Source organism: Arachis hypogaea, chromosome 11 (genome assembly GCF_003086295.3).
Source record: "Arachis hypogaea cultivar Tifrunner chromosome 11, arahy.Tifrunner.gnm2.J5K5, whole genome shotgun sequence".
Taxonomy (NCBI): Eukaryota; Viridiplantae; Streptophyta; class Magnoliopsida; order Fabales; family Fabaceae; genus Arachis; species Arachis hypogaea.
Window position 1 is genome coordinate 126,437,343 of NC_092046.1, and position 72,089 is coordinate 126,509,431.

General features: G+C 33.3%; 5 protein-coding genes across 5 annotated transcripts; 2 read left to right on the forward strand and 3 right to left on the reverse strand.

Annotated features, from left to right (window-relative positions):
• Positions 1-18,704: 18,704 nt before the first annotated feature.
• On the reverse strand, positions 18,705-20,910 carry LOC112721767 (uncharacterized). The gene is made up of 4 exons (XM_072206102.1): positions 20,854-20,910; positions 20,339-20,710; positions 18,925-19,149; positions 18,705-18,839 (listed from the first exon to the last, which is right to left on the reverse strand). The coding sequence occupies exons 1-4, from the start codon at positions 20,908-20,910 to the stop codon at positions 18,834-18,836; spliced, it is 660 nt and encodes a 219-aa protein (XP_072062203.1). The 3' UTR covers positions 18,705-18,833.
• An 11,964-nt stretch (positions 20,911-32,874) lies between these two features.
• Positions 32,875-37,026, forward strand: LOC112722547 (probable LRR receptor-like serine/threonine-protein kinase At1g74360). Its single transcript, XM_025773611.3, has 2 exons — positions 32,875-33,318; positions 33,438-37,026. Exons 1-2 carry the CDS (start codon positions 33,252-33,254, stop codon positions 36,650-36,652), a joined length of 3,282 nt encoding a protein of 1,093 aa, XP_025629396.1. The 5' UTR covers positions 32,875-33,251; the 3' UTR covers positions 36,653-37,026.
• Positions 37,027-40,407: 3,381 nt separating this feature from the next.
• Positions 40,408-41,144, forward strand: LOC112722548 (uncharacterized). Its single transcript, XM_025773612.2, has 2 exons — positions 40,408-40,625; positions 40,694-41,144. Exons 1-2 carry the CDS (start codon positions 40,500-40,502, stop codon positions 40,970-40,972), a joined length of 405 nt encoding a protein of 134 aa, XP_025629397.1. The 5' UTR covers positions 40,408-40,499; the 3' UTR covers positions 40,973-41,144.
• A 4,917-nt stretch (positions 41,145-46,061) lies between these two features.
• LOC112721768 (uncharacterized) lies at positions 46,062-47,548 on the reverse strand. The gene is made up of 3 exons (XM_025772798.1): positions 46,619-47,548; positions 46,499-46,503; positions 46,062-46,401 (listed from the first exon to the last, which is right to left on the reverse strand). Exons 1-3 carry the CDS (start codon positions 47,546-47,548, stop codon positions 46,062-46,064), a joined length of 1,275 nt encoding a protein of 424 aa, XP_025628583.1.
• A 1,799-nt stretch (positions 47,549-49,347) lies between these two features.
• LOC112721769 (uncharacterized) lies at positions 49,348-50,667 on the reverse strand. Its single transcript, XM_025772799.1, has one exon. The coding sequence runs from the start codon at positions 50,665-50,667 to the stop codon at positions 49,348-49,350; it is 1,320 nt and encodes a 439-aa protein (XP_025628584.1).
• Between the last annotated feature and the right edge of the window lie 21,422 nt (positions 50,668-72,089).

The following is a 72,089-nucleotide window of genomic DNA, read 5'->3' on the forward strand; positions in this document are numbered from 1 at the left end:
TGAGGCTTGGATACTAAAGTTTTGAGAGAGATAATAGAGCAAAAGCATAGTGTGGTTTTGTTTTGGTTTTTTATTCGGTTATTATGTGTTGTGTGTTGTTGCTTAGTTTAATTTGGTCTTGTTTGTTATAGATGTAGTGCCATTTTATAAGGTGTTTGTTTATTATGGTTGATGAGTATTTGATAAGGAAGCATTGGATAGGAGCTTGGTGTGTCGGTTATACTGTTATAGTGTTATTGTTTGTCAAATATGAAGGTTCTATGGACTATTTTATATTTTTTATTAGGAGACCGGTTCTACCAGTTCAACTTGTGACTCACCGATTGAACGAATAAACTAGTAAACCAGTAACTTGACTGGTTTGATCACTAGTTCAGTTCTGACAAATATGACTGTAATATAGAGGATAGATTTGAGCAATTGTTCTGGGTGGCTCTACAAAATAGTATAGAGTAATCTGCAAAGAGCAAGTGATTGATAGTTGCACATCTATTGTTCAGCCGTAGCCCCTAAAAAAGGTTATTCTGTTCTCCTTTGTGGAGTAGAAAGGATAGTCCGTCTGCACATAAAAGAAAATGATATAGAGAGAGCAGGTCCCCTTGTCTAAGATTCCTACTTGGTTAAACAAACCGGTTGGTGTACAATCCACAATAACAGAAGAAGATAAAGTAGACATGCAGGCCTTCATCCATCCAATCCACCTAGAGCAAAACTCCAATTTCTCCATCATAAACTACATAAAACTCTACTCCACCATATTATAGGCGTTACTCATATCAATTTTTAGTGCCATATCATTGTCCCCATATGTTTTGCTTTTTAAAAATGCATACACTCATGGGCGATAATTATGTTATCACTAATGAGTCTTTCCTTTATAAATGCACTTTGATTTTCACGAATTAACATATTCATAAAGGGTTGTAGACGGTGAACAAGTACCTTTGATATGATTTTGTAGAATACCATACTGAGACTGATTGGTCAAATCTGGTTCATCGTGGTGGCATTTGACACCTTAGGGATTAGACAAATTTGTATATAATTAAAGCCCTTTAGAATGTAGCTGCCTCCGAAAAAACATTTAACTGCTCTGCAAACATGCCCTTTGATACAATTCCAATAGTATTGATAGAATTTTACACTAAAATAATCCTCACCTGGGGATGCCCTTGCATTAATTGAAAAAATAGCCATCTTGATCTCCTCTTCAGTGACCGGTTGAGTAAGAATTTTGTTCATCCCACGTGTTCATTTGCGTTGCAATTCATCCATATATGGAGCAGGATCTTCTAGGTTGCTGGTTGTGAATAATTCATTAAAATATCTTTGTGCCATCTCGCCAATATTCTTCCAGGACATACAGTAGTTCCCAGTCTTATCCTCTAATTTTCAGATTTTATTCCTCATATTTCTTGATTGGCATTTAGGGTGAAAAAACCGGGTGTTTCAATCCCCCCCCCCCCCCCCCCCCCCAATTTCAGCCAATTGACTCGCAAGTTTTTCCTCCAAAATCTTTTCTCATTGCCATAGGCAGTCGCAAGCTCTTCTTCCAGTGATATGATCATGGTTTTGTCAGCCGTTAATGGGTTAGCTATGGCAACAGCTAACGCGGTCTCCGGCTCCCTAATTCGCCTTCTAGAATGGATTGAACCTGTTACTTAACACTTCACTATCTCTTGTCTACACTTTTTTAGTTTCTGAAATAATTGAAACATTGGTAAACCCGAGAAAGTTGATTACCATGTCTCAACTACTATACTATCTACCTCTTCATTCCCACACCAGCTCTCGTGAAATCTGAACCACCGTTTACGTTTAATTGCCTCCGGATTAGAGCATAAAAAGAAAATATTTATGGTCCAAACCTCTATCTTCAAGGTGATATTTCACTGTCGCTGGGTACTCCTCTCTTAGTTTTTGAGAGAGGATCCCTCGGTCTAATCTTTCTTGTATAGACATTTCCTGACAGCTCCAATTCCACTAAGTATACGCATCACACACATAACCCATATCCACCAATTAACCTCTGTTAATAAAGTTTTGAAAACCTTCAATTGATTGAGGAGATTTCTCTCTGCCATTCTATTTCTCCAAATTCAATAGTATAGCATTAAAATCTCTGATGATCAAGTATCTCTCCCCTATTGAACCCAACAGCTCTAACATCTCATACTGAGTGTTCTGAATGGCTTTAAAATTGTGTAAATGAACACAAATAACCTCCCAGAGCAATCAACGTTCTTGATCTTCTATTGTAAAAAGAATGTAATACTGTCCTCCTTTAAATATCTCCACCTTCACACTTTCCTTCCACGCTAGTGCTAGTCCTCCTGATGTACCTATTGGTTCCACTGAATAAAATTCTTCAAATCCAAAATCCTTCAACTGTCTCTCCACATAAGAGGGTTGTTGTTTGATTTCACAAAGGAATAGCACCTCTGGGGAATGAGATTTTTGTATCCCTTTGATGTTGTGAACTATTAGGAATTTTTCTAAAGCCCGACAGTTCCACGAGAGCATCTTCATGGCAATTGGGGTACTGCCTGTGGGATGGCACCTTGTAGCCCGTCATCAATAGTCATCGTATATGAATGAGATCTTTCTTGCTCTACTTCTTCCTCTAGTTATCCAAAACTTCTTTTAATCCACGATTAGATTAATGCTTCCCCTCATCTCCTTACTCCTTGCTAAGTGTTTAACCTTTTGCTTTTTTTTTTCCTTTTTCGCCCTTTCTCCATTATTCTCCATTGTGAAAACTCCTACTCCTTCTACATTCAGCCTCCCTCCTCTACCTCCTACCTCCAGTTCATTCTCAATATAAGATATTAATTGCTGGGGTTATGTGTTTGGGATAATTGGGTTAGGTAAGCTTTGATTGAGAGTGGTGTAATTTGTTGTGTGAGACAATCTAAGCTTAGGAGATAGTTGAATGTGGTTGTTGTTTCGATCACTAACTAAGAGGTTTGAGAAGCTTTTTAACAGGCTAACAATTGTTGGTTTTTGGTTTGGTCTATAGGGATTTGGAAGGTTGTGAAAATTTTGGATTGTGGTTTCTTTTTTATCTTCAATTCTCTAACCGATCTAATCTGTCTTCAGGTCTCTACTCCACCTCTCCTCCATTTCTTCATGAGCAATTGATGTCTCTAAATAAGCTGGATAGCTTCTGACCTCATGCCTTATGTGACCATAAAAACAGTAATAAACACCTAATTTTTCCTACTTCAGATGTATTTCAAAGATGAATTTATCTAAATTTGAGACCTTCATGACACGGTCCTCCTTGCCCTTCATACTGAACTCTGTCACATCCAGTATCTCCCTCATTCGTTGCCCAATTCTATTTGCCACTGTTTTTGTTTTACAAAATTCTAGCATGCCCCACATCTAGATCTACATTGAAATCCTAGTATAATCTTCTTCCTCAATTTTCATGTCAAGGTTCCATCTTTTCAAATGTGACATGAACTGTTTAAACAACTATGGTGATTTCCGTTCCACTGTAATCAATTCCGATTCCTTAGCAAAGAAGAATTGGAAGATGTTTCCACTATGCATCTTAACCCAAAATCCTTCTGGACTATTCCAAATAGCATTGAAAGCTCCTTCCATCGTGCCGCCACTAAATCCTTTGTCCGCCATTAATCTACCAACTAAGCTCTTAGAACACGCCTCCATTCCTTCTTTAACATCCTCCTCCTCTAGTGAAACAATCTCTTCTTCATCCTCTAGCAGGATTGTGTCAACCTGACCTCTTTTATTGCTATAGATAGAGAGATTAGATTGTTAGAGTGAAGAGAGTAGTGAGCTTCTGCAACAATTTTACGTGTTTCACCTATTAATATCTTTAAATTTAAATTAAAAATAATAATAAACTTATAATACCTGATATAGAAGACAATTAATTCATGAGAATAAAACACTAGAGTTTTTCGTTTTAAGTTCAAACAACATTTTTGCTTACTAGCGTAAATGAAACGTTGCATAATCATGCATGCACTCTCTTGTATAGGTTGATCTACTTTTTCGTATTTCGTAATAGGCCTAATGATAAATAAGAGACACTAATTGGGCCCAGCCCTAACGTTTTTGTGGGGCTTAGCATCGTTTAGTAGTCTATGTTATACAAGCATCGTTTAGTAGTCTTGTTTAATAACTGTTTTTGTCCAGAAACAAGAATCAATTAGAAGCTATGATAACCATTGACCAAAAAATAAAAGCTATGATATTCCTTAATCATCTTAATGTATGAAATGTAGCGAGATCAAAATTCACTTCATTCTTTAAATATTTGGTTGGAGGTTTAACCCATCGTGGATGAGAATTAAGCGTATTTTATGTCTAGTCATTTAAATAGGAACAGTTGATTTGTCTTTATGTCGTCTCGTCTTTTATGTTACAAATACTTGTTTTTCAAATAATAATAATAATAATAATAATGATTGATGTGCCTATAAGCCTTAGTCATGGATTGTGAATCTGTGATACTATTTGGTCAGTAGAAAAATTTTATCTTTGACAAAATAATCACCGTAAAAATACTACTATAGAATGTATGTGATATACTTTAAATACCCTTGCTTCAGCTACCCTCTCTCAGTCAAAGAACATTCCAAATGTGGCTTTAATTTTGCGCACTTAAATGCAAAGCTACCACCAATTCACCAACATTTGTTTCCCTCAACCTAGTAATGTTGCAGGGAGGAAAGAAAAAAAAATATTACAAGATTTTCACTACTTAAGTCTCTAAGAAATTATTTAATTATTATGATAATTAATTAAAAATATAAAATATATAAATACAAAAAAAATATTTTAAAAATATTATAACATTTACACTAATTTTTCATATATACATATATATATATATATATTTGGTTGAATTAGAGAATAAAAAATTTAACTAAAATAATAAAAAAATACTTGAAAATAATAAAAATAAAAATGATCTTATTATAAATATATCATTTTAAATATTATATATATGAAACTTTAAATGTTAATTTTAATAAATAAAAAATATTTATTTTATTGTATTTATATGTTTTATATTTTTAATTATCTAAATTTGATTAGTTTAAGTCTTACTAATATAAAAAAATATATAATGTGATAGACATGTATTTAGAATTATATTATTTTTATTCTGTTTTTTTAAAAAATAAATTGAAAAAATAAAAAAGGTTAATATTTTCATGTATTATATATAATATTTTAAATAAATTATATTTTTAAAATATTTTGATGAAAAATTATTTTATATAATAATATCTTTAACAAAATTAGTTAATTAATAAATTTTTGAATATAATAATCTAATTATTTGTCAAATAATATAAAATAAAATTTTAATTATTTTATATTTTTAAGTTACAATTTAAAATTTTATTTTAATATAATTTTTTAATATTATAAAAATTTATTGTATAATAATTAATTTTATTGAATAAAAAATACTCATATTTTTGTATTTATATATTTTATATTTAATTATTTAAAAATAAAAGATTCTGTTATTATTTAAAATATTATTTATTAAAGTATTATCATTTAAAATATTTATTTACGTATTAAGATATTATGTATGTATTAGAGTCCATTAATATTCTTTTTTTATATTAGTCTTTAATTTTTATTTAATTAAATTTAATAATCTATATAAATGTGACACATCTAATAAACATATAATTGTCATGTTATTTTAGACATAGCCCAGTTTTGGCTCTCAATTTTCTAGAATAGTGTGCTGGTCAATTTCCAAATAGTAGACTGACGTTATTCAATTTTTTTGTGCTGATCTATTTGCACCCGATAAATAAACACTTACAATTCAGATTTTAATTTCAGAGAATACGGTGTCCCAAAAAGGGAGTGGAGAAAAATCTTGAAAGTCAATATTTGTCTATTAGAACAATAATATTAATTATATGCAAATACTTAGAAGTTAGACTAATATATAATATAATATAATATCTTCTTTTTTCGCACACTACTCTTGTATTGAAATTGAAGTCAATATATTTATCTATGAACCATCCATGTTATAGCAGATGCTTGGTTTGAAACGCAGAAAAAACTCGAAAAGAGAATAGTACGCGTCATGAGTAAGACATGGTTCAAAACACGTTGATGCCTTTTACGTGATTTTGGCTCGTCTCTACGGCCAATAGTTCAATTTATGATAAATATGGAAAAATAATAATAAAGAAACCCTGAAGATTAGACTTGTAATTTTTAGATTTTAGCTAAAAAAAAATTTGGAGTCAACAATTTTTAGTATTTTTTATTATTATTTAACCAATATAAATAATAAATTATTATTTTATTAATTTATATATATAAATTCTAAAAAATATAGATATAAATTATATTAATTTATGGATACAAATTATATTAATTTATGTATGTACAATTTTAATAAATTAAATATAAATACAAATTATATATTTTTGTGTATAAATATCTGTAAATATGAATATAAATTATTATTGATTAAGTGCGGATTAAAAATAATAATATTTACTATAACATTGCTCTTTTATATATACGTTTTTTCTAGCTCATTTGTTTGGGTTTTTATGTTAGAGAAAGTACTCTTTTTTAAAACAAAATCTTGTAACATGTAACAAATATTTATGTTCTAAAATAATTGAATTTGAGTTTAATATACTAATAGTGTAAATTTTTTATATCTTCATTTAATCACAACCAATTTTGAAAAAGTATTCGTGTAGTAATGGTAAAAAAATAGTTATTTTTATTAAAATGACAATATATAATTAAATAAAAATACATGTAAAACTTTTTTATGTTAGTATATTAAAATTAAATTATAGTATTTTTTATATGGTTGTCCCTTTAACGTGCTTTGTAAACAAGCTAAGGAGAATAATATTGTTTGTTTTGCATTTAATATTGTCATTTTCCTTTTATGTGATTTTTAGTTATTTTATTTTTTATTGTAATAAAACATTTAAAAATAATATATAATTAATAAATAGTATTATCAATTAGAGAATAACAAAATAAAAAAATTTGATGAATATTTATCAATTAGGTCATTCATTCAAAGTTTATCTTATCATTTAGCTATTACAATTTACAAACAAATTGTTTTGGACCTGGCGTATGGAGTCCCAAATGGTCCAACGACAACCCAGGTTCCTAAGCCCAAAACACCCTTACGGCCTGAAGTGGCTAGAAAGCCGGGAATCTATAACTAACATTCAAATTCAAATACCTCTCTTGTTTTAGCAAATAAGATAAGATAAGATAACAAGACAAAGCAATATAAAAGGGAGTCAAAGGTTCCCTCAAGTACATTATACATTCCTAACCCTCATCTAGACTTCTGAGATCCATTCTGACCTAAATATCATAATGTCTTTGCAGGTACCACCCCCACTGTTTCAAGGGTCCGATCGCGTCATCACCAAGGCAGGCAAGTCCCCGATCTTATCTTCAACCTGTACCAGCGAAGTCTTGTACACAAATTATCCCTTTTTTTTAGGTTGACCCTGTTGGTGTAAATTGTGCAATTGAGGCAACAAGAGCATATAAAACGGGAAGCCGCAAAATATACCACAATAGCGGGACAATTATACAAATGAAGATTGTCCCAACCCCTCCTCAACTTAAAGAACCCGGTGAAATAGACTACATACTTCGTAAAATTCATGAAGAATGTTGTGGTCATTACGTTGGAGGCAAAACTTTAGCTCAAAAGGTTATTCGAGTTGGATACTTTGGTCCACCATCATCAAAGATGCCCTCTAACTAGTTAAAAACTGCAAGCAATGCCAAGTTCATGCCGACCTTCACCAAGAAACCCTCCATCAGCTTAGCGTGATAACAGCGGAATGCCCTTTCGGAACCTGGGAAACTGACCTCGTAAGACCCTTCCCCACGGCTGTCGGGCAACTACGATTCCATATAATCACCATCGACTACTACACGAAACGGATCGAAGTCGAGGCAATGGCCACAATCACGGCCACTCAATGCCAAAAATTCTTTTGGAGACAAATCATAACGTTAAGTCGGTTCAGAATTCCCGAGATCGTGATCTCAGATAGCGGGACCCAATTCGCAGACAAACATTTCAGGAAGTTCCTAGAAAGACTCAACATCTTATAGAGATTCAGCTCGGTAAAGCACCCGCAAACTAAAGGCCAAGTAGAAGCGGCCAACAAGATCATTGTGAAGGGACTTAGAAAACGACTAGACAAAGCCAAAGACCTAGGGCCGACGAGCTCGGATTCGTGCTCTGGTCATACCGGACATAGCCTCAAACCTCAACCGAGAAAACTCCCTTTCGACTAACATACGACCTAGAGGTCATTATCCCTGTGAAGGTTGGATAACCCAGTTCGCGAAGGACTGTGGAAGGACACGACGAAGACGCAGAGCGGGACCTCATGGATGAAGTCAGAAGCATAGCCCACCTACAAGAACTAGCCCTGAAACAAAGAATAAGCCTAAGGTACAACCGAGGTGTCTTAAAACGGGGCTTCAAATAAGGAGACCTAGTCTTGCGACGCAACGACATTAGTCCTTCCACCCCGGGAGAAGGAAAGCTCACCCCCAACTAGGAAGGACCCTACCGAATTAAGTCTGTAATTGGGAAGGGAGCTTACAAATAGGAATGACTCAACAAGACCGAGCTACCGAGATCATGAAATGCCACACACATACGACGCTACTACACATAGGAGAGTCCCATCGGGTTGATACCTTTAGCAAAATTTAAGGTTTGTTTGTTGTTTTCATATTTTCTTTATTGCTACCTTTTTTCTTTTTTTACTTGTTATGTTTCTCGCTTTTTCAGACACTATTTTCTACCCAGAAAGAAAACAGGAAGTTTAACGAGGTCTAACTTTTAGCAAAGTTATTTATTCAAATACTCATTTCTCAAGTTTTCACATTTCTACCCAAGCAAAACAGTACAAACAAAACGGCTATCCCGGAGCCCAATCACCCCAAGGTCAACAAAATGGATATCCATATAAATAAAATAAAGTGTTCAAATCGACCCACCAAGAGGCCCACCATTCATGCATAACAAAACATCCCAGAAAGAGGACACCAAAGTAGTACAAAGTCACTGAACACACGACTTACAAACTCAAAAGAAATTGTTTCGCAAAAAGCAATGTATATGTGCTGAACAGACGACTTACAAACTTCATAAATAATTCACAAAACAAAAACAAACTATTCGAGGTCCACGATCTTCCTATCCTTTACGGTCTGGAAAGCTCCCACTACAGACACATCCACATCCGGAGCCAAAATCCGGACCTAAGTTTTCAAAGTCTCTTTGGTACTTGAAACGGTCGCCCGACATTATCTAGAAGGCCGGCATTCTGCTTCTTCAAATCTTCCACCTCAACCCTCGCAGCCTCAACATCAGAATGGGCCATGATGTGTGAGCATCTTTCTTATCTTTTCTTAGTGATGTGTGAGCATCTTTCTTATCTTTTAAGCCACCATGAATGCTACTTTGAGTTATTTTGCAATTTGATTGATTACAGGTAGCATTTGGATGAGTTTGGCAGAGTTCAGAGAGAGGAAAAGCTTTAAATTCGAAGCTGCTAGGGTGGCGCCAAATGCCACCTCACCGGCATTTGGTGCCAGGACACAGAAAGCTACTATTTGCCTCTGCCATGGTGGTGCCAAACACCACAACCCGGCGTTTGGCACCAGGGACCTAGTAATGCGTGCGTGGTTACTCCATACGTGACACCAAACGCCACCAATCTCAAGTTTGGCGCCAGTATGCGAACAAAGGAGGAATCCCACGGGAATCAGCACCAAATCTTTGGGATTTAATTTGATTTTTGATTAAGTTTTGAATTAAGAAAAGATATTTTGAGGTTTTAAAAATTATATTTTATATCAATTAGGATTAGATATAAAAGGAGAAGATATCTTGGCCTAAGGCTTCTTCTTCTTCTCCTCTTCCACAGTTACACTTTTCTCTGCTAGATTTTTCAGTACCATAAGCAACTAAACCTCAATTATTAAGGTTAGAAGCTTGTTATTTTAATGGATTAATACTATTGTCATTCTTCTCTTAATCAATGCACTGATTTATTTTCAAGGATTGGTTCGTTCTTCATCCTAGGAATTAGAGTATATTGGAAGATAACTCTTTTTCTAATTGAATTCTTGTTGAATCTTAGAAAAGTTAAATCACTTGAATAACATCCTGAAATCAATTCCTCATAATTTTCTAGTTACTGATAAGCGGATAATTTATACCCTTTTTGGCATTATTTTTACATAGTTTTTAGTACGTTTTAATTACTTTTTATTATATTTTTATTAGTTTTTATTCAAAAATCACATTTCTGGACTTTACTATGAGTTTGTGTATTTTTCTGTGATTTCAGGTATTTTCTGGCTGAAATTGAGGGACCTGAGCAAAAATCTGATTCAGAGGCTAAAAAAGGACTGCAGATGCTGTTGGATTCTGACCTCCCTACACTCGAAGTAGATTTTCTGGAGCTATAGAAGCTCAATTGGAGCGCTCTCAATTGCGTTGGTAAGTAGACATCCTGGGATTTCCAGCAATATATAATAGTCCATACTTTACTCGAGATTTGATGGCCCAAACTGGCGTTCAAAGTCAGCCTAAAATATCTTGGCGTAAAACGCCCAAACTGGCACCAGAATTGGAGTTAAACGCCCAAACTGGCACCAAAACTGGCATTTAACTCCAAGAACAGCCTATGCACGAAAAAGTTTCAATGCTCAGCCCAAGCACACACCAAGTGAGCCCCGGAAGTGGATTTCTGCACTATCTGCACTTAGTTACTCATTTTCCGTAAACCCTAGTTACTAGTTTAGTATAAAAACTACTTTTAGAGATTTATTTTAGAGATTTTTTTTGATCAATCAAATACTATTATCTATTGTACACGTTTGGAGGCTGGCCTCACGGCCATGCCTAGACCTTTCACTTATGTATTTTCTACGGTGGAGTTTCTACACCCCATAGATTAAGGTGTGGAGCTCTACTGTTCTTCATGAATTAATACAAGTACTATTGTTTTTCTATTCAATTCATGCCTACTTCTTCTCTAAGATATTCACTCGCACTTCAATATGATGAATGTGATGACCCGTGACACTCATCATCATTCTCACTTATGAATGCGTGCCTGACAACCACTTCCGTTCTATCTGCAATAGCTTGAGTGTATATCTCTTGGCCTCCTGGTTCACGACGCATGGTTGCCTTTCCTGACAACAGAGCATTCCATTCCGTGAGATCAGAGTCTTTGTGGTATAGGCTAGAACCATTGGTAGCATTCCTGAGATCCGGAAAATCTAAACTTTGTCTGTGGTATTTTGAGTAGGATCTGGGAAGGGATGACTGTGACGAGTTTCAAACCTGCGAATGTGGGGCACAAGTGACAGTGTGCAAAAGGACAATAGTCCTATTCCGACGCTAGTGGGAACCGACAGATGATTAGCCGTGCGGTGACAGCGCAAATGGATTTGTTTTCATCCGAGAGGATCATACAGCTTGCCATGGAAGGAGGTAACGCATAGTTGGAAGAAGATAATAGGAAAGCAGAGGTTCAGAAGCAACAAAGCATCTCCAGATGCTTATCTGAAATTCCCACCAATGAATTACATAAGTAACTTTATCTTATTTTATATTTTATTTATATTTTAATTATCAAAACCTCATAACCATTTGAATCTGCCTGACTGAGATTTACAAAGATGACCATAGCTTGCTTCAAGCCGACAATCTTCGTGGGATCGACCCTTACTCACGTAAGGTATTACTTGGACGACCTAGTGCACTTGCTCGTTGTGCGGAGTTGTGAAAAAGGGTTGAGATTAAGATTGTGCGTACCAAGTTTTTGGCGCCATTGTTAGAGATCACAATTTCGTGCACCAGTTACCTGGATTTAACGTGATACGTGACATATAATCATCTTATCTTTGAGTACCTAGGGTTTGTGTGGCTCATAAACTAGGATTGGAATTAAACTTCTAATTTAAATTAAGTGACCAAGGAATTGGCGGTTGGTTTGGTTAGAAAAGATTAAATTGCTAAGAAATTAGGGTTTAATCAATTAGGGTTTGCCATGAATTGAACCTCTGCATGATTAAAGTGAGTGATAAGAATTATTAATCCGAAAATTTAACATCTCCAAAACCTTCACTGTTTTCTTAATATAATACTATTTTCACCAACCAATCACTGTTTGCTTTCTTGAATTCTCTGAATTACTGTTTTATGCCGTTTGATTTTGAAAACACTCCCTTTTTGCTTGTCTGGATAGTTTAATCACTCAATCATTGTTGCTTGATCCATTAATCCTCGTGGGATTGACACTCACTCACCTGATTTATTACTTGGTACGACCCAGTGCACTTACCGATCAGTTTGTGGTATTCAAAATTCGTAACCGCCATAGCGGCAGCACTCTCGATATCAGAAGCCAGCTTCTGGGCCCTAGCCACCTAGGACGTCAGCTTGGTCTCCCGCTCCGACAACCATAGGATCTCGGAACCCACTTCCTCAGCTTCCTTAGCCGCCTTTGTCCTACCAGCCTCAGATGTCTCTAGTTGACCCTTCATAACACAAAGATCTGCCGGAGCCTGTCAAAGTTTCCCATCCAAAAGAAAGGTCTGCAAAAGGGTGGGCTCGACCTTCTGGATGATAGCAAGCGAGCGGAGGAGAGTGTGGTGCACCGACTTAGCCTGGTCGAACAAATCACAATCTCTAAAGAACTCCTCGGTGCCGGGCAATAGTTGCTGATAAATGAAATCGAGAGCATCAAAACAACGGTCCATCATACAGGGGGTAACCACCCCTACACTAACTCCTTGAGGCTACCCCCTCGGCCCTCTTACGCTTCCTATCGGATTCGGGAACCAGAATCTCCTGAAGGTCACGTCCCTGGCAACCCCCTTCTTGATGATCTCTTGTGAAACCATTTGAGAGCTAGGAATAGAAACCACCAAAGGAGTTGACTGAGAAGATCCCTTAGCTCCACCCTCCGAAGTATGAACAAAAGCAGCTTTCAATTGCTACAACGTCGTCAGCCCGTTGGCCGTTCCAACTACAAAACATAAGGAAGGCAAAAAATGTCAAGTTATGAGATCGAAAGGCAGATATATAAAACTCAGAAGATAAACGAAAACCTACCAACATACGACCTGCCCGCCTAAAGACCCCCTAAGACATCTTGAGGGTTTAGCGATCTATCGCCAAATATCGCCATCAGCACATTGGCGATATCCTTATTCTCAAGCGAAAGACCCTCATAAGATATCCTCGTAAGGTAGGAAGCACTGACCCCAAAATTCCAATAGGGGCATATCCGGCGTTTCCCCTCTTAAGATAACCAAAATGGGTGATGACCTCGGACCGAGTGGACCTAAAAGTACTTTGCCTTAAAACCATGAAATGATTCCTCAAATAAATAAATAAAAAATTGATGATTCAGTTGAGCCCGGAAAGATATATAACCCTTCTAATATTTTTCCTCCTTGTGCGGAATAGTGCACAGAAAGAAGAATAGGAAGACCTCCTCCCAAGTCGGAATTTCCAGGAGATCACATACCAGCTTAAAAGTCTGAACAGCCACCCAGCTGTTGGGATGCAGCTGAGACAGTGACACGAAAACTCGGTTTAACAAAGCCATTAAAAAAATCCGAGAACGGCAATTGAACCCCAACTTAGTAAACAATGGCTCATGCACCCACATCCAGTCAGGAACTTGTGGGGAGTTTAAATTCAAGTAACACACTCTCTTGTTCTCATCAGCGAGCACCAGTTCATACTATTGCTCTACCTCGCCTCCTCACAACACGGCTCCCTCATCATGGAGTCTTTGCAGGTCCACCTCATCTAAACGGGAGGGTGTACCCAATACATCGGAGGTCAACCAGTGGTAACAATCCGGCACATCTCTAGCCGAAAAAAATCAGACCCGGGTTTACATGATCTCCCTTCCGTTGCACCATACCTATATTTAAAGGGGGGATACCACTGTCAGCCCACTACCCAAAACACATAGAGAAACATGGAGATCCTTACCCATCCAAAACTTTAACTACATCAAAAACCTACCAAAACACACAAATCCTAAAACCCCCTACTGCGATATAAAGGAAGCACAAAATAGATAATGCAGGATAATAAACTAAAACAACAACACGCAAGACAAAGGGAGAGAGCGCCAACCTGTTTTAAAGTCCGAAAGAGAAAGAAAATACACAACCAGCAGAGCAAAACACAACAGTCAAAACAGCCAAACTAAACAGCAGCACCGGGAACAACAACACTAAAAACTAGGAAAATGCCAGAAAGGAACAAATAAGAAAAATGGAGAAAAAGGGAACATTACAAAGAAACAAGAGTAAAAAGAAAAAAAAAAAACCCTAACTCCAAAAATTTCAAATAAAAATATAAAGGGGTTAGGGGAAAAAAAAGGGAAAAAAGGCCCAAAAAATCTCTCCCACTATGCATCATTATGACGCCTAAGAAAGCGCAACAGACAGAGACCCACTATCAGAAAATGTAATGGGCAGACTATGGAAAGACCCGCATCCTAACCACAGATCGACGATCTCCTGAACTACAGGAAATCAAACATCAATCAGCGTTGATACCAAGCTCATGCTTACTATCACGCTGCGGAGACAACTGTTCCGAACCTGGCGTATGGAGCCCCAAACGGCCCAATTACGACTCAGGTCCCCAAGCCCAAAACACCCTTACGGCCCGAAGTGGCTAGAAAGCCGAGAATCTATAACCAACATTCAAATTCAAATATCTCTCTTGTCTTAGTAAATAAGATAAGATAAGATAACAAGATAAAGCAATATAAAAGGGAGCCAAAGGCTCCCTTAGGTACATTACACATTCCTAATCCTTATCTAGACATTTGAGATCCATTCTGACTTGAGCGTCGGAGTGTTTTTGCAGAAACCACTTTCACCATTTCAAAGATCCGATCGCGTTATCACCAAGACAGACAAATCTCTGATCCTATCTTCAACTCGTACCAGTGAAGTCTTGTAGATAAATTATCTTTTTTTTTTTTTTTTTGAGATTGACTCTGTTGGTGTAAATTGTGCAAGTGAGACAACAACAACCAAATACTATGAAAACAAAGAAAATAATGTATCAATTTAACGTGTGTTCCAGACATGTCTTGTCGATTAGGTTGAGGGATGGATACTTGATTCCTTGATGAGAAATTAGGAACTAATTATTGGTAACGTGAAGATTTTTGAATGAATTTGTCGCACACGTGATTCATGGGTCAAATTATTCAGCAAGAACAAGCTAATTTAAGGTAAGTAATAATCAACAAAAATCTATACAATGGTACGGTCCGCAGGAACAAAACTCCTGATGGTAATTAATAAAGTTGGTTTAATTAGGCATGTAATGGTTGACCTGCCTTCTTTAATGTGAGGTTTAAGAATCAGATTTTGCTTCCCTTAACCATTTGAAAAGTCACGATTGTTTTTGTGAAAAAAAAAAAAAGGTGAATAGTACTAGTTTGTAAATTGTAATTAATTTGGATATTCAAACCGAATGGAGGAACAATAAATAAATAAATAAAAACTAATTAATACCATGTCTGGATTGCTATGAGCCCGTGGCTTTTAACCTTTAGCTTGCATACATAACATAAAAGAAGGACTAGGGTTAGGACTTAAAAATGTGCATTGGTTAAACAATATATATAACCAACTTGGGTTGGTAGAATGATTAGCTCACTCGTCTACTTAAATAAGTGTCAAAACTCACTATTGACGTGACAGTTGACGTTTCAACTTTCAGTCGAGCTCAAATTTTGTGCTACCAAGAACAAATTAACAATATGGATTAGCGTAAAGATTTTAAAATTTTACAGAAATCAAAACTAGAAAATAAAAGTTTTAAATAGATAAAAAAAAAGTTACTTAAGCCGTTATCTTATTACGGTTTGGCGTAAAATCAAGAAAAATCAATTATTCAATATGCAATATCATGATGAGACAAAATTGATCATGTAATGTAACAAAAAATTATTAATTTGGTTTTATATAAATAAATAAATCATGACAAGTTGGGGCCGGGGTTGCTTACGTGCACTATTCTGTCAAATTTAAACTAAATTACAAGTAAAATAGAAATTGATTTCAAAATCAAGATAATGAGGTCTTGCTATTTCATCTTATTTTTAGTAAGATCTCCTGTTGATCTTGTTTCATATTAACAGAAATAAGCCATTATTTAATTTTTTTTTTTTTACTTTTATTTATATGTAACACTAACATTTATACATTCCCCGCGTGGTTGAATGTGAGTATTCCAATTGTGAACTAAAAAGAAAATGAATAAACAAAATTAATATTGTCACTCCTATATGTGAAGTGATATTACCAAAAATAAAAGTGACAAAAAGTTTAAATATCTCAAAAATAGGCTTGCAATATGCAAAGCATAATGTCTAGTGATGATTGATACCATGAAAAACTAAAAGTATTTTTGCACTGGAGAATAGTTTGCACGTCTGTATAATTAACTTTTAAGTACCATCTAATACAAATTTAAAATAGGTTTTCATAGAAGTATTAGGAATTAACTAATAATTGATCCCTTTAAAGATATTGACTATTAGTATTATTAACATGTAGTTTGACTCTGCCTATAGTTTTTGTCCAAAATCATAAGCAACATGATAGCAACAAAGGCATCACAATGATAAGAACAATCCAACAGACAAAGAGCTATAGAACAATCTTACTCCCCCGTATAATATTTTGATTTTATGTAATCCTTCAATAATCTTCAGAAGCTTGGGAGGAGTATTAGATAAAATATTAGAGAGTAGTGCTATATATACTATGATTTGCTGCCTATAAAATAAGTAATCGTTGCCTTAAATCCGAATTAAATTCAAGAATGTGACGGATGCCGGCCACGTGTGTCGTTATCCACCAACCTCTGATTAATTAGCAATAGTAGTGCTTATTATTATATTCAACAATTGCTAAATTGTCAAATCTGTTTAATTAACCTCTTGAAATGTGATTGCCGAAAATGACATTTTATTTAAAATATAAAATAAAAAATTACTTTAAAATAGTTTAAAATTATTTTATTTTATATTTTTTAATTATTATTAGAACAAAATTATAAATATTAAATTAAATAAAATAATTTTTTATTATTTATTTATATCAACTTTTGAATGCGATGATTTCTTGGAGACCACCAGTCCACCACCACGGTCCACAGGGAGGAGTGGCAGAAATTCTATTGGTGTGTTTGAAACTTCGTACAAAGACAGAAATACAAAAGCATTAAAAATAAGAAATTGTTTTGAGGTTAAAAAAACATTGGACAAAAAATGACAAAATATTTTTACTTTTTAACATTTTTATGTCTGTTGTATTTTTATCCCATCCAATAAATAAATAAATAAATAATTTCGTTATCTAACTAACAAGGATTTTATTAATTAATTTCTGCTAACTCTTGTTTATAGTTATATTTAATAAAAGTATTTTTATAAATGAATTTAATAAAAATATTTTTTTTATAGTTATGTCTAATAAAAATGTCTTTGTGAATATGTCTCCTGAATATATCTTTTTATACATGTGTCTTATAATAAAAATGTTTTTAACATTAATTATTGTTGGTAATAAGTTAATAGATAGCATATTAATACCTATATTTTTTCAATAAATAAATAATGCTGGTTATGTACCAAAAAAAAAGAAGTAAAAAAAAAAAACAAGACATATAAGGTGCCGAAAGAAAAAATAAAGTGCAAAAATAAAAAGAAAAGAAAAGAGAAAAATGAAGAAGAATAAATAGAAAAGTAAAGAACGTCTAATTAAAAATTCTCAATTCTATTCTATGATGCATGACAACGAAAATGAGAATATTTTTTAAAAAAAATTGAACTCTTCTACCATATTTACTTAAAACTTTATAAAATACTTTAATTCCTAACAATTACTATTGTTATAAACTTCTACACACAACAACATATTTATCCACATGACGGATCCAGAAATATTATTATGGGACTAATAACATATATAATATTAAAAAATTATATAAAAATTATATAATGTAAAATATATTATAAAAATAAATCGATACAGAATATATTTTAAAATATAAAAAATATATATGTATTTTTTATTAACGAAGTGGTCGATTTTTCGTATCATAAAATTTATCGATAATAGAATCTGTGTTAAATTTTTCAGCAATTTTTTTTAATATAATTAAAAGACAATTAGCAAGAAATTCATCTTTCATTTTGTTTCTGAGTTATTCTTCACAATATTCATAGCTAAAAAAGATCTCTCAGTTGTAGTAGTTGAAACATAAAGAATTAATACCAAATGAATAAAGAAGGACACTCACAAGTAGGGGTGGCAGTGGGGCGGGTAGGGACGGGTTTTTGCCCTACCCGACCCCGCCCCGCCGTCCTATTATGCATATAGTACCCGCCCCATCACTACCCGCGGGTAGTAAATTACAGAATCCGAACCCGCCCCTGCGGGTACCCGCCCCTGTTAAAATTAAATATTTTAATTTTTACCTATTCATATATAGATTAAGACAAAAATTAAAAATTCATAGATAAATTAAAATACAAACATAAAATTCATACAATGTTATTAGCTAAAATAACTTGAAATTAAAAAAAATATTGTTAAATCACTACAAATTTAAATACCATAATAAAGAAAGCACAATATTAGATATAAAATGATCTTCAACCCTTATTCTTGATCACTTTCAGCATCTTTATCATCATTAAAAGTTTGCAAATCAAGATTTAAACCTGAAAATTAAAAGAGATAACAATTAACAAATTAATCGGTACTATAAAAAAAATTAACATAAATGAATATTAATCAATATATCACCTTTACTTCCCAAAGATGCCCACAATAAGCACTCTTAACATGAGTCTTATTGTCACCTTCATTAGGAGTTGATCCTTCTGGAGTTGAGACATTATCCGTTGCTTGTGGAGTTTCTGAAGTTGGATTAACATTACTTTGAACTTCAATTTCATCATCATTTGGAGCAACACTGTTGCTTTGTGTGTCTTCTCTAGCATTACTAGCCATGAGGTAGTTTGAAAACACCTATATCAATAAAATTAAAATACATGAGGATATAAAATTAACATAAATCATATCATAAATGCATAATTACAAAATTAGAATAAACCAAATCAGAATGCACAATTACAAAATCAGAATAAAATCAAAATTAAAAATGCATAAAAATGATAATTCAAAGCATAAGTGCACAAGAACACCATGAGCATATTTCCTTAATTAAAACAGAATACCATGAGCATATTTTGTTAACCAAGGAAACAGAACAGTTTGTGATTCTCTCCATAATTAGAACACCATAACAATTGTAAAATCAGAATAAAATCAAAATCCAGAATGCATAAGAATGATAAAGAAGCCAAAACAACTTCTGCCTATAATCTATCAACAAAGAAGCCAAAACAACTTCAATTTTTCAACCTTTATTCCAACTAAGTTAGAGAAGGTAATACACCAAACTCTGGAAGCTGTTCACAGACACATTCCTCCAAAGTAATTGAGCTAAGATTATTGAATGAAGGATCTGAAATCCATCTTGGGAATGTGGAGTTAAGGTATCCATAAATCTCCAAAAGTTGCAAATTATGATGAGGCTGAAGGAACTCAATGACATCAAAGTTAACATAACATCAAACTAAGTGCATATTTTGTTAACCAAGAAAACAGAACAGTATGTAGTTTGTGATTCTCTCCATAATTAGAACATCATGACAATTGTAAAATCAGAATAAAATCAAAATCCAGAATCCAGAATAAAATTAAAATCAAGTTGTTTCACTTACAAGTCCCATTCTCCTTTTTAAGTTTTAATAAACAAAAACACGGTTCTCATAGCGTAGAGTTCAATTGACATGCAATCGGAGTCAAAAATCAATCAGAACAAAAATAGAACAACACTTAAGAGCATGAGCATTGAGCACAAAAAAAATGACTTCTGAACAAAACAAACTCAGAGTAGCCAATTAAGATTCAAAAACGAAGAACAAAACATGATTTCTGAACATTGAGGAATGAGGAGTGACCACTGACCAGTGAGCAGTGAGCATTGAGGATTGTTAATATGATTTCTGAACAAAAAATTAAAAAAAAAATGAAGAACTACAGCAGTGTGCAGATTTAAAGCTAATCATTCAGTATTTCAATATGATTTCTGAAAAAAATGAAAAAAAAAACGAAGAAGCTTCGACGAGCACGACGGACAAGAAGCCATTACCTTCGAGGGACGAGCACGACGGACGCCAGCAACGAGCACGACGAGAGACGGCAGGCAAAGCGCGACTGAGCAGCGAGAAGAACGGACGAGGAACAGGGGAACGAGGAGAGGGGCTGGAGCACGACGAACAGACGAAGCTTTTGGGCGCGACGGATGGCAGCGGCGGTGGAGGAGGCTAGGGTTTTTTTGGGAGAAACAGGAAGAGCTCTGTTCTTTTTGAGGGTGAAGACGTGAAGTGAAGAGAAACTGAGAGTGATGAGAGGACTCACTATGGTCTTGGAGAAGAGCTGAGGAATAAAGGAAGTGAGAACTGAGAAAGGGGTTCCTAACCCTAACTGAGAGAGTGATGGTGAGAACTGAGGTTTCTCCAAACTAACCCTAATTTCTAAAAAGATATATATATATATATACTCCGGGGCGGGTAGGAGCGGGTTCAGCCTGAACCCGACCCCGCCCTGCCCCGCTCATCAACCCGCCACGATTCAGACCCGCCCCGCTCCGGGTCGGGTTCAAACCCGCCCCGACCGGGTAGGGGCGGGGCGGATATCCGCAGGTACGGGTACTGTTGCCATCCCTACTCACAAGAAGAAAAAAAAATCCACTTTATGAGATTTGAAAAATGTTATTTATTTTAAAAATATTAGTAATAATATCTTTTCAGATTTTTTTTAATATTGTTACTTACTTTTTAGATATTAAAAATCATTAATATTTAAGTTAGATTAGACTTTTATTTATATTTAACTAAATACTAAATAAATTTTTTAAAAAATTAAATCATACTTAATAACTTATTACTATTAATCTTTTTTTAAAAAAATTGGGGGCCGAAGCCTCCACTCACCCTATTCAATTTGAAATAGTAATGAGTCTCTATAGAACATGATTTTTTTTTCATTTTTGTTTAGTAAAATATTTTTTATTTTCACTCTATTTTTATCACAGTTTTTCGTTTATTTTTTTTTCAGATATTTATGGATATTAATTTTTTTAAATTAACACAATTATAATAAAATTTTATACAATTCAATTAAATATATCAAATTAAATATAATTTAAACACAAATTTAACATAATAATATGCACATAAAATTTTCAACATATAAATTAAAATAAAATAAATTAGAATAACTTACACAATTTATATATATAAAGACATTCAAATAAATTTTTTTCACGAATTTTTCTGGAACGGGTACATCTTAATCCCCGGTCCTATCCCTATTTATTCGTATGGACGGATTCTCATTCTGTGAAAATTTTGCGAGTCTCTATTAGCCTTTTCATTACGAATAATTTCCATGAGTATTATGTAAATTTTTTTACCATTCCTAAATTCAATAAGTAACCATTTTTGTTTTCGTATTTTAAAGTTGTATTACTATCCTCGTTAGGGGTGGCAATAGGTAAGGTAGAATTTTAACCCAACTTTAACTGTACCTGTGGGTTTAATTTGTTACTAAAACTCAACCATATCTTATCTGCAAATTGAGAACAACTCAATCCTAATCCTACCTGCGGTCAATTCGCGGATATCCAATAATATTCGCGAACTTTCACAAATATGCAATATTATTATATAATCTAATGAGCATGTAAATAAAAAATTCAATACAAATAACATAATCATCACACAAACAACACAATAGTCTCATAAACAACATAACCATCAAATATTTAATTCTACATAAAAGTCTTTGCTTAAATTAATAACACAAACACAAATAAAATATTGCGATATAATGTTGTATCTATATATCACTAAAATAGAATTGTTTTTTATATAAATAAAAGTGTTAAATTATCAATTAATGATCTTGGTTCAATGATAAAGACTTTTTGCATTAAGTGAGAGGTCTTGATTCAATATCTATTTTTAACATATTTTTATAATAAATACATATATAAAATACAGAATAATTGAATAAGATTAAGACTCAACCTGCACCCTACCCGATCCGTACTCAAATCCATTCCTCAGTCAATCCTACCCACAACAAATTAAGTTAACACTCTTATTCGACTAAATTGAATAGAGTTAAATACCCACAAATAGGGGTATACTACTGCCAATCCTAATCCTCATAGTTACAGACATGCCTTAACTTAGTTGAGCTTCCGATCACATCTACATCATCCGAATTAATATACTAAAAGTTAAAAGATCCTAATACAAATCAACGGATATATTCCAAATGTCACTAAAAAATTAATTCAAAATAATTGCTTGATAATTCAATTTTTTTTTTCTTTGATAAAATATTCTTGTGCCTAACAAAGGATTATTCAGACTAAGTTTGACTATTAAAAAATTGAATAAAAAAATAAAATTAAAATTTATTTAAAAAATTAATAGTAAAATTGAATCAAGTGTAAGAGTATTTTAAATTTTTTCTAAAATTTAAAAAGAACAAAATATATTTATTAAAAAAATTTTAATTATTTACTATTTATTTTTATTTTTTTATATACTATTTTTTAATTTAATAAATTAAGAATTAATTTATTATAAATTTAAGTTATATTTAAAAATTTATCATTAATTAATAAATTATTATATACACATAAAATAAAATTCGAATAGGCTAATAAATTAACTATTAAACTAACTAAAATTAATATGTTTTTGTGTTTTATATAGTACCGAGGGACATAAATGTAACAAAAAACATGTGGATGTCAAATCATTAACTTTTTTGGTGAACTGTGTCAAATCATTAATCATTAACTATATAACCAGGTTTTGATAAGTCTTAATCCCAGGTTTTGATATGTCTTAATCATTGATTATATAACCCTTGCATTCTGGAATTGGAGTTGTATATTGTCGTGATCTTTTCTTCTTTGTTTCTACTTGTCTTTATCCTTCTCGAAATTAATTAATTAAAAAAAACTTTTTTAAGTTAAAAACAGTTATATTTTTCTCCATTCGTGTATGTGAAACAGTACTGGATGAAAAAATATTTTCATAACTAAATTTTAATTAAGTTTTTCACAAATTATTGTTTTCTATTTGAAAAACAGAATTTTTTAAAAGAAAAAAATTATGAAATTAATAAACATTTTTATAAAATACAAAAAAAAATTAAATAAAAATAATATAAAATAACACAGAATATAGAATTTTTTATTTTATTAAATAAAATAAATATAATATTTACCAAAATAAATATTTTTACCAGTATTTACGGAATTACTTTCTCTTGTCATATCTCGTTTACACTGTAAACGAGATGATTTTGCACGTATCTCATTTATAGGGTAAACGAGATATGACAAGTCAGATTGACACGTGTATATCTCGTTTACACTGTAAACGAGATACGTGAAAACGTCATCTCGTTTATACTGTAAACGATATATATATATATATATATATATATATATATATATATATATATATATATATATATATATATATATATATATATATATATATATATTCAGCATCTATAAAAGGATGTGTAATCCTTGGTATTCTTCACAAACATTTCATATCCTTTCTCCGTCTCCTTTTTCTCTCAGAAACAAAGATGAATGGCCAGTAACAATCCATTCATAGTTGTGCTTCTTTATCCCAATTTTCGTATGAGAAATGGTGACAACGGGGTGACATTTGAGTGTCAGGATCCGATATTGTTTCGCTGACGTTGTCGGATTTGAACAGTTTGATATTGACCAAGCTCGGTGGCACACAAGCGAGGGAAATCGGAAGGGTGGTGTATAGGTTGTTGGCACCCATGGAAAATGGATGGAATCTTCCGATTTCGAGTATTCCAACTTCACAGGGACAAGCATGTGCGACCGATGTTCGACATTCATGGGAGGATCATGTGTGAACAGGTAATGGAGCTGGCTTCCGAGGTGGGTCATGGTGGTAGTGGGGGTTCCGTACATGAAACCTGTGTGCAGGATAACCGACTTCTCGCACCACCGTCCATTTATGTCGCGATTCCGGAGCATGAAGCAGAGGAGGATGAGGAGGAGTCGAATGAGGATTATGTGGCGGACAGTGAGTCTTCCGACGATGGCGATGAGGATGAGTTTGTACCGAAAACACTTGCAGGGGCTGTGCCGCGCCATGTACGGATAGTGAGTCTTTCGATTTGTCATTTTTCAAAAGTTAAGAAGCGGCTTGTCAATTTTCAAAAAGAATAAGAATCGGAAAAGGTATTTACTCAAAAAAAAAAAAGATGAGCAGAAGTATCATGAGAAAGTAAAAAGAACGAAAAAAAAAAAAAAAGAAAAAGTATAAAACAGAGAAAGAAAATTGGAAAAAAGGATAATTGATGGTGAACTGAAGTTGATTCATTTGTGTGATTATTATTGTTGTTATTGACCTGCAAAAAAATAAAATGAACAAAAGAAAATTAGTTTTTTAAAATATTTTAAAATATTTATAAATAAATTATAAATTATTAATTATATGAAAGACACTGTATTTTTATAGAATATTTTATAAATTTTTTTAACAACATAAATTTAGAAAAAAAAAAGTATTTTTTATACAAAAAAAATTATCTAAAACACACAATATGATTATCAAAACATAACTATGTAAGTTGGTTAATTTTTTTTTTTGGTGGAGGTAAGATGGGTGATTTTCTTCATCATTGTAATTTTTAGATTTTTTCAAAAATGTGAAAGGTACAGAAATCACTGGATCCGATTTTTGTACCTCAATTTTTTTTTTTTAGAAGTAAAAATTGAAAGGTTCGATTTTAGAAATCGAAAGGTCCGATTTTTGTATTCTAGAAATCGAATGGTCCTATTTTTGTATTTCTCAAAAATCAGAGGGTCCGATTTATGTAGTCTAAATTAAACGATGCCATATTTGAAATTAACACCCCAACAATTCATAATCTAAAAAAACATCATTATCAATCCAATATACAAAACAAAAAGTGACATAAGTCATTATTAATATTTTATATAATAAATCTAAATGTTAAATAAGTTAATATTAAAAAATAAATGATTTTTTAAAAAAATAGATAGAGAGATGATTATATAAAATATAATTTGAAAAGTATAAAGATTTAAGGGTATGATATTAAATTGTTAAGTAAAAAATATTTGTAAGTTAAATAATTGAGACATAAATCTATCACATAATAAAAAATAATACATATAAAACTATTAAATTATACAATATTTTTTATTTTTTTAAACACATATCTCATATATAAGTATAATTTTTTAAAATTTTAAGGGGTCGAGACCACTACTCGTCTCCCTCTAAATCCATTCCTGCTTGCAAGCTAGTCCAACATTAACAATATGTTTGGTTGGAGAAAACATAAGAGAAAAGAAAATAAATAAAAATTGGTATTTTCTTTTGTTTGGATATCCAAAAAATAGAAAGAAAAAGAAATTTGTGTGTGAGCCTCACAAAAAAAAATTTATTTTCATCACAAAAAAAAAAGAAAAATACTATATTTTTTTATATTTTTAATACTATCCTTAGTTATATTATTATTAACACTTATTAATATAAACTTAATTTTAATACATTATTATAATAGAAATTCACATTTTATTTTATGTATTAGATAAATAATTTAAATCAAATATATAAAATTATAATATTTTATAATATTTATAAAATATAATAAAACATAAATAGATAAAATATTTATATTTTACTTTATGATAAAGATATTAATATAATTTTATATTACTATAATTTTTTTTATTTTTTTATTTAAAAATTTTTTTTTATTTTTTTCATCCAAACAACACATAAGTGATTTATTGATTAATAGTATAAAAATTTAAAATAGTCATTCAAATTAAATAAATTTATGTCTTTTGATATTTTTGTATACACATATACAATTGATGAATTTATATAAAATTATTTTATATTAATAATGTATAAAAATTAAATTCAAAAATAATATTAAAAAGTTATTGTATATTGATGATAAATAGAATATAGTTTATTATGGGCAATGATGTATAAAGATTTAATTTAATCGTTGTAGTAATTGCGGAAAATGATTTGGATGCCACTTTGTGGATTATATTTAACTGATATTTTATTATATATTATATATTATATATTATTTGAGTGCCACGAATAAATATCTTTTTTAAATAAATATTTTATTTACGAAACTAAATAATTTGTAGTATTTTTATTGATTTATGTTGCCTTACTAATCTCATTTATAATGTAAATGAAATAAGATATGTTTGTCGTTGCACGTATTACGTTTGCACACGTGTTATGATATGTAGCTTATCTTGTTTACTATATAAATGAGATATGCACACATTTATTTTGTTTACACTGTAAACGAGATAATAAGGCTTAGATGCGTTTATATAAGGAACTCGTTCATAGTCTCTGTTGTCGCTTTTATTGTCCATTACCTTCATTTCTCCCTTTCTCAAATGTTTCTCTTGATGTTTGTGAGATACTCGGGCGTCATATCTTGCGTAGATGCACAAGACAGAGATATGAACCGCCTAAACACGACTTGACACATTGCGGGAGCGATCAACTTTGAGGTTAGTATTGTTGTTTTTTTCCTTTAAGTAATTGAGCATGTAATTATAATTAGGGTATTTTTATAAATTTAGTGTTGTTATACATGTAAATTTAGTTGTCATGTTATTAGAATTTGTTAGATTGTGAATGTACAAATTAGTAAATGTTAATTAATTAATTAATTAAATTAAAATTATTAGATAATTTAATTTATTTATTTATTTCATTTTTGTATGTATTTAAATTAAATTTTATATTTTTAATTTTAATTTTAAATATGTTGCATTGATTTTGATAAATTTTTTAAATATTGTATTTTTATAGTTAATTATTATGAAATGTGAAATAATTGTTTACCATTAATTTTTATCTTTTTATTTCGAAATAAAATTCTTTATAATTGAAATAGATTTGTTATTGAAATATTTTTATCCTTTAACAGAGGCCACGCCTACTACTTCCTAGGCGAGTGAGTCATACTCTTGCATCTCCGGATGTCATTCTCCCTTACTTAAGGGAGGTTGGCTTTGGCGACATAGTATAGCTCAGAGACTTTGTCTTTGACAACTCCCTAATTACTACATTCGTGGAGCGCTAGCGTCCGGAGACTCACACTTTCCACATACCTTAGAAAGAGTGCACGATTACCCTACAGGACGCTGCGTACCACCTAGGGTTACGCATGCACGGAGAGCCAGTGGGTGAGTACTTGCGTGACTTTCCGTCGTGGTACCAACACCCGACTTGAGAGTGGGTAGAGGAGCTCCTAGATGCTAGGCCTCCTCATGCTCAGCAGCAAGGTACAGAGAGGAATGAATCGTTTTCCATCAAGCTGACATGTCTTCGAAATTGGGTCCGGCATATCCCAACTATTGCCGATGCAACCACCCTCCGATAGTATATTAGGTGTCATATCCTATTGTTGGTCGGTGGTTACCTGACGACCGACAAGTCAAACAATTAGGTGCATATCAAATGGCTGTCACTGTTGGAGGACTTCTAGAGGTGCCATGGTATGTCTTGGGGATCTGTTGTGCTTCCTGTGGACATCAAACATGAACCGCACATGATCATCGCCATTGAGCCAAAACAGACGAAACCAAAATACTCCATTTTTCATCGGTGCTAGCATCCGATAATCAACTTTTCGAACCACTTTTCTTGCATTATTATCGACGTGCATCAATATCAAACTCTTTAACTCAGACAAAGAATTTGCTCTCCAAGTGCGTGGTGCGGAATTAGAATACCACAACTGAACCGGAAAGTGCACCGGGTCATACCAAGTAATACCTCAGGTGAGTGAGGGTCGATCCCACGAGGATCGATGGACCAAGACACAATAGTCGAATGATTTTCTTAATCAGACAAGCAGAAAAGAGTGTTTTGGAGTTCAAATTGCATCAAATATTCAATCAAAAAGATTAAGAAAGCAAGCAGAAAATTTGGTGTGATAAGTGTGTGAGAGAACAGTTAAGGTTTTAGAGATATTTATTTTTTCAGATTAATATTTCTTATCAACTACTTTAATCATGCAAAGATTCAATTCATGTCAAACTGTAATTGACTAAATTCTAAGTCCTTAGTGATTTAGTCTCCTCTAACCTAATCAACCGCCGATTCCTTTTATATCTAACCTAATTGATTTTAAAATAAAATAAAATAATAAAATAAAATAGTATCTAAACCCTAAAAAATTGTGTTTGGTAATAATAATAAACAAAAAAAAATAATAATAAATAAAGAGAAAACAGAGATACCACTAATAGTTATTTTTTTGGTGTTCACACAATACTATATATTTCACTAGATAGTACTATTATTCTATTATAACAAATTCTATTTCTAATGTCCCTGATTGGACTATAGGCCCATTTTTACTTCTAACCGTGGGTGTTTTTTGTTATTAGGTTTATACTAACTTGATTGAATTTGGTGTCAAAAACATTTATATATGTAGTATTACTTTTTATTATAATACGAGTAAGCTACCATTTCTACCCACAAAAGTTGAAAACACTGATCTATTCGGCAAAGAAGAAAATTACCATTTGTATCCATAAAGCATGAACTTTTGCTAATAAAACTATCCAAATCCAAAAATATTATTTAAAATTCCCAAATTACCCTCTAATATAACTCATCTCTAACTTCTCCTTTTACTCCACACTACCACTTTTCTAATCCCAAATCCTACCACCATCCAAACTCTTCCTCACCACTGCTCTCATTCCCAACTACCAACATCACTCAAAATGCCTTCTGTACCTTCGACGAATGTTCCAGAAATAATGATGCTAACCCGCCGCCTCTAGTCTTCCTCGCTCCGTATCTCCCTACATTTCTTGTCGGAAATTCGATTATCCCACCGTGTGAAACTCCTCCAGTGATGCCTATGACCAGCTCTTTTATAGCACGCCTCAGCTTGGGCCAACTTACGCCGAGAATTCCGAGTTCGAAGGAGGACCGAGGCCGTCCAAGAAGCAATTGAACAAGTTCTAAAAATTCTCGGATCTTTTGAGTTGGTGGTTGCAGAGTGGGAAATTTAGGGAATAGCGAAGTAGTGCGATAGGGTAAGAAACTAACGGCAATAGTGAAAGCTAGGGTTTTAGATTTGGGAATGGAGAAGAAGGAATTAGACACCACCAACAATGCTATGCTGTTCTTCACCCACTCAAACTTCCTCTATCTCGCTCTACTGATCCAATTTTACATTTTTATTGATCGATTTACTTTAATTTGCATTCCTGATTGAATTCCTAATTTTTATGATGCAGCACAAATTCGTACTATGCTACACTTGTAGAATACATGAAGTTCAAAATCACAAAGGCTTGCCTCCAGAGATGGCAGCGGCTGTTGAGGTTAGACTGCAACGACGGCGAAGCTGCACCTCTCCGCCGCAGCGTCATTTTAAGCTATCCGGTCTAGGAAGCTTGCGAATTTTGGATGACAGCGATGATTGTGGTAGTTGGGGATGAGAGTGGTGATGAAAAAAAATTTGAATGGTGGGATTTGAGATTAGAAAAGTAGTGATAAAAATAAGGGTAATTTAAGATTTTTAAATAATTTTTTAGTGTTTGAATAATTTTATTATGCAGAACCCATATTTTATGGGCACAAATAGTAATTTTTTTCTTCTATAGATAGATATGTCAGCGCTTTTAATTTTAGTAGATAAAAATGATAATTTGTCCGATTTTGGTGCTTTTAAATTTGTTTCAATTAGATTTTTTTTTCATAGCGTGACATCAAATTTAGAATTTTACTATTAAATATAATTAAAACTGTAAAAGATTTTAATCTATTTTTTTATATTAATATTTTTTTTTATCTATTTTCAGTTCATTTTTTTTGTTATCTTTTTTTTTTTGTCTTACAAACATATATATTTTTTAAAACATATATATTTTTAAAGCTGCTATGTCTAAGTCTAATCATCACCGAATTATATTATCTACTATTTGACAAATTTAACAAATATGTTATCCAGTTTTCTAGTAATATTCCTTCATTATTGAGTTTATTTGAATATTTTGTTTTTCTGGTCTATCTTTCTGCAAAAAGAAAAAGATATTATTACTGATTATGTAAAAAATTAGAAAAAACCAAGAGAAAAAAGATAAGAGAAATAATTTTGAAAAAAAAAAAGCATTTCTTTCTTCATCTTTATAAAGATACGTTCAGGCGGTTAAACTAAAATTATTCCTAAGTGGATTAGTATTTAGAGATTAGTTAGACTAGATTGAAAGTTACTAGTTTCTGAACTTGGTAAAAAGTTTAGAAATATTTGGTGGATTAAATTGTTGTTCATAAATATTGGTAATTATAATTTTGCTAAAATTATTATAAAATTTTATTATTGTTGTAGTGAAAATTTAATATATATATATAGATCAATGACAGAATTTAGTGTAGACAATAGAACGTCATAACCTCCCAAAATTTTTATTAAACTTTTAGTAATAAAATTATATAAAATATGATTAGAATCAGTTGGTAAAAATTTTATATACCATATTAATTAAGTATTTTGGTTCAAGTCTTAAACTCTTCTATTTTTACTATTTTTTTAAAATTAATAGATTAATTGACTATTTATTTTTTCTTCAAGTTGGTAGATTAATGAACTATTTTACTATTTTTTTTAAATTGGTCAGACTAATCTACTAACTAAAATGGGTTTTTATAGAGTAATTGATACAACAAAATTCATTATCATAATTATTATAATAATTAGTTTATTTTTTTAATGCTATTTTATGTATTATTGGTTTTATTTTAATTCTTTTGCACAAAAATATTAAAATGATCTTTAAATATTGGTCTCATTTTATTAATGTAGACTAATAAAGAATTTTTATAAGTTACGACTTTTAAAATTTTAATATTTTAAATTAAATTTTAAGTAATTATATTTTTTTTATATTATCTTTAAGAAATTGAATAATTCTTTTATATCTAATTAATTTGGTATTATTTTATTCTTTGTTAGTTTTTTAATTATTTTTTTAAAATATATTCAATATTTAATAAATATTATAATTGTTAATATTTATCATTCTAACTAAAAAAAATTAATTATGATTTAATTATTGAATATTTCAAACCATTCAAGATTCAAAGAATATTATTTTAAAATATTTTAAAATATTTTTTATAAAATTATTTATTTATTATTATCTTAGTGACAAATTCTAAAAAAAAGTTATTTTTATAAATTTTATTTTTGTATAAATATTGTTATATATTTTTTATGTTAAAATTTTGGTCCTCTCAAATATACTTTTAAAGTTTTACTATCGATATAAATATAATTTTTAAAATTGGATTGGACTGACTAAGCTACTTTTCATTATATTTATTCTTTTTTAATATATAATATATATAAATTAAATTATATTTTTAAATTTATATTTATTAATTATCATTTAAACAGTTTAATCAATGACTTACTAATTAAATTAATAAATTAATAGCCTAATCAATTCGATTCTGATAATTATATGTAGATTTTTTTGCCAAAAAAAAACTGAACTATTGAATAATGATATATATATAATGGTGTCATCTCTTCCTCTCTTCATATACATTTATTTCAATAGTGTAATTTTTAAATTATAATACATAATATTAAATTTAAAAATTCTCAATTTATTCAAAATAATAATATATTCCCATGGAAAAAAAATCTTAGTACAAGAACTTTTTCAGCGCGATTATGGAATACTTTTGCACATTAAACATGAACATTTCACTAACGTGGACCCTGGTTGCAGTAAATGGTTGTCAAATTTTCTACGAAATTTACAGGAAAGAAGATTTAAAAAAAAAAAAAAAATAGAGCGCATCCAACCCATAAGACCGTGATGACGGTGATGTATAATTTTCTTCAATTCCCACTTTACTAACACGTTCAATCTTTGATTAATTTCTCACACACAACACCCAACAACCACCTCCTAATCAACACACATTCAAATGTTCAATGCAAATAAAGATTTTTAAACTTTTACATAGAAATACATAAATTGTTAGTTAAAATTAATTATCTATAGATATTTTTTGCTTTGAAAATATGAGAATTTGAGAGATGTAATTAATTTTTGTCACGATTTTATGTGCTCTCCATAAAACAAATAATCAAAGACTTATTTATCTGTTTTTTTAAATATTTTATATATATTAAAAATTAATTACTAAATTATTTATTACGTATGTGTATATATTTATATATATATATTGATTTTTATATTTTTCAAACTAAATAATTAATTATTAAAATAATTAAACATATTATAATAGAATAATTAAACTTGTGATAGATGAATGATAAAATTTGTTTAAACTAATATAATAAATATTTTTATATTTTAATATTAATATTAAAAGAAAAAGGAATTTTTGCATGAAGCGTATGTGTGACCGTGTGGGTCAAACCTTACAATCCAAGGAAAATCTTCATCTTCCCCAGTCCGGTCAGCAAGGGCTGCCCTTACTTGCCTCCAAATGCTGATTCCCCCGTGACCGAAAGAGCTCCATTGCCCGTTGTTGACTCTCATTTCATTCTTCACTAAACAAATGAATTAAATATACCAAAGTACCAAAAACCATACAATTACAAAGCACTGAATTTGATTTCACATTCATCAACCAACAAATAAAATAAACAAAAAAACAAACATCATGCAACCTCTTTTTGTTACAATTATTATATTGCAACCATCAACAATTCACAGACACTCTTACCAAAAGAACGAAAAGGAAGCATCCTATTCTAATAAGCTCCATTCTTCTACACTGCTACATGCTCCAAATGCCTTCATGTTCTTGAGTTTTGTGCCTCCCTCTGCAGATTCAATCTGATTCTATTCTGCTCAATAAAGAAAAGAATTGATTAACAGTTTAGTTACATAGATGACAGAGAAGAAAACATATTCTTTTTGTGGCTTCCTATTGCTTTCTCTCTTCGTCCTTCTTTCAGGTACCAACATCCTTTTATTTTGTTCAGAATAATTCAATCTTTGATTAGTTTTCATTATTGAATTCCGTGCGACACTTATTCCGAGGTAGTTAATTATGATTGTTTGTTTGTTTGTTCAGTTGAAGTTATTGTTGGTGAGGATTCTTTGGAAACTGATAAACAAGTTCTTTTGGAGTTGAAAGCATATCTTGATAGCAAAACACTTGAAGACCATGGAAATTATGTGTATTGGAACAGAAGCACTAGTCCATGTGAATGGCCAGGAATATGGTGCACCCACATCAATGGAACCACCAATAGGGTGGTTGGAATAGACCTCTCGGGCAGCGAAATCACCGGCGAGATTTTCAACAACTTCTCAATGCTAACTGAGCTGACACACCTTGATCTGTCTCAGAACACACTCTTCGGTGACATTCCTGAAGATCTAAGGCATTGCCAGAAGCTCATTCATCTCAACATCTCACATAACATTCTTGCTGGTGAGTTGAACTTGACAGGTTTCAGAACATTGAAGACTCTGGACTTGTCTGTGAATAGGCTTCATGGCGAGATTGGCGTGAATCTTTTCGCCGGCGCCTGCAATGCCTTGGTTACTCTCAATGTCTCAGGGAATAACTTGACTGGTGGAATTGGTGGCTGGCTTGATCAGTGTCCTATGCTGCAGAACTTGGATTTGAGCACAAACAATCTGAGTGGAGGATTAGGGAACGGTTTCGCCAGGCTGAAGGAGTTTTCGGTTGCAGAAAATCATCTCAGTGGGAATGTTTTATCAGAGGCATTTCCCCTGGATTGTAGCCTTGTGGAACTAGACCTTTCGCTGAATGGTTTCGTTGGCGAGGCGCCAAAGGGTGTTGCAAACTGCAAGAATCTAACAATTCTGAATCTTTCCAGCAACAATTTCTCTGGTGGAATCCCAATTGAGATAGGATCAATCTCAGGCCTAAAAGGATTGTACTTGGGGAACAATAGCTTCTCAAGAGATATACCTCAGAATCTTTTGAATCTTGCCAATTTGGTTCTTTTGGATTTGAGCAGAAACAATTTTGGTGGGGAAGTTCAAGAAATTTTTGGGGAATTTAAGCAACTGAGCTTTCTTGTGTTGCACTCAAATCACTACACTGGAGGATTGATTTCCTCAGGGATCCTTAAACTGCCAAAAGTTTCGCAATTAGATCTAAGCTTCAACAACTTTTCAGGTCCATTGCCTGTTGAGATCACTCAGATGGCAAGCCTTCAGTTCTTGATGTTGTCCTACAACCAGTTCAGCGGTCCAATTCCGGCCGAATTTGGAAACATGGCTCACCTTCAAGCACTAGACCTTGCCTACAACAATCTGAATGGTTCAATCCCACCAAGCCTTGGCAAAATGAGTTCCCTCTTATGGCTAATGCTGGCGGACAATTCGCTAAGCGGCGAAATCCCACCGGAGTTGGGAAACTGCACAAGCTTGTTATGGTTGAACCTTGCAAACAACAAGCTGAGTGGGAATTTGCCTCCTGAGTTGTCCAAGATTGGAAGGAATGCAATGACAACATTCGAATTGAATCGAAAAAGTGAGCAAATCCTTTCTGGCTCAAGTGAGTGCCTTGCAATGAGAAGATGGATGCCGGCAGATTATCCTCCATTCAGCTTTGTGTATAGTATCTTGACAAGGAAGAATTGTAGGGGACTCTGGTACAAACTCCTCACAGGAAATGGCATTTTCCCATTTTGCCCCCCAGGCGCCTCGCTTAGCAAGCCTCAGATATCAGGCTATGTTCAGCTGAGTGGGAACAATCTTTATGGAGAGATTCCTTCAGTGATTGGAACAATGGTGAATTTCAGCATGCTGCATTTGGGATTCAACAATTTCTCTGGAAAGTTCCCTGCTGCAATGGGTACTATGTCACTTGTGGTTTTAAACATCACCATGAACAAATTCTCAGGTGAAATTCCAAGTGAAGTTGGAAACATGAGATGCCTTCAGAATCTTGATTTTTCTTCCAACAATTTCTCAGGGCAATTTCCAACAAGTCTGAACAGTTTAACTGAGCTTAACAAGTTCAATATATCATTCAATCCCTTAATAACTGGTGTAGTTCCATCAACTGGACAATTTGTTACATTTGACATGAATTCATATCTAGGTGACCCTCTATTAGTCCTTCCAAACTTCATTTACAACATCACAGGTGATAAGAACACAACCTTGCACAAATACCATAAGAAGGAATCAAAGTTGTCTGTGTTCTTGGGTTTTGCAGCTATAACACTGGCTTTCATGGTGTTTGGTCTTCTTACAATTATAGTCTGCGCATTGAGGAAAAGTCCCTTGGAAGATCCTGGATACCTCTTGAGGGAAGCTAAACAATCTCATGATTCAAGCAGCTCTGCATCCTCACCATGGTTATCAGACACAGTTAAGGTAATCCGGTTAAACAAGACGGCTTTTACACACGACGATATCTTGAAGGCCACTGGAAACTTCTCAGAGGACAGGATCATAGGAAAAGGAGGATTCGGAACGGTTTACAAGGGAGTTTTTCAAGATGGAAGAATTGTTGCAGTGAAGAAGCTTCAAAGAGAAGGAATCGAAGGCGAAAAGGAGTTTAGAGCAGAAATGGAGGTTCTGAGTGGTCATGGATTTGGTTGGCCTCATCCAAACCTTGTCACGCTCTATGGATGGTGCTTAAATGGTTCAGAAAAGATACTAGTTTATGAGTACATAGAAGGTGGAACATTGGAGGATCTAATCACTGATAGAACAAGTTTTACATGGAGAAGAAGATTAGAAGTTGCAATTGATGTTGCAAAAGCACTAGTCTATTTGCACCATGAATGTTATCCGCCAATTGTTCATAGAGATGTTAAAGCTAGCAATGTGTTATTGGAAAAAGATGGAAAAGCAAAAGTCACAGATTTTGGATTAGCAAGAGTTGTTGATGTTGGAGATAGCCATGTTAGTACAATGGTGGCTGGAACAGTTGGTTATGTTGCACCAGAATATGGACAAACATGGCAGGCTACAACAAAAGGTGATGTGTATAGTTTTGGAGTGCTGGCTATGGAGTTGGCCACAGGGAGAAGAGCAGTGGATGGAGGTGAAGAGAGCTTGGTGGAGTGGGCGTGGCGTGTTGTCGGACGCGGACGGCTTGGCCGGGCCCTACCGGTTTCAGTGATGGGGTCAGGGCTTGTTGGTGGTGCAGAAGAGATGAGTGAAGTGCTTAGAATTGGTGTGAAGTGCACTGCTGAGGCACCATATGTTAGGCCTAATATGAAGGAGGTTCTTGATATGTTGATTGGGATATACTACTCCAAAGGTTATCCTTCAAGCCATGGAATCATTGTTTAGTCTCTCTCATTTTTGTAGTTAAAAAAATGTGCATAGTGTTCTGTTAAGATGTAGTATAGTCTTAGATATAAAATGTTTCATGCAGAAAATTTCATTCATTGTCTTAACATTGTTCTGAGAATTAAGAGATGTCTTTTGTTTCTTATTTCAATTGTTACCTAGAGAAATCAATAGTGTACAGTACAGGTTATGCTAATTCATTTGCTTGATAACATTTTATCATGCAAAATTGTTTGGTATCACTGTATCACAGTGATTCTAATGTTGAATAAACCTAACTACCAAAACATGCTGGTTTATTGATCTTAGTGTCTTATGTAGTATTTTCCTTCACATCCTTTTCAATATACTTTTTCTTTGTATCTTTTCATTCACCAAGTTGTTGATACAGACAATATTTTTGTCATTATTGCAACATTTGTTGCACTAATGAATCTTAGTGGTATCAGTCATTACATGTTAATGCCAGAGTATGTGAAAGATAACTGGAATAAAATTATAAAAGGCACCAGAAATTCTTTAACGAGGTCCATATATATGTTATTGTTAACTTCCTCCATTCAAATCCAATTCCATTCATTTCATCAAATGCATCCTTTACAGTTTGAAAGATTCTTTACTATTTTTATAGTATTAGTAATTAAATTTGGAAAATATTAGAGAGCAACATTTTTAGTAAAAAGATAAAAAAAAAAAATAGTTAATATTGACTCAAATACAAAATAAAAATGTTAATTGTATGATATTTCTGATTAAATTTATAAAAGTGTGACCTGGTCCTATATATCCGCGTCTTGAGGCTTATTTCAAAAGAAAAATAGCAATCAATTATACTCTGCAGACAAATGTCAATTTTTTTTGCTATTACTATTTCCCATACAATCATAACAAAATAAAATAAAAATAAAAATGAATGACTATAATAGGCCTATATTAGATATATACAAAATTTTAACCACTAAATTAATTATTAGTATAAAATATATGTTAAAATATTAAATATATATTAAAGTAAACTAAATAATATATATACTAACACATAAATATAGTATCAACTGATTTTGTTTATGTATGTAATATTTTTGAATAGACAGTGTCTGCTATTATTTATTAAAGATTAGTTAAAGAGAGTTTGTATATAGAAAAGAGTTTCGAAAATATTTCAATAAAAAAATAATATTTACAAATTTTTTTAATCTAAAACTAAAGTACTTAATTATTATAGGATAAAATATATTTTGTGTCCTAATATTTGTGACTTTTTTAAAAAATATTCCTAATATTTAATTTTATTCAATTTTATTCTTAATATTTTTTTCGTGTCAAAATTATTGTTGAACATTTTTTATCGGTATCAAAATTACTCTATGACATATTCAATTTTGTCTCTAATATTTTAAACGGAGTTGATGTCTAAAAGTAAATTTAACAGAAATTAAAAATGTTAAAAATAAAATTAAATATTAAGAATATTTTTTAAAAAAATTATAAATATTAGGGAAAAAAAAAAGCATACTTTTGTCTTTTATTTTAAAGATTGTGGAACATATGTATTTGGAGTATGTATGTATTAGAATGAAAATTTGAAGTATATTTTAGGTGTATAATTTTTTTTTTATGCATAAATTTTTTTATTGACTAATTTTTATTGTTCTTTCAACAAGAGTGAGGTTGCATATTTCTGTGTGTAGAAACCACAATATATAACATTCGTATGAATTGTCTGTAGCTAATGTTTGCTTGTTCTTGCTGAATCCATCTCCAAAAGAAAATATACAAGATCACACAAGCATGCAAATTTAGTCTGAGAATCATCATTTAATTTGTACATTGAAGATATAGATAAGATCGTCTACTATTTTAGATGAATTTTTATTATTAGTTCAAACTCCTTTTTGTTTCCTTTTTTTTTTGGTATTTTCTTTTTACTACCATTTTTTTAATTAGCAAAACCATATCAAATTGGATAGGAACAAATATGGATTCACTACTTAACAAAAATTCTACAAACGACAGCTAGACTCATTAGAGTTAGTTGCATTTGCATATAGGTTAATTAGGGTAGTGATGGTGGAGAAAATAATTAGGGGATCAGATCAGATTAGAGCAAATTGATGACGTTTATAGAGGCTAAGTGCATTTCAAGTCATGAATAATAATAATAGAGGCATATATTGCCATGTATTTCATGATTATTGTCCTCTATTTAGAAGAGAAAAAAAGTCACCACTCAAGTGCTTCTCCACTAAAACTATACTAGTGTTTCTATTAGTTACGCATTTCCAGAATAAAAGACATCAGAATCATGTGAAACATGACAAAAATAGTTACCATATTTGGTTAAAAAAATACATTATTTCTTACAAAAATGTGAGTTTGATTCCATTTTTGAAGTATAGGAAAAATGTTTAGATGATGTGTGTTAAGTTTTAACCATTGATATTATATACCTGTAATAAAAATTAGTCATTAAATTAATCATGTGTATAATATATATATACGACTAATAATGACGGAACTAAAATTCTAATAATAAAAACCTAAGATTAAGAATAAAGTATAATTAATTTCATTTTCCTAAAAGTTTACCATTTTTTAGTTTTAGTTTTTATTAATTAACTTATTACATTAATAATTATTATTTAAAAAAATAAAAATAGATAAATTTATATCAAAATTATATATATTCTATAAAAATTATTTAAAAAAAAACTTAAAAGTAAATAACAAAAATATATACAACATATAATATTTCTCTTTTATATATATATATATATATATATATGATTATGGTAGCTATGATATTTTAAAAATATTGCTAAAATTAAAATAATATTTTTTATTATTTAGCAACGCTTTTCTTTTAAATATTATTTAATAAAAATATTACTAAAATATAAAAAAGATGTAACTTTAATTTTAACAACACTTTATTGACATGCATATATAGGCATAATGAATAAAAAGTTGAAGACTTGTTGGGGGATCATAGTTAATGTTAGGGACGGCAAATAGGTCTAAACTCGTTGGATCGATCCGCATAACCCGTTAAAAAGGCAAGTCGGACTGAAAAATTGAGACCGTCACACATCAAAAGCCCGTCTTACCCGTACCGCTTAAACCGTGGGTTTTAGCAGACTTTGGCGGGGTAGACTTTTCCGTCGGACTTAGAATTTTTTTGAAGATGTTCAAATTTAGTGTTTTGGATTATATTTTACGTTTGATTGATAATGTTCTAAATTTGTAGATGTTTAATTATATATTTTGGACAAGATTTATTTTATTTTGGACAATGTTGATTTTATTATTTTGTTTCAAAAAATTTGATTTATGATTATGTTTATTACATATTTATAATTATAAAGATTTTAAAGCTTGTTAATTTAAAAATTATAATTTTTTATGTTTTTAAAAATTATAAATTTATTAAAATAATTATGAAATTATATATATTATTTAATATTTTTTTCATAATTTATATTATTTAATACTTAATAGTAAAAAAAATAAAAAAAGAGAATTAACAGATTTGACCCACCAACTGACTATTAGACAGAATAGAATGAGATTTTAAGACCGCCTCATTGAGAGGCACGGGCTTCCCGCTTGGCACCCTAGTCCATGCTAACCTCCCTTAGTTTGTTATTGGTGGGTGAATGAGTGGTTGATTTTTTTATATAGATAATATTTTTGGTATTCAATTTATCTAACATTTTAATTAAAAAAAAAAAAGTTAAGCACATGTCATGCATCTTACAAGTTACAGCCCCCCCCCCCCACTCCATAAGTTCTCTCTATAAATTGAACATGCAAGTTATGAAACACATACACAAGACGAGAAAATAATATGGAGTACCCTCGCAGAGCAACAAGAGATGTTTCTCTTCATGAACTCAGCAAAAGGCTTGCTGAGTTTTCTCAAGTGAGAGGATGGGATGAATATCACAGTCCAAGAAATCTCCTTTTGGCTCTTGTAAGTAACCACCAATATAGTTAGTTATTAATAGATGTTCAAAAAACATGACTCTTAATTTTCGACAGGTCGGAGAGGTGGGAGAACTATCAGAGATATTCCAATGGAAAGGAGAAGTAGGAAAGGGATTACCAAATTGGAGTTCAGCTGATAAGGAGCACTTAGAAGAAGAGCTTTCAGATGTTCTGCTCTACCTTGTTCGTCTTGCTGATGTTTGTGGCCTTGATCTTGGTCAAGCAGCTCTTGCAAAAATAATCAAGAATGCTCAAAAATACCCTCTTGTTACTAATCATAATGATCATCACCACAACCCTGAACCCAAATTAGAAAAGTTAAATTCTGAGTAATGTGATCTTTTGTAGTTCAAAATAATGATTGAACATGAAACATCTATCATAGGAAGACATACCTCTCTCACCACTATTGTTGTCTTGTAACATGTTTAGTTGTTTAATTAGTTTGAGTCTACTATCCGCCGTGTAACACCAAATTAATAATCATGATGTGTGGTTTGGTTAATAGTACACAGTCACTTGACAATGTTAGGGGTGTCCGCGGATCGGATCGGATCGGATATGGCCGAAAATTCGATCCAATCCGCATAATTTTCATCGGATCGGATCGGATATGATATCCGCACTTTTTAGTGCCGGATCCGATTCTTTGCGGATCGGATCGGATTGGAGATCGGATATATCCGCATAATTAAACATTCTCTTTTTAATCATATTTCTATGTAAAAGAATTCGATAAAAATATTTCTTTCATACTTTTAAACTTATTTATTCCTAAAATATTTTTAATCAAACACTCTCTAAATAACAAAAATAAAATAATACAATATATGAATAATAATTACTAACTAAAATATACAAATAAGTAAATATAATACCAAACATATATATATATATATATATATATTTTAATTATTACAGCGCGGATCTGCGGATCCGCGGATCAGATACGCAGATGTAGAGCAGATATCCGCGATCCGATCCGCAAAGGGTGCGGATCGGATTCGATTCGATCCCATCAATTTGCGGATCGGATCGTATCCGTAATTTTCGGATCGGATACGGATATTTACCGCAGATCTGCGGATACGATCCGATCCATGGACACCCCTAGACAATGTGTTCTAATATACTTTTATTAGCTAGTGGTTCCTTGTGGAACAGAGCATATATTTTTGTGGTCAAGTATTTACTTTTCCAAAAAACTTTCACTGTGAGGGAACTAGTGTTATTATTAATTTATTATTGGTGCTAGATACCCTTAGTTTAACAACTGATAAAAAACAAAAAACAAGAAAAGAAATCAAGTACAGTAATAATCTTTTTTTTTTTTGGGTATTTCTATCGTTACCACCGGCTAATTCCCACATGCATAATGCATGTGACGATATATATATAAACCATAAAAAATATAACTGAATTATCTTGAATGATAAAAATATTTTTGAATATTATTATCAATAAAAATACTTTAAAATAATTTTAAAACGTGTTAAAAATATCTAATTATAATCAAAGATTTGTTCCATTAGTCAATTATTCATTTATATTAACATAAAATGTCTCAATTTATGAGCATACATTTTTTTACGTTTTTAAATAATTTGAGGCCATTTGTATGGATAATAAAATTTGAAAGCATTTTTGTTAACGAAAAATAATTCGGATATATTTTAAGGGGTTTACTCAATATATATATATACTTCTGGGATTAGAACAAATCAGTCCAATTTGACCTAACGATATCTAATTCTCAAATTGGGCTTTCAACTGATAACTTGGCCCAACAAGCAATAACAACAAGTCTAATTCATTTGATTAAAGTCCACACCGGTCAAACCAACTAAAAAATGGGTCATCATAATTCGAATCTGACTCGATTTAGAAAACAAGCTAAATATTTTTTTCACTACTTAAATTATCACCCCCAAAGTGATAACTACTCAAATATAGGTGTTTCGTCCTGGCACTGGGTGGCTGAGCTTTAGCGACTCCGAGCAAACGGCTGTCGGAGAGGAAGAGCTGTACGTCGGCCTGGATCGAACACTGCGGCGAGAATACCTGCAAAAGATACTCCGACGCTCAAGTTAGTAATGATCTTTAGTGAATTAGCTAAGTAAAGAATAGAAGATTGAGAATGGAACCTGAACCTTAGCCGAGGATATTAACTCGGCTTTATAGGAGTTGTTTTATCCGTTTTACTGGGGATAAGTCCTAGTTTGTAGGTTGGTTATGATATTCTGTTTTGGTTATTAGGTTTTCTTATTTTCAAATGGGTGAGGCCGTTCCTGTCTGCTTTCGTGCCGAGCTTTTCGGGCGGCCGAGGATAAGGGTGACGTATCATAGCCCCCAAGCTTGCCTTGGTTTGGACAGGACTAAGGCGAGCTTTCGAACCAGGAGTATCGCAATCCTCGGTCGCTGAGTTGTTGTCGTATACGCTCCTTGCAGCCCCCAAGCTCGGCTTGGTTCTGTGCAGAATCCAAAACGTTTTGGGTGGCTTCGTTCTGCGCGCCATTATAACATGATTGATGTGAAACTGCCCCGTTTTTCTAGGCACCCTTGTCTATTGGATTTTGTAGTGGGTTTAATGCTTATCTTTTTTAACAATCTGGATTAAATGCTGTGGTATTGTAACCGTTTGTGTTTTAGGGGAGTTATCTCTAGTTTCATTTCTCCTTTCCTTCATACTGCTGTGTTTTGAAAAAAAGTTTGTCTTCTATCTGACTGAGAATGAGTAAGAAAGGTCAGTGTTAACTCCTCTTCTATTTTCTTTTTTGCTTTTCTGTTTTTCTGTTTCGTTTCTCGTTGATGGAGAACTGTAATGTGGGTGATCTATATGGTTGGGTGGATGCTAGGGTGAAAGAGTATGCCTCCCAGTTTGATGATGAGGAATCGGTGAGGTTGCTGGGTTCGGATTTTTGGGTCAGGGAGGGTAGTAATGTTAGGATAGAGTTATTACCTTGTGAGAGAGGTGACCGAGTGTGCAACCGACTGGACGATTGGTCTTTCTTTTTCATGTATAGTTGTTTGTTTACTGAGTTGGGTGTGAGACTTCCCTTTACCGAATTCGAGTATGGGGTGTTGTATTGGTTAAATTGTGCTCCAACCCAGCTTCACCCTAACTCCTGGGGTTTTGTCCAAGCGTTCGAAATTTTAATGGATCTGTTGGAGCATCCGCCGTCTTTGAGGCTGTTTTTCTCTTTATTTCAAGCAAAATGGGTGAATAGGGGCTTGTGGGTAAACCTTAGTAGCTATCCCCATCGTTCTGTGTTTGGTCTATATAAGTCTTCGTTTAAGGACTTTAAATCCATGTTTGTAAGGGTTAGGAGTATACCCGAGGATTTTCCGTTTTATTTGAACGAGCATTTAGTCGAGAGATTTCCTTTATTTTGGTGTGCCGAGCCGTATCAAGCATTGGATGTAGATGATAGGCTTCCTGACGATGATATCGTGATGGATTTTTTGTTTAAGTCCTTGGGTCCGAAAGGTTTGTTGTCGGTTGCCGAGATGTTGAAATGGGATACTGATAGGCAGGCTGTATATGATCACATAGGTAATTTGTTTTACTGTGTTTGTTTCCTATTTCTATTTTGATCTGTCGTTCCTAATTTGGTTATTTGTGATTTGCAGTCGAGAAAGCTCCTGCCATCACCACTGCAGGTTTGAAGTCTTTCTTCAATCAACGCAAGAAAGGTGAGAAAGAGGTTTCATCTAATGTCGGGAAAGGTCCTGCTGCTTTGGTTCAATATGGTCCTGGGCAGAAGCATAAGAGGAAGAGAGAACAAGCTCAAGGCAGCCTTGCCGAGGTCTTAGAAGGTAAAGGAAAGTCTTCTATGATTCTGTAGATGGTTGAGTCTGCATATGAATCACAAAAAATGCTCCATGGGTATGATGAAAAGGAGCATGCTAGATCTTTGTGGGCAAAGCTGTATCCTTTTAGCACCATGGCTGATGAACTTTGCTGCTTCCCGGATGACATGAAGATGATTGACGAAGTTGGCCGAGCTGGCATTAGCCGATTTCTTCAGGTACAGGTTTTGCTGTAATGTTGTAAATATTTGTTAATGTCACCTATTTACTTGTTTTATTTTCCGTAGGTGATTAGTGCTCGGATCGTTGCCATTGGTCGGGCACAGGAGCTTGCCTTGGAGCGGAAGGAGAAAGAGGCTTCCCGTGTAGAGGAGCTATCTGGGATCATCCAGGAGAAGGACCAAAAGATTGATGAGCTCTCTACTTCCATGGAGAGGAAAGAGCTGGAATTGGCTGACGAGAGGAAACTGCAGAAGACATCGTCTGAAAAACTGAAGGTTATGGGGTCCGAGAATGATCAGCTTTCTGCTCGGATCAAAGAGTTGGAAAGTGGGATTTATGAGGCTTTTGCTCAAGGATTTGATCGCGCCGTTTCTCAGGTCAAGGTACCCGGAAGCTGACCCTTAGAAGCTTGATGTTATGAAGGTGGTCGTGAATGGTGAGCTTGTGGATGACGAGGCTGGTGCTGAAAGTGATGGCGAAGGATCCAGCATGGGTGATAAGGCAGATTAGGCCTTTTTTAGTTTGTGCTTTTATTTTGTAGGTTTTGTATATGGTGTTTTGGATTTGAGACTTGTATCTGACTGTTTTAGTTCTTTTAGACAATTCCGAGTATTATTCTCGGTTGTGATATTTTGGGTTCCGAGTATATAGCTCGGTTTGACGGTGACTTGTTTAGTTTTTTTATAAAATATGATATTTTGGCAAAGTTGTGATAATGATATGTTGTGTTGTGATAACAATTGCGTGTATGTATTGAAGATGGCTATCTGTTGCCATTTCTTATCTGATCAGACTGTCAATAAGTAGAGCGGTAGCTTTGATATAGGAGATATGGTGGAGTGAGCCTTTAGGCTTTGTTTGGGCAACTTAATGTTGTTTTGTTTGTTTGTATTTTTCCGAGTAATATGCTCGGGGTACGTATTGTGTTTTCCGAGTATGAAGCTCGGATTATTTTGAATGTTTGTTGGTTGAAATATATGCTAACTGCCATGATAAAAATGTTTTACTTGCAATGTAAGTTACATTGGTATAATGTTTGTGGCGTCCGGCCTCATTAAAACCCTCTCCGAATAAAACCCATGTGTTTTGGGAAAAAACCTTCGAAGGAGAAAAAGAGTACCATCATTCGTGGATTTTACAATATGTGTCATGATTGGCATTCCCTTAGCGAAGAGACATTCCATGTTCCTGGAAGCTGATCTCCTTTAAGGGTTTCTAGATTGTAAGTCCCCTTTCCGAGATTTTGGAGAACTCGGAAAGGTCCCTCTCAGTTTGCTGCTAATTTGCCATGTGCTGGAGGTTTCCGAGCTTCTTCTGTTCATCTGAGTACGAGGTCTCCTTTTTTGAAGGACCTATGAACTACTCTTTTGTTGTGTCTTTGCTCTATGTACTATTTTCTGGCCCGCTGCTTTATGGCTGAGATGTCTCTTTCTTCTTCCACAAGATCCAGCTTGGCTGTTCGAGCTTGCAAGTTGTTTGATTGGTCATAAAGCTCGGCCCTTAATGTTGGGACGCTGACCTCTACTGGGATCAGTGCTTCTGCACCATATACCAGCTTGAAAGGAGTTTCTCCTGTAGCAGATTGAATGCTGGTGTTGTAGCTCCATAGGATTTCTGGGATGAGATCGGCCCACTCTCCCTTTGCTTCGCCGAGCTTTTTCTTTAATCCCTGCAAGATGATTCTGTTAGCTGATTCGACTTGCCCGTTGGTTTGTGGGTGCTCGACTGAACTGAAATAATGTTTAATGTTAAAATTTGTTAAGAAGGCAGCGAGTTTATGGTCCGTAAATTGTCTCCCGTTATCCGAGATTATCTCTCTTGGGATACCGTATCTACATATAATGTTTTTCCATAAAAAGATCGCACTTTCTCTGCCATTATATGTGCTAGTGGTTGTGCTTCTATCCACTTAGAGAAATAGTCTATTGAAACTAAGAGGAACTTTACCTGGCCTGGCGCTTTCGGAAAAGGTCTGAGGATATCCAATCCCCACCTATCGAAAGGCCAGCTTACCTCTATGGTGTGGAGCTCCTCGGCCGGGGTCTCTGAGAGGGTAGCGTGTTTTTGACAATTATCACATGCCTTGACTTTCGAGATGCAGTCTCTTTTTATCGTCGGCCAATAATATCCTGTTCGCAGTATCTTTGCCGCCAATGCTCGTCCGTCGATGTGGTTGCCATAAACTCCTTCATGTGTTTCTGCCATAACGTCCTCGGCTTCCTCGTTGCTGATGCATTTGAGTAGTGGTTGGGAGTGTCCTCGTCTATACAGGGTATTTTCGAGTATTGTATAGAAACTTGCTCTTCTTCTGAAGAGCTGCAAGTTCGGCTCATCATCTGGTATTGCACCTGTGATGATGTAATTGAGAAAAGGTGTTCTCCAATCTCGCACCTGCATGATGTTTAAATCGAAGATCGGCTTGTCAAGTGTTAGCTGGGACAGTGCTGATGTGTTTTCCATTTGCCTTGTTGTGACTAACTTGGATAACACGTCAGCCCTGGTGTTTTGTTCTCGGTTTACATGAATAATATCAAATTTGCTGAATTTTGAGATGAGATCCTTTGTTATGAGCAAATATTTCTCTAACAAAGGATCTTTTACTTGGTACTCGCCCTTTACTTGGTGCACTATTAATGAAGAATCACAGTAGGCTGTTATCTTGGATATCCCCAGTTGTTGAGCGAGCTTCAGTCCTGCTAGCAGAGCTTTATATTCTGCTTGGTTGTTACTCGCATTGAAGCGGAATTGTAGTGATTGCTTGGCTATCACTTTCTCTCCTTCTTTTAGTAGTACCACCGCTCCGCTTCCTTCTCTGTTTGATGCTCCATCTACATGTATGCTCCAATTGGCTGCTGTTTGTTGTATCTTATTAGTCATTTCCGACACGAAGCAGCAAGTACTTGTGACTTCAGGGTCTTTCTCGACTCGTATTGAATGTCGAACTCGGATAGTTCGATTGACCACTTTATTATTCGTCCAGCGAGCTCAGGTCTGGTTAATATCTGCCTTAGTGGTTGGTCTATTCGTACTACAATTGTGTGGCTTTGAAAGTAATGTCGCAGCCTTCTTGCCGTGGTGACTAGTGCCAGCGCTAGCTGTACTATCTTTGGATATCTTGTTTCTGTTGGTTGCAGTACCTTGCTAATGAAGTATACAGGGTTTTGCTTTTTTCCTGTTTCCATCACTAGGACCGAGCTTATGGCATGGTTAGATACTGATAAATACAAATATAACAGCTTACCTGCCTCTGGTCTCTGGAGTATTGGAGGTGATGTTAAGAGCTGTTTGAGTTCAGTAAAGGAATTCTCACATTCGTCCGTCCATGTGAATTTCTTGCCCTTAGAGAACGTCTGGAAAAAATGATAAGATCGGTTTGCCGCTGCGGGTAGGAAACGTGATAGGGCGGCTATTTTGCCTGCTAATTGTTGGACCTCTTTTACTGTTTTTGGGGTTATCATGGTCAGCACTGCATTGCATTTTTCTGGGTTAGCTTCTATACCTCGTGACGTTAGCATGAAGCCAAGAAATTTTCCTCCTTGGACTCCAAAAGCGCATTTGTCCGGATTGAGTCTCATGTTATATGTTCGGAGTTGGTTGAAAGCTTCTACCAAGTCATCACAGTGTGACCCTTGCACAGGCGTTTTTGCTACCATATCGTCTACATAGACTTCCATATTCCGGCCTATCTGTTGTTGGAATGCTTTGTCCATTAATCTTTGGTATGTCGCACCTGCATTCTTTAAGCCAAAAGGCATTACCTTGTAACAAAAATTTCCATGTTCTATTATGAAAGCTGTTTTGCTTTGGTCTTCTGGGTGCATCAAAATCTGGTTATAACCAGAGTATGCATCCATAAAACTCAAGGCTTTGAAACCAGAAGCATTATCAACTAACTTATCAATGCAAGGTAATGGATATGCATCTTTAGGGCAAGCTTTGTTTAGATTTGTAAAATCAACGCACATGCACCATTTACCTGAGCTTTTCCTTACCAGTACCACGTTTGATAGCCATGTGGTGAAGCGAATTTCTCTGATGAAACCTGCGTTGAGGAGCTTCTCGGTCTCTTCAAGTGCTGCTTATTTTTTCTCTTCTCTGAGGTTTCTTTTCTTCTGTGCTACTGGTCGGACTGTTTTGTCGATTGCTAATTTGTGGCAGATGACTTCTGGGCTTATTCCCGGCATGTCGTCTGATGTCCATGCGAATAGGTCGGCGTTCTGGCACAGTATGTGTATAAGTCTTGCTTGTTCATTTCCTTCCAGTGCTTCTCCGATGTATGTGTATTGTTTTTCATCTGCTGTTAGTGTTAATTGGTGAAGGTTGTCCATTGGCCGAGGTCTTTCGCCGAGGTCTTCTCTAGGGTCGAAGTCGGCTAACATCGTAGCTTCAGCCGAGCTATGTATGGCTTGGACCTGGGGCCGAGCTGTCTCCTTCAAATGGGATTACTTTAGACAGGCATTGTAGCACTGCCGAGCTTCTTGGTGATCGGCGTATACTGTAGCGATTTTGTTTTCCTGCACTGGAAACTTGACACACAGGTGTAATGTGGACACCACCGCTTTGAATATATTCAAGGCGAACCTTCCAATTATAATATTATAAGGGCTATAAACAGTCTACTATTAGGTACTGAATATCGACGGACCTCGACATAGGGGTCTCCCCCATTGTGGTCCTCAGCCATATATGTCCCATGATGGGGACTCTTTCTTCGGAGAACCCATTAGCTCTCCCGAGGAGGGTTGTATCAGTTTTTCTGATAATTGCATCTTTTTAAAGGTAGAATAAAATAAAACATTAGCGCTACTACCTGGGTCCAGTAGTGTTTTTCTTACCAACAACTCTCCGACCTGGATGGAAATCACCACTGGGTCGTCGAGGTTAGGGCTTGCCGATCTGAAGTCTGCTTGGTTGAAGGATATCGTGACGTCTGGGTCCTTGTCCTTCCTTGACTGTAGTGTTCCCTCAATTTCCAGCATCGCCCTGTAGCTTCGCTTTCTGGCCGAGCTTGTCTCACCTCCGCCTGCAAAGCCTCCTGATATGTGGCTAATGATTCCTCTTGGTGGATCAGGAGTTGTCTGTTCTTTTTTGTCTATCACTGTTTGTTTGTTCACCTCTCTGTCTGAGTTTGTTCTTCTGGCTTTCCGGCTCTCAACATATTTGTCCAGAAGCCCTTGGCGTGCCAGTCTCTCTAAGAGGTCTTTTGCGACAATGCAGTCGTCGGTGGTGTGGCCGAACTTCTGGTGGAAGGCGCAGTGCTTGCTCCTATCCACAAGCCTTTGGTCCTGGTAGTTCCCTGCTCGAGCTGGCGGCTTCACAATTTTGGCATTCAGAATTTCTTTGATGATGTTTTCTCTCTTGGTATTGAATCTAGTATACGTGTTGTATTTTGGTGTGAGTTTGAAGGGCCTTTTTGTATCCTTGTTGCTTGGTGATCTGAAAGCTTTTTTCTCATCCATCTGCTGAGGTTGTCTATCCGGCTTTTGAGCCTCGCGGAGTTCTTCAATCTCCATTTGACCTGCAGCCCTTTCTCGGAACTCCTCCAGTGTTTTTGGTTTTGTTATCACAATGATTTCCCGGAATTTGCCTGGTCGGAGGCCGGCCTTGAGGGCATGCAGGTGGACCGCCGGATCCAAGTCTTGGATCTCCATAGTAGCCTCGGAAAACCTGGTCATGTAGTTTTTTAAACTCTCGTGTTGGCCTTGCTTGATTGTGCCTAGGTAGTCTGATCCATGGACATAAATTCTCGATGCAGCGAAATAGTCAATAAAGGATCTCGCTAGTTCCTCAAAGGAGGAAATTGAACCTGCAGACAGTTTAGAAAACCACAGTAATGCAGCACCATCAAGATAAGTAGGAAAAGCCCGGCAAAGCACGGGCTCGTTGTTAGCGCCGTTAAAAAACATCATGGATTGAAACTTTTTAACATGAGCTCGGAGGTCATCGAACCCCTTGTATGGTTCCAGCACTGTAGGTAATACAAAGTTCTTCGGCATCTGGAACTTAGTGATCTCGTCAGAAAAGGGGTTCTCGAGGGTGAGCTTTTCCTTTGGTGGAGTGATGTTCAGGGGATCCGTATTTCCCTGCGCCGAGCTTTTAGAGCTTTCTCCTTCGTGCTTTCCATTGTTCTGTGCAGACAGTTCGGCTATCTTTCGCACCTCCGCTTGGAGTTCGGCGATCTGAGCTTAGAGCTCTGCCTGTGTGGGTTGGGGGTTCCCATTGTTAGCCATGTCCGAGGATAGGGAATCCTGCAAAATAAGGTAAGATACTAAATAAAATGAAAGGTGAGGTCAGATATATTCCGGCCCCACGGTGGGCGCCAAGTGTTTCGTCCTGGCACTGGGTGGCCGAGCTTCAGCGACTCCGAGCAAACGGCTGTCGGAGAGGAAGAGCTGTACGTCGGCCTGGATCGAACACCGCGGCGGGAATACCTGCAAAAGATACTCCGACGCTCAAGTTAGTAATGATCTTTAGTGAATTAGCTAAGTAAAGAATAGAAGACTGAGAATGGAACCTGAACCTTAGCCGAGGATATTAGCTCGGCTTTATAGGAGTTGTTTTATCCGTTTTACTAGGGATAAGTTCTAGTTTGTAGGTTGGTTATGATATTCTGTTTTGGTGATTAGGTTTGTTGAGCACGTTTCTTATTTTCAAATGGGTGAGACTGTTCCTGTCTGCTTTCGTGCCGAGCTTTTCGGGCAGCCGAAGATAAAGGTGACGTTTCAATAGAAATAATTTTTTATTCTGTAAAAAAATAACCAGGAACAGATCTTTTGAGGGACAATGGAAGCCATGGTCCTAAGTAGTTTATAAAAATATTAGTAATATATTATTATAGATTATAAGTAGTTCATTTGGTAAAAATTCTTATTCCATATTCAGTACCATGAGTTCAATACTCCACTTTTTCATTTGTTGTTAACACCCTTTTATTTTAAATTTAGCATATTGGTTACTTTGTTGCAAGTTCTAAACTGAAGTTATGTTTTATTGATTTTATAAATAAAAATATACAATAATATTGGTGTTATTATTTTTGAAGTTTAAATATTTTTTATTTATTTAATTTAATATTATTTTATGTTAGTTTTTTTTAATTAATTTTTTTTATAAAAAAGATATTCAAATATTCAATAAGTATATATTAAAATTGTTAATATTCATCATTCTAATTATAATATTTTTATATATTTTATATTTTATATATTCTATTTTTTTTACAACTATAATGATAAATAAAATTAAAGAATTATGTTTTTTAAGAGAAAATTTAAGATTCAAGAAAAAAAAATATGTCATAACATTAACACTTAGATGATAGTTTTATTATTTAATAAAATTAAAAAAATAAAATACAATTTTCAAAAGTTTGAAAAGTCATATTTAATGAATTTGATCTTAATTCTAAACTAGATTTTGAGAACAATTTTAATTTTGATAATATCATCAAAACTAAAAATATAATATTAAACAATTTTATATTAAATGGAATTTATAAAAAAAGTATTTAGATAATTATTCTTTATCTAGTACAAATAATCCAAAATAATTTTAATATGATTGGTTTGATATTTTTTATAGTCAAAATATTCACCTTCTAAAAATACAAAATATTATTTAATATTTTTCATCCTGCATATTTCCTCCGCCTCCCAATCCCTTCGCCCACTACGATCTGAAGTTATCCTCAAGAGATTATTATGTCACATATATTACTCTATAAATATCCCAATACTCATGTAGTTTTTTAATTCAATTCTACTTTAAGTCTATTAAAATTTTTGTTAACTTAAATATCAAAATTTTTTACAAATATTTTTACTATTACTCATGCTAAACATTAAAAACATTTTTTGTCCCGTCAAAAAAATCTTAATTCTTGTCTAAACGTTTGGACCTCGTATCCAGACCTAAAAATATCATCTAATTTTAGATAATATATCATAACATTGACATTATTACTAAAGATACTAAAAAATTACCCTTAAGTGTTCACAAAGCCCAAGAATAATTATAGTGATAAATTTTTAAATAGAATTCTGATCTGCAGAACAAAGACGGAGCTACATAGAAAGAAAAGGAGGCAATAACTCTCTAATTTTAATTTTTTCTATGTAAATTATATAAATTTCAGTTTAGTCCCTCTTAAAATTTTATTTTAGTCTTATTTTATTATGTAAATATTTTTTGTCGTCCTCCTCTAATATTTCATCTAGTTCCGCTCCTGGCGACGGATTAATCTTTAATTTGTCAAACTAAAAAATATCATAAAAAAACAAAAAAAAAAATCTAAATTTTATCTAAATTTTACTGTCACTATAATCTCCTAAAAATTGATATTTTTATTCACATAATAATTCATAATTAAATTTAAAATAGTAAGCATAAAAACTTTTTTTACGTTAAGAAAACCTAGAAAATAAATTCTTAGTAGTTATTAAACTATTATAAACCCGGTTATTTTCATACCAAATATATTTTATGTACACACAAAATTAGATACTTTATATTTTATAAAATCTTTATATTATACTACTGTAATAAATGTAATTATTCGTTTATTACAGATTTAGTTATTTTACCATGATATAATTGATTATATTAGTGATTGATTATTTAGTTTGATTACATAATAAGTTTTTTAGTACTGTTTTGTAGTATATAGAGTATTTTTTTAATATATACTCTATAGTAATATATAGTAGTACCAACTACCAAATCTGTTCATAATTATCACGGCACACCGCACACATGCGTTTAACTTTTTCGTTAGTGGGTTTCAAGACACTTGTGATTAACGGCTTGAAATGATAAAGGGAAAAACATCCAATTAACGTAATATAAGCATTATTCTATTAAATATAGATAAAAATAATAAGAATAATTAGTTAAAGATAGTGAGTTGTTTCTGATTTTACTAAAAATTTGTGTGTTTAAGTCATTGATATAATAAAAAAAACTTTTTGTAGATTATCTATATCGAAGGATATTTAAAAAAATAATTAAAAACTAAATTACTCTCGTATCTTCTTTATATAATACAATATAATATAATAGAGAGATAAGGATATTTTAGTTTGCTTAATTATGATCAAAGAACAATTATTGTTCACTAACATTTTAACGTCTTATTATTTTAATTTTAAAAAATTATAAATATTTTATTTTAGTTTTAAATATTTTTGAATAAGTTTAATATTGTTCCATCATTAAATTTAACACAAACATTTATACTATGTTTGGATCAATGAAAATTAGAAGGAAAGAAAACTGAAGGAAGAAAAATTAAAGAAAAATGAAATTTTCCCTTGATTGGATCAGCCGATCAGCACATAAATTAGATGGAAAAGAAAAATAGTAACGTAGGGTCCACATTCAAGTTTTCTTTCCCAATTTGCGAAGAAAACTCCTGAGAGTTTTAAAGTAAAAGTAAAATTACTAACATGTCCATTATTAAAATTAAAAACAAAATTTATAATATTTAATAAAAAATAAAAAAAATAAATTTAAAAAATATTATTGTTTATAATAATAATACATTAAAATTCTAAAATATAATTAGAAACACTTTTTTATTAAAAAATAATTTAAATATATTAGTATATTATAATTTACATATAATATATATAAGGATATATAATATATATAAGAATATTAATGTAATGTTATACTATTAGATTTTTTTTCTTTTCACTTTTCTTTTCATCCAAATAAAAGAAAATTTTGTCTCTATTTTTTTTCCATCTATTTTCTCTTAATCCAAACAATATACAAATAACTCTACTTTTCTTTCTATTTTCTTTCCACTCATTTTCTTTCTTCCTATTTTCTTTCCTTCCACTTTCTTTTCTATATCCAAATAAAGCCTTAGTATATTGAAGAGTCAATAATATTTAATTTCAGTACATAAATAAAATCGATCCACCAAGATAAATTTTTTTTATTGATTCTAAAACGTTGATAATTAATTTTGATTGTTAGGATTATTTGAAATTTTTTTATAAAAAAAGATTAAAAAAAATATTACAAAAAAATCTTAGTTATATATTTTTTAATATCCAAAAAATATATAATTTAATGTAATATTATTAATGTTCATATTACACATTCTATTAATTATTTATGTCAAATTTAATAATAAAAAAAACATTAAATCCGTTCAAAAGTTTTTGGAACAAAAGACCAAAATACTTTACCCGCACCCCCCCCCCCTTTTTTTTTTCAGTAGTACGAAGACATAGAATGTCACTAATTAGATGCAGCTCAAACACAATGAAATGAGTTGCAAAACATAAATGAATACATTTTTCTTTGAGCTAAAAAACAATTATTGTAATTAACCAAGTTATTAATAAAAAATTCTAGGGATTTAATTTTTTTTATGTACATTTTTTAAATAGCTATTCAACTGTTGTCACAAAATTTTGAATAAAATAAATAAATTATTTATTAAATACAGAAGCTTTATTTTTTCACTTATAATAATATAATATGTATTTATTTTTATTGTATTTTTAAATCATTCAAAAAAATTATTTGTTATTTGTATCTTTAAAGATTATATTTGTCGGTATAAATTTTTAGATATTGTTTTGATAAATTATCCCCTACAGTAACAATTTTGAGAATTTATTTAACCTAACAAGGCCTAATATAGAAACACTTAACTAGACCCAATATAAAAGGCCAATGTAGATGCTAGAATTGTGCATGGATCGGGTGAAACCAGGTTTGATGTGACCCAAACTCGACCCAAAATATATACATGGTCCATTTATTAGATTCGAACCTGATTTTAGACTCAATGAAACCTATACACTTTCGGGCTACAATTATACCGGGTGAAAATTGGGCCATTAACATTACCTTACCTTCTCTAAAATTAAAGTATAACCACAATCAATACTAATATTGTCTAAACACTAAATATTTAAGTCAATACAAACAACACAATATTATACATTAGTCTTAAAGTCTTATGCATTTTAAATATAAAGCATTAACTTAGTCTTATAATGACTAATAAAATAAAATATTAAGGTTTACAGAACAATAATTCCATATAAGAATAGCCATCATCCATCAATAGCCATCAATGTTGTCAACTTGTTCCTTGCGATGTGGATGTATTAGTGAAACCTACAAAAACATATAAAATTACTCATTTTCATATAAAAGATTATTACTTGAAATAAACAAGTCACAAATAATAAAAATATCATAAATGTACCTTTAACAATCTTCTGACTGCTATCAAATAAATCAAACTCTTGATCTTCATCTCTTTGTTTAGAAGGACACAACCAACTTTGAGTGCATATCAAAGCTTCAGCCATTAATGATGACAAAGAGCTACGGAAGATATCAAGCACACGTCCACAAGTGCTAAAGCATGATTCATAAGTAACAGTTGAAACTGGAATACCTAAGATATCACGGGTTATGAGAGAAAGAATCCTGTATTTTGAAGCATTCACTTTCCACTAAGTCAATATATCAAAAGTCTCATCTTCCACAGTATCCTTGGCCAAATATCTCTCCACATCTGACTTGCTATCTGCATTAGCCTTCTTTCTTTTTAGTTTTTTCTACATATTCACTCTATTTTCAGAAACGCCATTGGCACCAGCTGAGACTTTAATATTGTCATCGAAAACATCTCTAGATAAATCTCCACCATCATCCCTCCCTTTATCATCGACAACCTCTTTTTCATAAAACTTATGCAACGTATTTAATGTGAGTTTAACAAAACCAGTCATGCTAGTAGACACTTCTTTGTCATAAACATCCTCCAAACACCAACAAAGATAATCTAGTTTGTGCCGAGGATCCAATATAACAGCAACAAGTAACAATGGATTAAATTTGTCAATCGGTCCCCAATATTTATCATATTTATGTTTCATAGAACATGCCATACTTCCTAACAATTCAGAATGATTTTGGCTCCAAGATGTTAATTGAGAAGTAACAGATGCAATTTCATGAAAATATTTGTTCGATGTAACATGCAAGGAAGATGAGAAACTCAAAGTTATCTCATAGAATATTCTCAAAAACTCAATGAATAATCTAGCATGTTGCCAATCAAGTGGTATTGGTGGACCAACTTTCTTTTTTTTTTTCCATTATCCTCTCCAAACCATCTAAGAAAATTAGGTTCTTGATCATAAAGTCTATCAAAAGCTTTTTCAAATTTCTCGGCATGTTCCAACATTAGATAGGTAAAATTCCACCTAGTTGGAACATCCAAGTACATAAGACTTTTAGATTCAATTAACTCAGTCCCAATGCAATCTTTAAATTTTTTTAGTCCTTTGAGGAGAGGACCTAACATATCTGACAACATTTTAATGCTTTCAATTGAAGTTTGTTGCTCTTTAATTCTTTCATTCACTATCAAATTAAGAACATGAGCACAACATCTCACATGCATATACTTTCCTCCACACACCAACCCACCTCTTGCACCTAATTTCCTTTGAAGATAAGTAATAGCTCCATCATTCAAACTTGCATTATCTACTATGATTGGGAAAACTTTTTCAATTCTCCACTCTCTCAAGCATTTCTCGATTTCTCTTCCTACCGTATCACCCTTGTGGTTCTCAATTTGACAGAAATTTATAATCCACTTTTGTAACTTCCAGTCGTCATCAACAAAATGTGCAGTCAAGCTCATATAATTATAATTTTGATTTGATGTCCAGCAATCTGTTTTCAAACAAATCTGAGCACATGACTTTGCTAACCATTCTTTTAGCTTTTTCTTCTCATCTAAATAAAGTTGAAAGCAATCTTTTGAGACTGTCCACCTAGATGGTACCGTAAATCTTGGTTCAAATCGATTTAACATCTTGCGAAACCCAATCCCCTCAACAACTTGAAATGGCATTTCATCAAGTACAACAAACTCAACTACAGACTTCATACAATCTTCCAAGTTATAACCCTTAAAGGCTTTGCATAGATCCTCTTCTTCCTCAATTTTGGACATATAGCCATGAAGTGTCCCCTTCTTTTCCACTTTAGTAAATATCCACTTATAAGCACTCTTTAAGTTCTTATTTAGAGAATTTGTGCTATGTTTAGTAGGATGACAACCGTATTTTTTTTAACAATGATTACATTTGGCCTGGTTTTGTCTCTTTGTCTCAGTCAACAGAAGTTCAGTAAAATGCTGTCAAACATACGATTTTCTTCCCCTACGAGAAGCTTTTGGATTCTCAATGTTTGTATCCTTATCTTCTTCACTAACTTGTGGTTCAGCAGGAGTTGTGGCGGCATCAATAGCAGGAACATAAGGATTTTCAACTTCAATTTCTATTATTTTATTCTCCTCGGTCATAAAGATAGAAACCTTATAATAATTCATGAAGAACAAAAAAATAATCAACTAAACAGTAAATTGAACAAAATAATAATCAACTAAACAAATTAGAAAAAAATCAGTAAACACTAAACGCATCAACATCTATAAATTCACAATAATCAAAATTCACAATAATAAAAAATCAACACCCACACCCTTAATCAGAATTCTAATAATCAAAATCAACACCCGCATCTCTAAATTTACAAATTTTTATAATCAAAATTCCTAATCCCTAATCAGAATATTAATTTAATAACAAAATTAATTGTTTACCTGAGAAGAAGACCAGAGAAGAGAGTGGAGCAGAACGAGCAGGACTAGCAGAGCAGAGCAGTGGCAGGGCAGTAATAGAGAAAAAGACGACCAGGCCAAGCACAGAAGCGTCACGTCACCGAGAAGCAGGGCAGCACCGTCGTCAGTTGAACGAGGAGCTTCGCTGGAGACTGGGGTAGTGGGGTGAGACACGGAGGGCTGAAAAGACGAGGACGGAGGAGTGGGCGACTGCGTGGTGCATGCTTGCTGGGAGTGCGTCGTGATTGGCTGCGTGCTGGGAGACTGAGAGTGGGCCGTGGAGAAAGAAGATGAGGTTAGGGGTCACTGGGTCAGCGTCGGCCGTGGGGAGTGTCGGAGTGGAGACTGCCGTACTGGGGAGTGGGGAGTGGGGACTGGGGACTAGGGGAGTGAGGTTGAATGGCTGAGGGAGGCAGTGCCAGTGAATGACTGAAATCTGAATGCATTGATGCCCACTTGCCCTAGCCCCTAATTCAAATTGTATAAGCATTATTGTGTTACCGGGCCGCTGGGCCGGGTCCGGGTGACCCAAGCTATGGCCCGGTCCCGGTTTCACTAATTTCCAAGATTTCATTCTTTCTCCCGGGTCTCTTCGGGCTCGGGTATTCATGGCCCAAAATCCTTCGAGCTCGGACCGGATCTTTGGGCCGGACCAGGCCGTGCACACCCCTACTAGATGCAACTCCTGGTAACATATCGGATTGAATGGGGTTAAGATTGCTCTGCTAGTACCCAACTCGACTTGGAGCTCAATCAAGAAATCTTGCACTCCTAGCAATAATTCCCACTCACGGATAACACAGTTTAACTAAAATTTAATTGACATAAAATTTAAGCTACTTAACTTCCAAATAAAGAGAGCTCTCTAACTCTATAAATACCTTAAGTAGAATTTGGATCCTCTAAATTTTATATTTTTACTTTAGAGGATAAAGTGAGATCTTTTACTATTGAATATTTTCTCTCTCATGTATTCTTTTGATCACACCTATAAAATAAATAGTGATAGATCATACTTTACTCTCTAAAGTTAAATTTAAAATTTAGAGGATCCAAATTCCCTTAAGTACGTATGAGTTGTTTTGATAATTGTACTCAAACTCCATCTTTGTATCATCATGGGAGCCAGTGACGGATCCAGAAAATTTTGTGAATGGGGGCAAAATATACATAATATGATAATAATTTTTATAATTATACTTTGTTATTATAAAATATAATTAGTCTTTAAATTATATAATCAACAAATTAAAATACTAAAATAATAATTTAAATAATAATATATATAATTAAAATTTTTATTTTTTTAGTTTTTATATTTTAAAAAGATTAAATAATCTTTTCATTGTCAATACAATCAAATGTCTCTGTTTTTATATATGTCGTTAAATAACGATTTAAAAATTCATCTTTCATACGATTACAAAATCGATTCTTTATAATATTCATATTTAAAAAAGTTTTTTTCAACTGACGTTGTCCCAAAAATAACTAAAGTTAACTTAAAAAGAAGACACAAATGAATAAACAATACTATTTTAATTTCTTATTTTATTATTATTATTATTATAGATTTAACCATTTTTTATTTAATAGTCACAATAAGATTAATATTTTTATTATTCATTTTTAATTTAATATTAATATTTAATAGTTATTTTTCCATCGCCAATAAAAAATAACTCTAAAAGATGTTAATAACAAATAAGTTCCGAAAAACTAGATATACATTAAATATATATATTTTAAAAAAAGACTTTAGATGTCATATTTTGATGTAATTTTTTGCAGGTAATATTAAAAAATAAGATAGTTTTATTCTCAAAAATTTATAATTTTATGTCAACTGAATTTTTTTAAATTTTTTTAATTGTGAATGATTAAATTTTTATGAAAAAATAAAAAAATCTAGAAATCAAATTTTGCTCTAAATATTTTTGTACATCTTCTAAATATTTATTCAAACGTTGGCAAAATAATTTAGATTAAATGAACATGTCATTTATTAAATACAAAAGTTTTTTTTGTCACTTTTAATAAATATAATATTTATTAGTTATTTTTATTGTAATTTTTAAATCATTCAACAATTATTTTGTCTGTGCTTGAATCTTTTGGATATTAAATTGGTAGTTACCTCTGTTTTGAACAAAGAATCAAATATATATAATATATATACACGGCACAACAGTGATATTCACTAAATATATAAATAAGTTTTTTTAAATTTTAAATTTATTTATTAATTACAATTATAAAATAACAAATCTATAATTACTTCACTCCTTCTTTTTAAAAGTTATTATAACAAATTTATTTAAATCTTAAATTACCATTTATTTTCACATAATTGAAATTAATAAATGAAATTAAATTATAGTGGGGTCAAATTTAATTATATAGTGGGGGCAAATAAATTTTATTACTATGTATTAGGTAAAAAAATTTTAAACTCTACTGGAGGCATTTACCCCACTGACTTACATATAAATCCGTCCTTGATGGGAGCTCCATCCACCTCTCTCTCAAATTCTTTAGCGCCTAATTCAAAATTTCCAAAGTCTTATTCCCTTGTGCAACAACTTTTATAACTTAAAATTAGAAAAAGTATATTTTTTCCTTAATGTTTGTGATTTTTTTATTCAAAATACTCCTAATGTTTAATTTTATTTTATTTTATTCTTAATATTTTATATTTTTATCAAAATTATTCCTAAAAATTTTTAATTTTGTCTTTAATATTTTATATAAAGTTGACGTCTAAGAATAATTTTGACACAAAATGAAAATGTTAGAAACAAAATTGAATAAAATTAAACTGAACTAAAAATTTTCTAAGAGTATTTTTGAAAAAAATCACAAACATTAAAACAAAAAATATATTTTATCCTAACAAAATTTCTAATCAGATCTCTATATTGTGAGAAAAAATCAATTAAATCCTAATTTCATTAACCCTGACAAAAATATTGGAATAGATGAAATATTTCATGAATATTCACAATTTTAAGTCTCCAACTATCTAATATATTGCTAGATGTGGGTAAATAACAATATACATATTTTATCAACATCATATTGTTGTGCAATGAAAGTGTTCCGTTCATGAGCTATAGCGGCTCCCTCTAAGCAATGCACTACCTGGCTTGGAGAGCTATACGTCACTTGGCTCAACACTGCGGGAGAATACCTACAAAAGATACTCCGACGCTCAAGTCAGTAGGAGGCTTAGAGAAATGTTAACAAGTATTCAAAATAAGTTGGAATGGAACCGTGTATGTGGAGGTTAAATCCTTGTGTTTATATAGATGATTGATTTACTGGTTTGTGGAGTTCGGCCGAGATTTTAGGCAAGATTGTGAGTGCCGTTTTTTATGGTAACAGCTTGCTGATAATCTTTGACTAGTTGTGTTTCGTAACCAAGCTTATCATTTTGCCTTCTGAGTTATATGGTTCATTACTGTTTGTTTCCTTGGCCGAGGTATAGGGTACGTATTATAGCCCCCAAACTTGTCTTGTATCTGAGGAAAACAAAGGCGAGCCTTAAGTTGTGCATATACCTTGGCCGTAGATTTTGTGTTGTATTAATATGCCCTAACCCCCAAGCTCGTCTAGATTTCGTTTGGAATGAAAATAGTCTTGCAATTAATGCACGCTTAGTTTTCCGCCCCGAGTGATTTGATTGATTGGAAATGTGGCGTGAATTTCGGTGCGCCTCTGACCGTTAGATGAAGAGAAGTGTCTGGAGTCCTTTGGATGGCTGAGATTTTGAAACGGTTACCAAAACAAAAAACTGTTTCATTTCTTTAGACTTTATTACCGTGGGTATGCTTCTATTTTTTGTTATTTGTTGGCAGTAGGAAAGAAGGAAAATCCTTACTTCTTCCAGTGTCAGAGAATGAGCAAAAAACGTTGGTGTTGAAAAAAATTTTTCTAGTATCTTCTCTTCTGTTTTTGTTTCTTGTCGTTTGAGAATGGGAGAAACTAAAGTCGTTATTTAGGAAGATGATCCCTATAGCTGGGTTGATGACAAAGTAAACGGTTGTGTTTCTCGGTTTAATGATGTCGAATTGGTTAAGCTTCGGGGTTCTATTGTGTGGGTTAGGGATGGCAATCAGATAGGAATAGAGTTGCTGCCTTGTGTGGAAGAAGATCGCGTATGTGAGAGGATTAGTGACTGGTCGTACTTTTAACTTTATAGCTGCTTGTTGACAAAATTAGGCATTAGGCTTCCCTTTACAGAGTTTGAGTGTGGTGTTTTGTATTGGTTGAATTGCGCTCCTTTCCAACTTCATCCCAACTTCTGGGGTTCATTTGGGCGTTCGAGATTCTAATGGAGGTGTTAGAGCATCCTCCATCACTTAGACTTTTCTTTTCTTTTCTCTCTTTCAGGCCAAGGGTGTTGGGCGTGGCTTGTGGGTGAATTTGAGTAGCTATCCTGGCCATTTATTTTTTTGCCTTGTACAAGTCGTCATTTAAAGATTTCAAAACTATGTTTGCGAAAGTTAGGAGCATAGAAGATGAGTTCCTTTTCTATGTTAATGAATTTTTATAAGAGAGGTTTCCTCTCTCATGGTGTGCCGTGCCTGTACAGGTTTTAGATGTTGACAATAGGTTTCCTGATGATGTTGTTATGGACTTTCTGTTTGAGATGTTGGATTCGAGGGAGTTATTATCTATTGCCAAATTGTTGAAGTGGGACACTGGTAGACAGGCAGTTTTAGATTATATAGGTAATTCATATTGTTGATATCTTTTATCGTCTTTTGTTTTATGAATCTGATTGACTTATTTTTGGGTTGTCTTTGCAGCTAAGAAAGCTCCAACTATTACCACTACTGGGCTAAAATTCTTTTTTAGCCAAAGGAGGAAAAATGAAAGGGAAGGCTCAACTACTAATGTCGACAAGGATACCGGTGCTGGAGTGGTGCAATCCGAATTGAACCCGAAAGGCAAATGGAAAAGAAGGCAGGCTAAGGGTAAGGCTGTCGAGGTTGTTAAGATCAAGGGCGAAGACTCTGCCAATTTACAGTTGGTGGAGTCTACCTATGAATCTCAAAGAAGGTTACACGGGTATGTTGAAGATGATCATGCTAGCTCACTGTGGTCTAGGCTTTTCCCATTTATGACTCTCGCTGATGAACTCTGCCACTTTCTTGATGATGTTAATGTAACACCCTACCACATAGAATCTTATGCTTAAGTCATAAGACAGAGGTGATGAGGTATTACGACCTCTAAAAGTAAAATTATATATATAATATAGTTTGAAGAAGTTTATAACTAGGAGCCTTTGAAGAAAAGTTAAAATGAAAAGCGCAACACTCACAAAGCAACAACATAACGAAGTAGGATAAGAGAGTTTCAAGATACAGATAACAAGGCTCTTGACCCGGCTCGCGAAGCTAGAACCGGACAGAGCATATAAACATATATACATATATACATGAGAATCCCAAAATGACCCAAAGCAGAAAAATGACAACCTGTTTTGCCGAGTCAACTTCTAAGAGGGACAAATGTAAGAAAATACAAGGTGAAGAATCTACATACATATATAAATATAAACAAAATACGTTTCCAAGCCCCAAGAGTTCTTTGCTTCATCCGAGTCTCTAGAATACAGAGTGGTGCTTCTCAACCTGCATATAAAAAACAACAATATTGTATGGAATGAGAACCGGAGGTTCTCAGTATGATTAAGGTGCCCACATATATAATAAATAAGGTCCCGGGAAAGCCAGACGCAATCCTAGAACTCCGACGCTCTTGATTATAAAACTTAAAGGATTTAAAGACGAAAGCCATAATCAGGGTGGTTCACTAAGGTTCTTTATTCTAACTCAACTCTAACTAAAACCCTCAACTATTCCCCTTCCTTTACCATCCTCCAAAATACCAGAAAATCCACACAGGCAAACAAAGCAAACAAAGCAAACACAAATAGAATACAGATACAGCAAACAGAACATATAGCAGTTAAGCATGAAATAACAATTAGGCAATCCCAAGAAAACAAACCAAAGCAAACAGACAAATGCATATGATGCATGCCTTTCCTACTGGCTGTGAGCTCATGCGTTTGTTACTTTTCCAGAACCCGATACATCTGGTAGCTAACCCAGACATTCGTCTCTAGGTTGCGCATCTCCAGGAGGATCATAAATGAAGGAGAGTGCCTTTCCACATCGAAGGAGCGTGCCTTTCCACCTTGCAACCAGAGAAGAATGTGGGGGAAACAATACGAAGAAGAGTACCTTTCCACCTTCCCCACATCCCCATCATGAAAAGAGAGAAAACTTCCGTCCTCAACTTGCCATCCGAATACATTTTCAAGTTAACAAGCAAGAGAGATCGCACCCAAACCTTGCCCTCTCGACCATTCCGACCACACACACATCTCGACCATTCCGGCCACACACATCTCAATCGTTCTGGCCACACACACACATCTCGACCATTCCGGCCTCACACAGTCATCCCCAATCTCATCATTAACGTCTCAATTTAGTTACTCTATACCATCCTTCACTTCCAAGTTTGTTCACCTTCCTAGCTCAAATCCTCTTAACTATCCTTACAACTCACTTCTGGGGTCATAGGGTGTAAAATAGAGGTTTAGAAGTTCAAAAGCATGTTATAATCACAAAAATATCATTTGTTGAAAATTAGGGTCATGCGTAGCGTGGGTACGCATTTGGACTAAGACGCGTACGCCTAGCTCTTCTCGCATACACATGCGAACTGACGGAGGAAAAATGTCGGTAAAGATTTTCACAAAAATATCTTCGTTGCAAGTATAGTTCTAAGCTGACAGTTAAACCTCAATCAATGTTTAATTAGGTTGTCACAAGTACAAAAAATAAACCGAAGTATTCAAACCGAAGTATTCAAACCTCGGGTCGTCTCTCAAGGAATTGCAGGGAAGTGTGTTTATTATTGGTTATGATGTACTTCTTTTTGGGATTTTGAAATAAGGAACAAGAAAATGAGTTATGCTACACATACAAGTCTTTTTGGCTTACAAGTCTTACAAGTTGGGCCAAATCTAACAAAAATTACATTCACCCACTGGAGCGTGATAACACGCGCGTTACTCAATCGTTTCCAAAGCGCGCCCTCACTCACCATTATGGAAGACATTTCTTCTTCTTCTTCACGTTCCTCCTTCTCCTCCTCCTCTTCCTTATTCTTCTTCTTCTCCTTCTTCTTTGTATTTTTCCTCCTTTTTCTTCATGGGTTTCATCTTCATTGTTGTTTTTTTATTACTGTTGTTGTTGCTGCATTTTTTCCTTCTCCTCTTTCTATTGATTTTGCAACATTATGTATTTTCTTCTTCTTTATTTGATTTTTCCCCCCAGAAGAATTATAAAAAAATGAAATAAGAAGATGAAGAAGAAGAAGTAGTAGAAGATGAAGAGGAGGAAGAGGAAGAGTTTTGAATTATGCAGAAATTATCAGAATAAAAATACACCAAAAAATTCTTAAAATATACCCAAATATTTTCGTGTTACACCCAAATATCTTCGTGTTACACCCAAATTTGCTGTAAATACAGAAAAATATTTTCTCTAATGCTACGTTTTTTTCTTCTTCTTTTTTCCTTTAATTCTTTCTTTCTTTTAGTTAAATGAATTTAAGTTCATCCTCTTCCAAGTAATTCTGCAGCATTATGTGTTTCTTCTTCTTCTTTGTTTGATTCTTTTGTTTTTATTTTTGTTAAGAGAGTAAAACAAGAAGAAACTTGAGAAGGTAAAAAAAAATATGAATAAGAAAAAAAGAAGAAGAAGATGGTGATGATGATAAAAAAAGAAGAAATAGTAGAAGATGAGAAGGAGGAAGAAGAAGAGTTTTGAATTATGCAGAACTTATCAGAATTAAAATACACCAAAAAATTCTTAAAATACACCCAATGACCCAAATATCTTCGTGTTACACCCAAATATCTTCGTGCTACACCTGAATTTACTGCAGAAAAATGTTTCCTCTAATGCTATATTTTTCTTCTAAATTGAACCACACCTTAGCCATTTGATTGGATTCAAAATAATAATCAATTCATTCTGGTTCAATTGATAATATGAACCTGAATTATTTATTATCTTCAACAACGAGATAACTGATGATAAAGGAGAAAGAGAAAAAGAAAAGAAGAGAAGAAACTTCAATGAAAAAAGAAGGAGGAAGAGGAGAAGGAGGAAGAGGTGGTGGTGTTGATGACGATGATAACGAGTGAGAAAAATTATGAAGAAAAAGAAGAAGAGGCACGGAGAAAGAAGAAGAAGAAGAAGAAGAAGAAGAAGAAGAAGAAGAAGAAGAAGAAGAAGAAGAAGAAGAAGAAGCACGGAGAAAAACGTGAAAGCGCGTGAATATAAATGACTTGTATGACTTATATGAGAAAACACTTATATGTGGAGAATAACTCCAAGAGAATATAAATTGCGAGAAGAATAAACTAACAACTAAGGAAGGTTCTAGAAAGGATTGAGAATTGGAATTCCTAAGAAACTTGAGAAGGTAAAATAAAAAGAAAAATATGAATAAGAAAAAAAGAAGAAGAAGATGGTGATGATGATAAAAAAAGAAGAAACAGTAGAAGATGAGAAGGAGGAAGAAGAAGAGTTTTGAATATGCAGAACTTATCAGAATTAAAATACACCAAAAAATTCTTAAAATACACCCAATGACCCAAATATCTTCGTGTTACACCCAAATATCTTCGTGCTACACCTGAATTTACTGCAGAAAAATGTTTCCTCTAATGCTATATTTTTTCTTCTAAATTGAACCACACCTTAGCCATTTAATTGGATTCAAAATAATAATCAATTCGTTCTGGTTCAATTGACAATATGAACCTGAATTATTTATTATCTTCAACAACGAGATAACTGATGATGAAGGAGAAAGAGAAAAAGAAAAGAAGAGAAGAAATTTCAATGAAAAAAGAAGGAGGAAGAGGAGGAGGAGGAGGAAGAGGTGGTGGTGTTGATGATGATGATAACGAGTGAGAAAAATTATGAAGAAAAAGAAGAAGAGGCACGGAGAAAAAAGAAGAAGAAGAAGAAGAATAAGAAGAAGAAGAACGGAGAAAAACATGAAAGCGCGTGAATATAAATGACTTGTATGACTTATATGAGAAAACACTTATATGTGGAGAATAACTCCAAGAGAATATAAATTGCGAGAAGAATAAACTAACAACTAAGGAAGGTTCTAGAAAGGATTGAGAATTGGAATTCCTAAGAAACTTGAGAAGGTAAAATAAAAAGAAAAATATGAATAAGAAAAAAAGAAGAAGAAGATGGTGATGATGATAAAAAAAGAAGAAACAGTAGAAGATGAGAAGGAGGAAGAAGAAGAGTTTTGAATTATGCAGAACTTATCAGAATTAAAATACACCAAAAAATTCTTAAAATACACCCAATGACTCAAATATCTTCGTGTTACACCCAAATATCTTCGTGCTACACCTGAATTTACTGCAGAAAAATGTTTCCTCTAATGCTATATTTTTTCTTCTAAATTGAACCACACCTTAGCCATTTAATTGGATTCAAAATAATAATCAATTCGTTCTGGTTCAATTGACAATATGAACCTGAATTATTTATTATCTTCAACAATGAGATAACTGATGATGAAGGAGAAAGAGAAAAAGAAAAGAAAAGAAGAAATTTAAATGAAAAAAGAAGGAGGAAGAGGAGGAGGAGGAAGAGGTGGTGGTGTTGATGACGATGATAACGAGTGAGAAAAATTATGAAGAAAAAGAAGAAGAGGCACGGAGAAAGAAGAAGAAGAAGAAGAAGAAGAAGAAGAAGAAGAAGAAGAAGAAGAAGAAGAAGAAGAAGAAGAAGAAGAAGAAGAAGAACGTGAAAGCGCGTGAATATAAATGACTTATATGACTTATATGAGAAAACACTTATATGTGGAGAATAACTCCAAGAGAATATAAATTGCGAGAAGAATAAACTAACAACTAAGGAATGTTCTAGAAAGGATTGAGAATTGGAATTCCTATCCTCATTATCATCATCGTGATGGTAAGTGCAAATCGCTTTCACTTAGTTATCCTCTAACAAATGAAGGAAAGTCAAGCGAGCAAAATTGACTTAAGTTCACAAGTCCTAATCAATGATTAGATTTAGTGAGGCTCAAGCCAACTAGCAACTTTCAATCACCAATCAACAAAAGAATTTTGATAACTCAAGAGTCTCTAATTAATCAATCCAAATCAAGAACATAAAAATCTAAATTAAAATCCACCCAAGCATTTTATCAAACACTTGGAAGGCACAAAATAAAAGCATAGAAAAGTGATAAGAGAATGTAAAATCTAAGACTAACAATTGCAAGGAATCAATAACAACAAATGAAGAAAGAAGCAATAAACATGAAATACCTTAAATTGCATTTAAAGGAAATTGAATCTAACAAGAAGAATTCATAAACTAAATTGGAAAAATAAAGAAATCAACAAGAGAAGATAAACTAAGATACTAGAACAATAAAAGGTAGAAGAAAACTAAATTAAAGCAAGATAAAATTCTGAAGCTAAGAAGAAATAAGACTAAAAATCCTAAAATCTAGAGAGAGGAGAGAGCCTCTCTCTCTCTAGAAACCTACATCTAAAACCTAAATTGTGTGAATGAATGAATGAATGATCCTTCCAGCTCTACTTTGCAGCCTTTTGTTTTCATTTTCAGGCCTGAAATTGGGTCAAAAGCAGCCCAGAAATCGCCCCCAGCGAATTTCACTTATTGCAACACGCGAAGCCCGTCACGCGTGCGCGCCCTTTGGTTATGGCTTGGTCACGCGCGTCAGCCATGCGTACGCATGGACACCAACTTCTCAAAACTTCAATTTCTTGTGTTCCTTCCACACTTTCATGCTTCCTTTCCATCTTCTAAGCCATTGTTGCTCTATAAACCCTGTAATCACTTAACGCACATATCACGGCATCGAATGGTAGTAAAAGAGGATTAAAAATTAGAGATTTTAAGGCCAAAGAAGCATGTTTTCAATCATAGTACAAAATTAGGAAGGAACTTAAAAACATGCAATTTACATGAATAAGTGTGAGAATAATTGACAAAATCCACTCAATTCAATCCAGAATATACTATAAAATAGTGGTTTATCAATCTCTCCACACTTAAACATTAGCATGTCCTCATGCTAAGCTCAAGAGAACCAAAAGAGTGAAGGGAAAATGGTAAGAGTTATGCAATGCAACTTATCTTTATGCAAGCTACGACCTACATGCATCTAGCTATATATATATATATATATATATATATATATATATATATATATATATATATATATATATATATATATATATATATATATATATATATATATATATATATATATTGTGTGTGCGTGCGTGCGTGCGTGTGTGTGTGTGGTCAAAGTGAGTCAAATTTTCAAGAAATCATATATGCACAATCAATGGCTAAATTAATCATATCAAAACACATTCACAATTAAATTGAGTTATTCAAAAGAGTTCACAACTTGCAAGATAAGCAATGATCAAAGATGGACATACGGAATTGAGCAATTGAACCCTCACTGGATGTGTATATGCACTCTAATCCCTCAAGTGTTTAGGGTTAATCCACTCAATTCTACTCTAATCATACTTTCTAAAGTTTATCCTTCATCTAACCAATCAGCAAATATTTAATGTACATATTCAACTATCATGAAGGCTTTTCAAGGTTGTAATGGGGCTAAGGTAAGGGTGAGGATATATGTATGGCCAAGTGAGCTATCATTTGAATCTTTGACTAACTGGAGTTCTCACCTAACACATACACACTCTCTATACAATTCTAAAATCAAGCCTAGCCACCCACGATCTCACTTTACACATATACATACACTCATGTATCAATTCCAATTCCATCACATATGCATTGATCTTTTTATTGAACTTAACATTGGGGTAATTTTATCCCCTATTCATTTATTTCTTCTTTTTTCTTTTTTTTTTTCCTTTTTTTATATGAAAACATAATATATACAAAGGACATCAATGCATATGGTTTCTATACTTTCACATGAGTATACGCCCAAATTCTCAATAATTCTCAATAAAAATAAAACACATTCTCATCAACCAAAGTCCCCACATTTTCCTACACTTAATTAACACACACCCACTATCTTAAACTAACCCAAAATTCAAATAGGACAATTAATTGTTTTTCTGGTTAAGGCTAGTGATGTAGTAATATAAAGAACAAAAGGGGGTTAAAAAGGCTCAAAGTGGCAAATAAAGGTAAATGAAATGGTAGGCTATTTTGGTCAAGTGAGCTATAATCAAATGATAGCCTCAATCACATAAATGCATGAATATCACTAAATAATGGACATATAGAATGAAACAAACCAAAGATTGCAATCATAGAGAAGAAAATACACAAGAATCAAAATCATGGTTAAATAATGTAACTATATAATTAGGCTAAAAAACTCACGGGTTGTATGTTCTTAGCTCAAAAACTATATTCCAAACTATATATATACATCATGCAAGTTTCAAAAAGTTACAACTCAAATCAATTTGAGCCTTCATGCCCTTTTTAAGAAAAAGAAACATTCCTTGAAATTTTCATCAAATTGACCAACATTTATTATATATATACTAAATGATATGATGTGATTGTGTAAAGTTAAAAATTTCTAGTTTAATCCTATTTTCAACTAAATCAATTTTTCATATGCAACGGAATAAACTAAGCTCAATTATGCGCATTTTTCCAATCACAACTAATAAACTAAAATACTATAATATATATATATATATATATATATATATATATATATATATATATATTATCAAACTAAAAAGTGCAAATCAAACTAGAAATCTAAGGTATATACAAGCAAAAGTGCAAAATGCAAAAAACTAAAAAGTACTCAAAATAACTAATATATACAAGAATCCAAAAGTGCAATAAAGTAAAAATACAAATACTGAAAAGTAAAACAAAGTAAAAGCAGGAATGTCTGGAATGGTTCACCAAAATATAACTCTGTGATTGACGGCGACCTCCCCACACTTAAATGACAGCATCGTCCTCGATGCTCCTCAGGTCAAGTCGGGTGAGAGGGGTCAACGCCTGCATCTCTACCGTCACCTGTGGGTGGATGTGGCTCTGGCTCTGTCAACTGTGGCTATGTAGGTGCCTGTGGCTCTGTAGGGATCTCATGTTGAGTCTCCTCCTGCTAGGCCTCTTCCTGCTGAGCATCCTCTTCCTGGACATCCTCCTCCTCCTCAGACAGGTCGGATGGAGTGTCGGACTCAAAGGGAATATCCACGCGGCCAGAAGTCACAATCAACTTCAAGTGTGCATAATGTCGCTTGTTGCAACGCTCAGACTGCTAATAACGTCGCAACAAGCGCCGCTCCATTCAATCCATGCACTCAAAGAGGCGCTGCACAAGACGATAGACTGGCTGTGATGTAGATGATGGTGCTGATCGAGATGGTGTAGATGGTGCAGATGGTCCTGCTGTAGCTGAAGAAGTAGCTGGCTCAGTAGCTGCTGTTATGGCTGCTCGGTCTTGGCGCCGGGCTACTGGGCGGTCACCAAACCAGTCACCCTAAGGGAAAACCTTCTCCTTACCGTGAACTGCTGGTGCCTCATTGCCCTGCTCCCAGGGTACCTCAGCCTGGTGAGCTAGCTGTGTGACCAAACAAGGGAATGGCAGGTTGCCTCGGATATTGGCCCGGTA

Excerpts from the sequence above, each read along its gene's own strand:
- LOC112721767 (XM_072206102.1), bottom strand. The coding sequence starts at position 20,910 with ATGGCAACAGTACCCGTACCTGCGGATATCCGCCCCGCCCCTACCCGG. Across the intron at positions 20,711-20,853 it reads CCCCTACCCGGTCGGGGCGG|TTTGGAGAAACCTCAGTTCT; the intron begins GTTTGAACCCGA and ends AATTAGGGTTAG. Across the intron at positions 19,150-20,338 it reads GTCGTGCTCGTCCCTCGAAG|GTGTTTTCAAACTACCTCAT; the intron begins GTAATGGCTTCT and ends TTATTGATATAG.
- LOC112722547 (XM_025773611.3), top strand. The coding sequence starts at position 33,252 with ATGACAGAGAAGAAAACATATTCTTTTTGTGGCTTCCTATTGCTTTCT. Across the intron at positions 33,319-33,437 it reads TCTCTTCGTCCTTCTTTCAG|TTGAAGTTATTGTTGGTGAG; the intron begins GTACCAACATCC and ends TTGTTTGTTCAG.
- LOC112721769 (XM_025772799.1), bottom strand. The coding sequence starts at position 50,667 with ATGCCGAAGAACTTTGTATTACCTACAGTGCTGGAACCATACAAGGGG.
- LOC112722548 (XM_025773612.2), top strand. The coding sequence starts at position 40,500 with ATGGAGTACCCTCGCAGAGCAACAAGAGATGTTTCTCTTCATGAACTC. Across the intron at positions 40,626-40,693 it reads GAAATCTCCTTTTGGCTCTT|GTCGGAGAGGTGGGAGAACT; the intron begins GTAAGTAACCAC and ends AATTTTCGACAG.
- LOC112721768 (XM_025772798.1), bottom strand. The coding sequence starts at position 47,548 with ATGACTAATAAGATACAACAAACAGCAGCCAATTGGAGCATACATGTA.